Below are 52,818 nucleotides of genomic sequence, written 5' to 3' on the forward strand. Positions count from 1 at the left end.
TAGCCAAAACTTGGCGTCGTCCAAACTCGCAGACATCCGGAAAATCCTTTCAGGAAAAAAAAAATAAAAAAAAAAAAAGAAAAAGAAAGAAAGAACCTTTGGTGATGGGAAGGAAGGGGGTTCGTTTCTGAGTTAAGATTTTATAATCAAAAACCTAGGTGGGAGGTTTGCTGGATTCGCAGGCTCGGGGAAGAAGCTCTGCAACGCGGGACGAAACGCTGAAGCTTCTTTCGCGTTTTTCTCTTTTTCCTGTTTTTCGATCTTCTTTCTTTTTTTTCTTTTTTTTTTTCACTTGCCACATCATCTTTCGTCAGCATTTTCGTCCACCGTGTGCCTGCATATAGCAGACTCCCTTCTCTTTTCACTTGGTGGAAGTCTCTCGAAAACAGAGCACAAGCCTTCTCCCTCCCGCCAACACGTTTCAAACAAAAAAGTTCACAACGACAGATGCGGTGTGAATGCAAAGTGGAAAGGTTAAAATTTTGCTTATATATAATTAAATAGAAATAGATTTGTGAGTTGAATAATTTGCATATATTAAGTTAAACTAATCGTTACATCTTCTATTTATATATTATTTTTTTAGATACGCATTTGAATTTTAAGATATATTTAGTATATATATCCATCTCAGGATATAGGAAATCGAAAAAACTAACGTGAAAGATGTCTACCATTGTTGTATATTTTTTTTGGATTAGATTAATAGTTTTAAGTCAGTGACTATTTCTATTCTTCAGTAAAATTAAAAATAGAAAATGGTAGACTAGCACGTCTTAAAAGACAAATGATTATAAATGATATAAGACGTGGAGGAAGAATGCGTTGTGATGGTAAACAAAATAGTGATAGTATAAGTGATGACATAATTGTGCGACTTAGAAGATGAAAGATAATGGCTGATATAGAGAGTGCACCAAGAATGTGTGTTGATGGTGAACGAATCAGAGACATTACAACAGATGAATATCTAAATATAATTATTTAATTATATTAAAGTGAAGTTAAAACTTGCTTACTTGGCATTTATCCAGTATAAATCGGCTTAAAATCGTTTATTTGCACTTACAAATAAGCATTCCAATTGTCACAACCGTATATTGTTTCTGCAAAAAACTGTGTTGACTTCCTTGCAACGTTTTGGCAAAAACTTGAAGCAACGCAACGACATTTCGACCAAAACTCAAAGCATCGCAACGCTTTCTTCTTTGCAACGTTTCTGCTACATAGAAGCCTTCACCGTAGTAGCCTAAGTCCATCCACCAGTTTTGTCGCATTCTCTCCTTCCTCTTGGTGAGTCTGTCGCATGGCTTTTCGCTTAAGCGAATATCTGTTAATTTTCACTCTCGACACTGAACCATCTTTGCTTGCAAATTGTTATGTTTCTCTAACGTGAGATATGTAGCTAATTGTTCAATCAAATCATCTTATTTTCCCTATAGCCTCACTTTGTAAAGCATAAAAGCAAGCGAGATTTACTTTTGTCAATGTCGTAGTCTCTAAACCATAATCAGGTCAGATTTACTTCTTAATGGCTAAATTATGTTTCAACCCAATTTATTTTTCAAAAGTGAATACTTTATTCTTTTCAAGATTGAGATTTGGCTCTAGCTTTTTCTTGAGACACGTGTAGCACTATAGAGTTAAAAATTATTACAAAAATACCATCTAATATTTTAAAAAAGATATTTGTAATTATGAATTGTGTCACTGTCACATAATCACTTTAAAAAAATGAATAAAATATGAGACTCACTATAAAAAAAATTAATAAAACAAAACTCACGTACTAATTTGAAGACTTATTATATTATTACTCTTGAATTCTAAATCATGACAAAAAGTGAATGCTTACGAAATTTGGACTTGATTTTACTTAAATTTGTTTTGGTTTGGATTCTATTTTTGTGAGAATGACACTTATATTTTATAACAGTTAAAATATATTAATAAACATTGATTTATAACTAGATTACTGTAGTAAATTACAAAGGATTTGAATAGAATAGTATGACACTTTTTTTTTTTTTTTGTAATTTAGTGACATTTGATACTTAGTTAGTGACACGTCTTTCTAGAATTAATGTAGTGACATTGGGATCATGTTTAAACATATTAATTGTTTAGTAATGTTTGGTCAATTATTATTAATTATCAAATTTAAATAATTTTAATAGTAATTATATATAGTGCATATTTAAATATAAATTAAAAAAATCCACGTAAATAACTCTCTGCACATTACACGAGTTATAGACTCGTATTCACATAATCCAGCATAAATAACGGTTAACGCATTGCAATTTCTACAACAGCTAAGAGAAAAGGGTTATCAGCACATGATGAACGTCGGCGAACCCAGCATGTTTAGATCGGAAACATGCTGCTCTACCTTATGTCATGATCATTATTTCAATAAACAAGTCTAGGATACTCCAAACAGTTAGAAATAAATAATTCCATGAACTTTAAAGGGAAATTAGCCTTCTTTTTTTTTTTTTTTTTTTAAGACTTAAGCTTTTGCCAATAATGCTACGTACCTATCTGTTTATCTATTTCCAATAATAATTAACAATTTTTTATGATCTTTATGCTAAGAGGCTAAGAGATAGGCATGAGTCATATATATATATATATATGACAAGTATCTAAAGCATCTGATGGAAGGCCGGTACTCCTATATAATGATGTGGTCCTCGATATATTTATTATACGCTTGTACACCTCAGAAAATTAACACTATAATAGTAATATTAACAATTGAGGGTGTAGAGAGACATAATTTCTCTCCAGCGCTCAAATCGTCCCACCCAGAAAACTTTTTCTTTAAACGGAGGGAGGAGGGAGGGGGGTTGGTGCTTCAGCTCCACCCACCCCCTCCTTGCTGGCCAAGCCTTTATTTCTCGTTATCTATGTTTGTTCTAACTTTTTAAGTTTTATTCCGCTGGCACCGTTCAATTTTGCCGATAGGCTACTTTTTGGCCTTTATTTCAAGCGGTGCGAATGCCTCACAAGTGACTTCTGTTGCATGTGGTTTTCACGCGCCGCCACGCCTCAAAGAGCTTTCTGTCGCCATGTGCCGCAATTTTGAGATCAGCAGCTTCGAATCTTCCAGGTCCGATTGTTCTCTTTCTCTCTAGTTGTGGCGCATGGCCTACATGCACCGCCACTGCCTGTTCTGTCCCCTCGCTGACAAGTCGTCATAGTTTTTGATTTCTACGTCATGTTCCCGCTTTTCTTAATCAAAGATAAAGTAAAAATATACGTGATAGTTCATTCTAGTTAGTTTAGACCAACATCTTGTAACATACCCCTCAATATTGCAGCTTTTAGCTGTAATTTATAGTCTGTTCATTAAACTATTTTAAAACCGTCATCAAGCGGTCTTCCATCGTGGAAATTGGGTGTGAGCTAATTTTTTTAACTCTAATCATCCTCTTTGATTTTTTTGTTTTATATTGTAATATGTGTTGATTTTGAAAAGACTTTAAGAGACTCACTATCAAACATGTATCCTCTATCCGTTAGTTAATCTATGGATATCTTATTTGAGAAAAAAAAATATTAACAATTGAGGAATCTGGCGAGTTTGACGGCTGCTGAAGTTGGCTTCTTATTTTTCTAGCAGACATGATTACACTAACCAATGAAACTTTTTCTATAATCGAAGTTGCACGAGCCCACGAGCGGTGTTTCCCATTGGAACCACCCAAGCCATGCTCTGTTCCTTAAAAAAAAAATGTACTAGTAATTCTAATAAACTGGAGAAAAGTGCAGATTCTCAGACATATCTACGGTGCATTTTCTGGACTTGAATAATAGTAAGGAAAAGAAATGCATATATACTTTCGAGGAACACACTTGGGAAGTCGAACAAATGACTTTTTTCTGTAAAAAAGCAGGAACAGCAATTTTTTTGTTCCTCCAACTTGCAACTGCTTGAATACTGCTTCTTCACATACCGCGTCTTAATTGGGCTAGTAGTAAAAGTTCTAACTTTAATCCCATTCTGTCTGCTTGATGCTTTCCACTAGCTAGTTGTACATGTTCAAGGTACATAACAAATTCAACTTTCTCATGAATTTTAAGGCTTAAGTAGGGTGGAAATTATGAACTTGGCTACTTCCTCTTGGTTTTCTTGCGAATTTAACTTATTTAATCATGAAAATAAATGGAAATCGGAGGCGACAAGAAATTCGACCTTCACAGATAGGTCAATTCTGAAAAGACTTAACGTACATTGATCAGTTTTGAGTATAAACCAATGTCATATTGAAGGCCGGGTAGATCGTGGTAAGCAGAAAGCGATTAGCAGTGACATATATATGTAGCACTGATATATATATATATATATATATAGCACCCATATCATAATTAAGAGGAAACTATTCCATTTAATGTGGCCACAGTTAGGCAGGAAACTCATCTGCATTCGACCGTCTAGATTTTTAGGCCAAGTAACAATATATGACTGGTCTAGGATATAAGAGGAAAGCATGCACTTAATGGTTTTTTGCTCTTTTATTTGTTAATAATTCATATAAATAACTCTATTATTTATAAGTTGGTGTCTAAACACACTTTATAATTATAAAAATACCAAAACATCTATAATTTTTTTCAACTATCTAATCAGGAGCCAGGTTGGGGATGGGGGGGGGGGGGGGGATTCTTTTTATTTAATAAAATAATATTAATTTATCATGTATTAGCCCATCCTCTAAAGATTATTTTGGCTCCTCCATAAAATTTAATCAGATATAAAAATGAAATAAATAAAACACATCTCATATAAAATAAAATACATAATTTTTATTATAAATAAAAAATTCTAACTATAACTAGTAGTATTTCGATCTAATCTCTTTTTATTGTCTATATTGAAAGAGAAATAGTTAAGAATTTTAATTTAGATTCAATACTTGATGATTTTGTTTGTTTAAAAAAACACAAGTTATAATTTTAGACACTCTGCATTTTTTTTTAATATATTTGTATGAATTTCTTTATATTATTTCAATAATATATTGTTCTTGACATATCAAATATTTTTTTAATATATAAGTTGTATTAAACATTTTTTTTATTATAAATCTTAATATCAGATTATTATATATCGTAAAAAAATTATATAAAAATAGAACAAAAAATATTTTACATATATTATTCTAGTTTTATTTACTCCCAAAAATAAATTTCTGGCTCAGCCACACTGTATAATGCTAAAACGCCGAAAAGTATTTCACATGATGACTAACATATTGGAATGTCAAATAAAAATAAATAAATAGAAAATAAACATGCTGGGAATGTCAATAAATCAGTTTATAAACTTTTTTTTTAAATAAAATAAATAGCTGCCGTCTTTGTTGGGTTCGGTCCTACGTTTAACCATTAACTTGAAGCCGTTCATATGTGGGCTTCAAGTTAATAGAATGGTGTTTAAAGGCATGAAAATCAATCAAAACTGGGATACTTGATAGATTGGTCACGTACGATATTTTCTCATCATAATTAAACTTGCTAATGTGGTACATTTTATTAGTGTACATTTTAAGTGGTAGATATACGAAATTATATGTCTCAAATGTGTCACAATAATAAACATAGTTAAAAATGATTTAATCTAAAATAAATGGTAAGATTGTTGAGAAATAAGGTAAGAGTTTTGCTACATATAAACACAGTCGTGCACTAATCTGTGTACTAATACTGATTTATTCATACTTAAAATTTAAATTAACACTGTTTTCAATAAAATCTACTTTTTGACCAATCACATCACATTAGTGCACAGATTAGTACACAATTATACTTACAACTATATTTTTCCATAAGGTAATTGAAAAGGACTCTTATTAGTTTCCCTTCTTGCGTACCCACACGAAGTATGTGCTGTGTTCGGTCGCTTAAAACACAGGTCCCCAGCCAAGTCTAGTCGGGACGAGTCCCAAAAGATGTTTCAATACATGAATTGAAGGTTGCCTTGGAAGGGCTGAAGTCCAGCCCAAATGAAAAAGAAAAGAGTTTGCCCAAAATATATTTAAAAAAAATGATAATTGCAATAAGTACCGCATAATTATTTTAAAAAAGATCAGGACAGATATGGGGAGGTCGCTGACTCACAAGTCACAATACTATTTTTTAAGTAGGGGGTGAAAATTTATGGTGTTGGTTCGTTAGTTACTATGTATCAAGTTATGAACATTCTGGATTTAAAAAAAAAAAAGGTTATGAACATTTTATTATACGAGTCAATTCGAATATGATCTGTTAAATTAAATTAAATTATAAAATTATAATTTTAAAATGAAATTTAAACAATTTATCACGAATTAATCTCAAATTAATCAATTTCACCCATTATTAAACTTATTTATTAATCGTATATTAATAAAAATACATATTTTACTCTAAATTAATCATATCAATCTATGAGTTGTGTAGTTCACCTATTGCGTCACGTATTACTAGTGTACAACAGCTTATCTTAAGCGGCGACCAAATCAATTTGCACAACTTGGATTTATGTTGTTGTTTTTTAAAAAAATAAAAATAAAAAATTTTGCGACCTAACCGCAGCCAAACCCATGCTTTCTTTTTTAGACTCTGTCTCTTGTCTATTTTAATAAAAACAACCATTGGGAAGAGAGAGAGCAAAATCCTTTCGGTACTCGAAACAAAAATCCTGCCGACTAGCCTTAGGAAAAGAACAAGAGACAGAGTCTAAGAGAGACGGGATGGAAAGGGATATTGGATTTTGAGTATGGCCTTCAGGGACCATTCGAACTTGATATTTCTAGTCCAGACCATTGAGACCTAATCACCCACAGGAAAGCTTTCTAGCTGTTAGCGAGTCTGTAAGCAAACTCGACTATTTGTGGTGGGGTTAGGACTATCATGTTGCCAAAATTCACGTAAATAAATGAGTTGGGTGCCTTGAAAATAAGTCATTCGAGACAATCCACTTCATCTTTCCAAAGATTAGAATTGATATTATTCAACTTCAAATTATTTTGTTGAAGCTGACTGAGAAGTAAATGAAGAGGGCGAATTGAGTAAATAGGAGAAGAAACATGAAAGAAAGAGTGTCCAATCCTTCATGCTCCAATGCATCAAAAGTGTTCAAAACTATGGCGGAACCTTTCGAAGCTTTCTCTACTATCTTTAAAATAAAGTTCAACATGATATCTTTCGGATCTGATGTGAACAAAAAGCTGGGGAGATATTTGAGACAGATACTTTTCATCCTGAGAATCCATTCAATTGTAGCATCCATGTACCAATTTGAAAAATAGCTCTCATATGCAATATTGTCAATCAAAAAATTTAAAATATAGCTCATTGAAAGATTAATCACTTGTTATCATTTGAAACTTTTTACCAAGTTTAAACATTTTGTCTAGCGTATAGATTCGAACCTTAGTGGAACATAATCCATAGAAAATGTTGCAATTATATATATCTTTTTATTAAAGTCCACAATAATGTATTCATAAAATAAATAAAAAATGCATAATGGTAAAGAAGAAACCCCCACTAATTTTACTTTATAATTATTTGCCTTAATTATGTATCAAATTATTATAATCCCATACATAGACATTGTGGATACAATATTCAAAGACATGTGCTTTTCAATATTCTTGATTAACAATCAAGCCCAATCTTGGGATAGTCTTTTCAATAGTAGTTGATCTATATCTCTATAGGCATTGTAACGTATGTAGATAAAGTTAATCTTAAAGAAAATATTCAACAGAATAAATAAAAATTTACGGATTCAATGCAGCAACACCTCCTTAACCACTTTGTCGAGATTTAAGGTTGAAGAACCATTTGTACCAACTGCTTCCTTTGCCATTTTTTGCCACTTTGTGGCATGTTTCTTCATCTCCTTACCCTTGTCTCCCTCCATCAACTCTCTCACAAGCTTCTCCACTTCATCTCTTTTCACATTACAATCAATCTCTATGCCAAGACCCCATTCAACGCACGCGAACCTACAGTTTGTCTTCTGGTCACCACCGAACGGCCAGCAAAGCATAGGCACTCCTACGCACATGCTTTCAATCATCGAGTTCCATCCACAATGGGTCAAGAATCCTCCGATTGATGGGTGGCTTAGCACATGCTCTTGTGGGCACCAACTTACCACAATACCTCTGTCTTTGGTTTCACTTAAAAACTCGTGGGTTACAATCACCGAGTCATCCTTCACCATGTCAGGCCTAATCACCCATAGGAAGGCTTTCTTGCTATTAGCGAGTCCGTAAGCAAACTCAACAATTTGTGGTGGGGTTAGGACGGCAATGCTGCCAAAATTCACATAAATAACCGAGTTGGGTTCCTTAGAATTGAGCCATTCGAGACAATCAGCTTCATCTTTCCAAAGATTGGAACTGATATTATTCAACTTTGAATTGTTTTGTGGAATTTGACTGAGAAGCAAATGAAGAGGGCCAATGGAGTAAATAGGAGGAAATAAAGAGGAAAGAGCATCCAATCCTTCATGCTCCAATGCATCAAAAGTGTTAACAACTATGGCGGAAGCTTTCGAAGCTTTCTCTACTATCTCCAAAATAAAGTTTAGCATGATACCTTTTGAATCTGATTCAAATATAACGCTGCTAAGATCCTTGATGCGAATATTTTTCATTCCAGAAATCCAATCAATTGTAGTGTCCATGTACCCATTTGGAAGATGGCTCACATCTGCACGATTTTCATTCAAAAATTTTAAAATATAGTTCATTGAAGATTAATCACAGCTAGCATGTACGTTCGAACCTAAGTGGAACATTCGTATAAAGAATGCACAACACTCCTAAGTGGAAACATCTTATCTGCTAAAAAAGTGTTGCAATTTTAACATTTTAATAGAAAATTGTTGTAAGGAAATCTTATACTACACACATTAACCTAACTAATAATATGTGATTAAACACCTAACTAATAATATGTGATTTGTTCTTTTTGTATTTCTATTTAAATATGCACATATTTAAAAATTAAAATAAAAAATGATAAATCATTTGTTGATTAGGTGGATATATAGTGTAAGGCATAATTCGATAAAGAACTTTTATGTCTTTTCTTTTTAATATAGTTCACAATGTATTCATGATGGTAAACAATTAAAAACCCCCGCTAATTTTTTTAAGTGAGGTTAATATTTTTATTTTATGAAAAGTAAAAGTAATGACTTCATTAAAATTGCACAATTCATGGCTGTATTTGTGTAAAACATATTGTGAGAATGTTTTGTAACATGTGAGAAATATTTGGTCTAAAAAATATTTTATAAATTGAGATGATTTGATATTTATTGTAAGTTGGATTATAAATATTTTTTTTATTATAAAGTAGATATAATATATTATAATATTTCATTTAAATTGAGGTTGCGTTAAATCTCCCGTCCAAGATTTTGAGATTCCAGCGTAAATAGAACTAGTGTATATGAAGATGTTTGATAAAAGGAAGATCGTGAAGAAGTAAGTACAATTAATAGGACCAAGGAATATATCGTACCTTTGGGTGGTATAAGTAGACCACTTTCGACAGCTAGACGGCGGGTATGTGCAATGCTTAAAAAGAAAAAGGCACTTACAGGGCACAACAGAAGGATAGGGATTCCCAGTTCTTCGGCAACGGTATTGGCGAAATGCATGTTTAAATCACTAACTATGCAGCTCACCGGGGGAACATTCGAGGAGACAGTATCATTAAGTTCCGCAAGTCGATTTCGAAAGGGAACCATGAAATTCTTTGCGATAGAGTCACACAGTGATAAGATGTCTTGGGTTGCGTCAGCATCGGAGGAAGGCAAACCATCGGGGATGGTTTCAAAGCAAAAGTCCGGCAGGCCGTCCAAGGAATCGGGACCTCTGGCCTTGAGCAAGCGTCTGTGATTGAACTCGGTGTTGATAAAAGTTATGCGGAAGCCTCTATGGTGAAGGACTTTTGCTAATTTGAGCATCGGATTAACGTGGCCTTGAGTTGGGAATGGGATGCAAACAGCATGAGGCTTCTCCTCCACAGAACTCATCTCTCTCTCTCTCTCTCTCTCAATAGGCAGAACAAGATATTAATGTATATTTATATATTTATAGCTAGGGGCTCCTTCATAACTTACATCCCCAGACGTCATCTCGACTAGAGGGCAAAAGAGAATTTGAAATGTAAAAGACAAATGGTGAAAATGGGCAGCGGAGTGGACTCAGTGGAGAGGAAGACGAAGGCGTCACGTCTCTTTTTTTTATTTTCATCGTTTACTTTTTTCCGTTGAAATTAAAAAAGTAAGAGTTTTGTCGTTTACACACTAATTTATATATTAATATTAATGTTTTTATATTTAAAATTTAAATTAATATTATTTTTAATAAAATTTATTTTTTAACTAATAATATTAAATTAATACATATATTAATGAATAAATATATTTAAATTTTTTTAAAAAACGCTGCTACGGCCACCGCTAAAGGCTCTGCTAGGTTAAAAAAAATTCTTTTTTTTTTTTTTTTTTACATCACTTTTTTAATACTTTTAAATATTTAAAAAAATATAAAAAAATTTACAATAATATTAAATAAATTTTTCTTAATCATTAAAAAAATAAAAAAATAAAAAGCTGGGAGCGGCCAGGGGGATCTAGTATTATTCTTTTTAAAAAAGTAAACATTTGCAAGTAATATTCGTAAGCGGTTTCATTTACACCGTTCGATTAAAGTACTGTCTATGGACAGTGTTGGCACACACGGCAACTGGCTCTGGTCAAATTATGGGTATTGGTGGGGCCCAATAACGGCGTAAATTCCCAATGCTTTTATAGAGTTGAGAGTTCTTGTCTTTCGGATAAGTTTCACATTGGCCCCACCATTCACACGTGCGTTCACGAGGAGTTTTGGTCAAGTGTGTCCATTCTCCCCTCCCACTGCATCGAACCCCATAAATAGACTAGCACGGAGAGAGAGAGAGAGAGAGAGAGAGATAAGTATAACCTACACCAATTCGATAAAATTATAACACCGACTTGTTAACTATGATTTTAAACTCATACTGTGATTATAATTAAAATATGTTCAAATTCTAAATAAAAAATACATTAGGCATGAATTTTTTTATAAAATAAAATTATAAAAATAACAATAATTTTTCATTACCAATAATAGAATGGTGTTTAAAGGCAAGAAAATCAACCAAGGATGGAATGCTTGATAGATTGGTCGCGTACGATGTTTTCTCATCATAATTAAACTTGCTGATGTGGTACATTTTAAGTGGTAGATATACGAAATTATATATCTCAAATGCGTCACGATAATAAACGTAGTTAAAAATGATTTAATCTAAAATAAATGATAAGATTGTTGAGAAATGAGGTAATTAAAAAGGACCTTAATTAGCTTCCCTTCTTACGTACCCACACGAAATATGAATTGTGTTCGGTCGCTTAAAACGCAGGCCCCAGGCCAAGTCCAGCCGAGACGAGCCCTAAATGATGTTTCAATACATGAATTGAAGGTTGTCTTGTTACTCTTGTAGGGGCTGAAGTCCAGCCCAGATGAAAAAGAAAAGAGTTTACTAAAAATATATTAAAAAAATAATAATAATTATAATCGTAAATATATAAATATCACGAAATTAATTTTAAAAATATGAGTAAATATAAAATTTATCTAAAAAAATTAATTTTTTAATAATAAATTTTACTTTTTTTAAAGTAATTATACGTAATATGCACAATCTAAATATATAAGTAGCATTGCTATTATTTAAAAGAAATTTTTGGCGTAACTTGAAATTAAATATAAAAGCGATACAAAATGGAATCAAAAGAACGTCCTCGCTTACGTTACGAGGCATTATTCTTGTCTATATTCGTAAAGAATACACCACGTTTTGCTTTCTAGTGATTTAAAAAAATAAAAAAAAAGGGTCCTGCGCAGCCCAACGTCAAGATTAGGACGGATATGGGGGAGGTCGCTGTCTCACAAGTCAGAATACTATTTTTTAAGTAGCGGGTGAACATTTATGTTTTGGGTTGTTATTTACTATGTATAAAGTTTTGAACATTCTTTAGACAACCTATCATATGAAGCGTACCTCAAAATTGGATTCCATCCAATATGCTCAATTTTTATAATGGAAAAAACCCTCCTTGCATTGTATAATTCTGTGTTATATATAATATAATTAATACTTTGTTCATGTACTGCTTAGTTTCTTTATTAATATATTAATCTTGTCGAGATAAAAGTTATGAACTTTTTATTATACGAGTCAATTTGGATATGACATGTTAAATTAAATGGATTAGACTTTTAAATTTAATACGATCTATTTAAATAACATATCTTCAAATTTAACATGATCTATTTAAATAATAGATCGTGTTTTATTATTTATTTAATAATTAATTAGAAATAGATCAATACGACATAAATTATTTCAACTAACCCATATAACTTATTTAACTTTATTAATATAATTTTATATAAAAGTTAAAATTTATATTTTTTAATAACAGCGATATCTATTATTATAATAATAATAATAATAATAATAATAATAATAATAATAATAAAAAGACTAGTTACTAACAAAAAAAATATTTATATTCTTTAGATTCTAATATATATTGATACCAATATTACAAATGCAATAATAACAAAAATGAGGATAGGCCAAAATTACAATTTTAATAATAAAAATATAAATATATTGATAAAGAGTTATTTTATTTAACAGCCCTATACTACGCATATTAAGAAAAAAATTAAATATATAGTGTAAGATTGATGAATATAATTTTTCATTAACAAATACTAATATAACAATTTGATAATAATAAAATTATAATTTTAAATAAAATTTAAACAATTTATTACGAATTAATTTTAAATTAATCGATTTAACCTATTATTAACTTATTTATTAATCGTATATTAATAAAAATATCTGTTTTACTCGAAATCATTTACATCGAACCACTAATTTTGTAGTTCACCTATCGCGTCACGTGTTAGTATTACGGATGCTTATCTTAAGGAGTTCTGTTAACAATTATAATCATAATTATTAATCTGTGTATTAATATTGATTTATTTATAATTAAAATTAAAATTAATATTATTTTTAATAAAATTTATTTTTTAATTAATCACATTACATTAATACATAATTAATACATAATTATATTTGTAACTATATTTTTCCTATATTAAGTGGCGACCAAACCAACTCGAACAACTTGGGTTTGTTTTCTCTACCGAACCGCAGCCAAACCCATGCTTGCTTTTTGACTGTGGCTCCCTGCTGCCTGTGTCTATTTTAACGAAAACCGCCATCGGGAAGAGAGAGAGCAAAATCCTTCCGGTTCTCGAAACAAAAAACCTGCAGGCTGGCCTTAGGCAGAGAACGAGAGTCTGAGAGATATGGGATGGAGAGGGATATTGGGTTTTGAGTATGGCATCGTTCAGGGACCATTGGGACCTGATATTTCTGGTCCAGACCTTGTTGCTGCAGTTGCTAATGCCGGTGGACTTGGTTTCCTCCGAGCCCCCGATTGGGTATTACTCATTTTTTCCCACCTTCTTTTTATTGTTTGTGCTAATCTTCATCTTACAATAGCATCCATCGGGCAAGTTTGCGATGCTGCCTTTATGCTATTCATATTTTCAGATTATTGAACATCTTTTCCATTTTATCCCTGCTATATTTATGAATTTACTATTTTTATAAATTTAATTGAATATACAGTCTTTATCTTTTCAAATTATCGGTACCAGGAGTCGCCGGACTACTTACGGGAGTTGATACGAAAAACACGAAACTTAACTGACAAACCATTTGGGGTCGGTGTTGTTCTGGCCTTTCCCCATGAGGAAAATATAAAGGCTGTATTGGAAGAGAAGGTAGGGTTCCTGCAACTTTCATGGGGTGAATTTTCCAAGGAGCTTGTACATGAAGCTCATTGTGCTGGGGTTAAGGTTGTTCCCCAAGTGAGTATTTTCTACCTATTTTTGCTTCGAAAAATAAATCTTTTCACGTGTATGAGGCTTTTAAAGGTCATATTTTCATGAAGATAATTTATCTTGACATATTACACCTATATTAGGCACTATAGGTAATGCATACTTGAAAATAGGGGACCCACTACAATTTTGTGTGTAAGAGAAAATGTTTTAGAGTTGAATAAATCTGTTACGATCAAAAATGGATTACTTTCAAGGGTGGCGCCCAAGAAAACCATTTCACAACATAACAGCACGAAGTCCAGAGTCCTTACCATCGTGGTATCATGTTTTCTGGTGGTTTTCGTTTAGCAATTCGTGTCTTATTTGATCTGTTAGCAGAGTACAGCTCCGTAGAAAATTTGACTATTGACCATTGATCATGTGCAAAAAATTGTGCAATATGGAAAATAGTTGCCATTCCATATGTCATAAAGGATTCATTTACTATCTTCATGTTGGATGTGAATCCATTCTCTCCAACCCACAAGCTAAATAGTAGTACGATGTTTATTTGTTCCTTTTCTTTTGTTTCGTTTTTTTGTTTTTGTTATTGTGCTTATCATGTGTAAAATATGATTGCATTGGAGGTTGGGAGCTTAGAAGAAGCCAAAAAAGCAGTTAGTGCAGGTGTAGACGCAATCATTGTCCAAGGACGTGAAGCAGGAGGGCATGTAATTGGCCAGGTATCCATGCTCCTTGTTTCTGGAAGAATTGCTGTATACTTGTGCAGTTATGAATCTGTTATGGCTTTCTGTTGAGATCCAATAATATGCAATAACTTTTGTAGATAAACAAATTGGAACAAGGAAAAAAAAACAGAAAACACAATTCAGGGAGTACTGGAAGACCTTGACCAATGGAAATTAGATAAAAGTTAAAGAGCAGGGCCCACAGGCTGAGCAAAAAATTTACAACTGAAGGAAAAGAAATGTGTATATGTGTGTGTGTGTGTGTGTGTGAGAGAGAGAGAGAGAGAGAGAGAGAGAGAGAGAGAGAGAGAAAGATGTGCCTATAAGGGCGGCTTAGCCATAAGCTTGCATTTCGGAATTGATGAGTTTAAGACTAAGTCATGGTCACAAATGTAGAAAATTGGTCGTTTCGATTAAACTGTTGTTATGGAAGATGATGTCTGCTTAAAATCATTTTCCACATTGAAAACTTTCTAGTTTGTCCTTGGTGCTCTTCATAGAATAGTTACCTATTTTGTATTAGGTTCAGATTGAAATCCCTTTTCTCTAAGCAGTTCAGATTGACTCATTAGCATATCAAACCGAAGTGTTGCAATTGTGGTCTTTGATACGTGCTGTGTTGTATCTTTCCCGAATTCACAAAGTGAGTGATTTCATAGATATTAATATATTATGCATTGATGATTTTCATGTTTTTGATTTTTTCTTCTTGCTTCTATGCTATTTGAATGTGATACTTATGAAATTGAATTATTGAGTATGTCTTGACGCCCCTTGTTTTATTCAATTACTTGTAGGATGGTTTGATATCATTGTTGCCTAGAGTAGTCGATCTTATTGGGGATCAAGATATACCGGTAATCGCTTCTGGGGGCATTGTTGATGCACGTGGGTATGTTGCTGCTTTGGCCCTTGGCGCACAAGGCATTTGCTTAGGCACCAGGTTTGGAACAATTCGATTTACATAAAAGTAAATTTAAGGCACTCATTTGTCTAATCATGCTGTGGTATTTCAGCACACATGGCCTGCATTTAGAGTCACGCTGCCATGAAATAGAGGGTTTTCTAGTTGCAGATGCAAGGAGTTTATCTCATTTGTTTCACAATGGATAAATGATTTCAACATGTTGCATAGCAGTTATGGTTTTGAACACTTTTTGAGCCTGAAAAAAGAGAGTATGAAATTGGGTATTATTATAGTCTTTATTCTGGGGATGATGCTATTTGCAGTGCAAGCTCGACGGAATTTTCAATTCTCAAATGAAGTGGATTAGCTTTGTGTTCACATGGTGTCCAATTCTTGGACTCTACTCTTGTTTTTTGCTTCAAAGTTAGAAGCAACTCCTTTTAATTATTTCTATGATTTTAACTTGGGAAAAACCATATTTTTTTCTGAAAAAAGTTATGGGTTAATTTTTTTGTTATTTATGCAAAAGCCAAGGAAATGCAATCTGGCCAGTCCTATGTAGCTTCTTAACAAAATTTACAAAGTGGTTACAATTATGTTCCAGGTTCGTTGCAACTGTGGAAAGCTATGCTCACCCTACATACAAGAGGAAGTTAATTCAACTTGACAAAACTGGGTATACTGATATATTTGGCCGGGCAAGGTGGCCCGGTGCACCGCATCGTGTCCTGCAGACACCTTTCTTCAGTGATCAGAAACCCCTTCCTCTTAATGAGAATGAACTCGACAAGCCTGTTATTGGTCGTGCAACAATACATGGCATGGTGAGAACCAAATCTTGTCATCATGATAACTAGAAACGTACTGTTGTTTCCCCACCCGTGAAAAAGTCTGTTTCATATATATATTTTTTTAATTGAGGAACATAGCATTTGAGGATTTGAGGTTGCCATTTTTGCCATTCTTTAAGTACTTAGACAAATCTTTTTTGTCGATAAGCCCAATGGCTGAGTGTACCGAAGCCCGTTCTTATGGGTTTATTTCATAGTTTGGTTTCTAGTTCAAGTTGGAGCCCATATCTATGTGCTGAAACTTCACTTTCTGTTTCATCAGGAGAAGGAAATTCGCCAGTTTGCAGGTACTGTTCCAAATGCGACAACCACAGGTGACATTGAAAGCATGGCGATGTATGCTGGCCAAGGTGTAGGCCTTATCAAGGAAATTTTACCAGCAGGTGAAGTTGTCCAAAGACTGGCTGAAGGGGCTCAGCATCTGATCCAACAAAAATTTGGTGGCATATAAATGTTGATTTTGCAAATTGGGGTACAGTGGATGACAAAATCTGAAATTGTACCGTCTTGAGAGACTGTAAAAGAGGAGATGCTTGGGGCAATTCACCGCTTATATGGAATGGATGTCTGCATTTGCATGTTTGCGTCTGTGTATAATTTTAATTTTATAAGTTGCCTTAATAACATCAAATTATGAAGTCCCATACACGGATATTGTGGATACAATATTCAAAGATAGGTGCTTTTCAATGTTCTTAACAATCAAGCCCAATGCTTGGAAAGCTAATTAAGAGAAGGCAATCTCTTTCTGTTGCAAAAATAATTTGGGATAGTCTTTTTGGTAGTTATTGAATATCTCCCACGGTATTGTACGTAGATAGAGTAAAGATAATCTTTTAAAGGAAAGATTCAACCAAAAAAAAAAAAAGCTTCTGAATGAACTGGCGAATTTCAGATATTTTACTACTGTTCCAAAAAGGAAAGTTTCGAGTTTGAAGAGCCATCTGAATGAACTGCTTCCCCTGCCATTTTCTTCCACTTCATGGCATGTGTCCTCAACTCCTTACCCTTATCTCCTTCTATCAACTCTCTCCCTTATCTCCTTCTATCAACTCTCTCATGAGCTTCTCCACTTCATCTCTTTTTACATTATAATCAATCTTCATGCCAATGTCCCATTCAATGCACGTGAACCTACAGTTTGTATGCTAGTCGGCAAAGAACGGCTAGCATGGCCCATGCACTCTTGTACACATATTTTCAATCATCGAGTTCCATTCGCAATGGGTCAAGAATCCTTTGATTGATGGATAGCTTAGGACATGTTCTTGTGGGCACCAACTTACGACAATACTTCTATCTTTAGTTTCACTTAAAAATATATGAGGAACAATCACTGAGTCACCTTCATCATGTTAGGCCTAATCACCCATATGAAGGCTTTTTTGCTCTCGCAAGCAAACTTGACCATTTGTGGTGGGGTTAGGATTGTGACGCTGCCAAAATTCACATAAATAACCAAGTTGGATTCCTTGGAATCAATCAAGACATCGGCTTCATCTTTCCAAAGATCAAAACCGATATTATTCAACTTCCAATTGTTTTGTAGAAATTGACTGAGAAGCAAATGAAGAGGGCCAATGGAGTAAACAAGAGGAAACATGAAGGAAAGAGCGTCCAATCCTTCACACTCCAATGCATCAAAAGTATTCACAACTATGGCCGAAGCTTTCGAAGCTTTCCCTACTATCTCCAAAATAAAGTTCAGCAGGATATCTTTCGGATCTGATATGAGCAGAAAGCTTGAGAGATCCTTGAGGTGGATACTTTTTATCCCGGGAATCCAGTCAACTGTAGTGTCCATGCACCCATTAGGAAAATGGCTCTCATCTGCAATATTGTCATTCAAAAATATTAAAATATAGTTCATTTGAAGATTAATCACGTGTAATTAATTGAAACTTTTTACAAAATTTAAACATTTTGTCTAGCGTATAGATTCGAACCTAAGTGGAACATAATCTAAAAAAAATGTTGCAATTAGTATATCTTTTTAATAAAGTTCACAATAATTTATTCATAAAATAAGTTAAAAATGCATAATGGTGAACAAGAAACCCGAAATGATATTTGCAGTCATGGAACGTACAAGTGTTGTGCACTCATTTTGAAAAAAATAAGCAAATATGGGAGCCAATGGTAGAGTCTATTCTTTTTCAAAATGAATGTACAATGCTTGTATAATTCATAACTCATTTTTTAAAGTGGAGTAATATTATTATTTCATACAAAAAGTAAAAGGTAATGACTTTATTGTACAATGGACTTATCAAGTACTCAATTCACATTATTTATAATATTCTAAAAGGACTAGTACTTAATGATATAATTAGAGCCACATTAAAATATTATAAAGAGTAAGAAATTATCATTTTCAATCAAGTGAGATCTTTTACACTATCTACTATTATCACTTATCAAAATAGAGATATCACAATTATTATTATTTTTTTATATTATAAAGTAGATATGATCTATCGTTATATAGTATGTTAGTTATAAACTTTCTTTTATAAGATATTTTTATGGATTTAAAACTTTAAGTAATATATAATTTCCACCAAATTGATTGTAGGCCTTCGATTTAAAATTATGAGGTTGCGTTAAATCCTTGGTTCAAGATTTTGAGATTCGATCGTGAATAGAATTGCATAAATACGAATTAAGATGTTTGATAAAAAAGGAAGATTAGGGGTGTAACCGGTCCGGTTTAATCCGGTTTTGAACAAAATTTAAGACCGAATTGGTATGTACTGATTTTGTATTTTTCAAAACCGATTACGCACCGGTTATCCTTATAAACCGGTATTCCGGTTTCCGGTCTGGTTCGATCCAGTTTTATCGGTTTTAATGTACTATATTATATATTATATAATATATATAAATATATATTATATATATAATATAGTATATTATAATATATAATACTATAATGATAATATATTATAGTATATTATAATATATAGTGATATAGTATAAGTATAACTATTAATATGCACTATATAATATTAGTATATCTATTAATACAATAAGTAAAATGATATAAGATTTTAAAATTTAATATTATATTAATTAGTAATTTATCATATAGTACAAAACTATTTTATATATAGTTATATATAAATATTATATATAATATAAAAAATTAAAAAATATATATAAATCAGTCCGGTCCGATTTTAAAAAAAGAAAAATTAAAACCGGATCGATTTTGATCGGTTTTAAAAAAATTAAAATCGGTACCGGACCGAACCAACCTCAGAACCGGACCAATGCTACCGATTTAGTTCGGTCCAGTCTAGTTTACCAGTTTATCGATTTTTTTTTACACCACTAAAGAAGATAGTGAAGAAGAAGTGAAAATAGGAAGGAATATTATATCGTACGTACCTTTGGGTTGTATACGAAGACCTCTTTCGACTAGAAAGCCCAATGCACTCGCAGTCCACAACAAAAGGACAGGGATTCTCAGTTCTTCAGCAGCAGCGTTAGATCATTTCCAATGGGTTTGGTAAAATTTATATTTTTGTAAAATTTGAAAAAAATAGTTTAAAATAGTTCATCCAATACAATTCAGTTTGCTACAGTACCTCATTTATATTTATAGAACACAGTACACACCGCTATAAATATTTAATTTATTTTTCTTTTTACTTTTTACTCTTTATTTATTTCTCTTTATTTTTTACTTTATACTTTTTTTGAAATGAATTAAATATATTAAAAATATAATATTTAAATGATATATAAAAAAAAAAGCTAATTGGGAGTGCTCGTTGCGAAATGCACGTTGAAATCACCAACCATGCAGCTCACCGAGGGAACATTAATCGAGGAGACAGTATCATTTAAGTCTAGGATTAATATAATAAATAATTTAATTTTTTTAATATTAAAATAATTATAATATTAAAAAATTCATATTTTAATATTATTTTATTTAATTTTTAATTTTTATATAAAATAATTTTATCTCAATTCATTATCCAAACATCATGTTTTGCAAGTGGACCAAACAGTAAGAGGCTTCGGAGTTTGGAGGCTTCTTCTCCCCATAACCTCTCTCTCGTTCACTATATAAGGCCTCTAAAATTAAAAAATATGATTTTTTTCTTAATTTTAAAAAATAAAAATAAAAACTATTTCATTATATAAAATTTTAAATAAATTTTTTATTTTTCAATAGAGAGATGAAATGGTTTTATATAAAAATTAAATAAAATATTGTTAAAATATTATTTTTATTTAGAAATTTAAAAAATTTAAATTATTTATTATATTTTATGTAAAAATTTAAAAAAATTATAACGATGAGATGAAATAAAATACTTTAACAATACAAACAGGAAAATCTCATACAAAAACATTGTGGATACGATTGCTTTTCAATGTCCTTAATTAACAATCAAGCCCAATCTTGGGATAGTCTTTTTGGTAGTAGTTGATCAATATCTCCAAGAGCATTGTACGTTCAGATAGAGTAAAGATGATTTTAAAGAAAAGATTCAACAAAAATATAAATAATAATCTATATATTCAATTGCAGCAGCACCTCCTTGACCACTTTGTCGAGATTTAAGTTTGAAGAGCCATCTATACCAATTGTTTCCTCTGCCATTTTCTTCCACTTCATGGCATGTTTCCTCATCTCCTTACCCTTCTCTCCATCTATCAACTCTCTCACAAGCTTCTCCACTTCATCTCTTTTCACATTACAATCGATCTCCATGCCAATACCCCATTCAATGCATGCAAACCTACAATTCATCTGCTGGTCGGCAAAGAATGGCTAGCAAAGCATAGGCACTCCTGCGCACATGCTTTCAATCATTGAGTTCCATCCACAATGAGTAAAGAATCCTCCGATTGATGGGTGGCTTAGCACATACTCTTGTGGACACCAACTTACCACAATACCTCTGTCTTTGATTTCACTTAAAAACTCGTGGGGTACAATCACTGAGTCACCCTTTACCATACCAGGCCTAATCACCCACAAGAAAGCTTTCTTACTGTTAGTGAGTCCGCTAGCAAACTCGATCATTTGTGGTAGGGTTAGAACTGTGATGCTGCCGAAATTTACGTAAATAACTGAGTTTGGTTCCTTGGAATTGAGCCATTCGAAACAATCAACTTCATCTTTCCAAAGATTGGAATCAATATTATTCAACTTTGAATTGTTTTGTGGAATCTGATTGAGAAGCAAATGAAGAGGGCCAATAGAGTAAATAGGAGGAAACAAGGAGGAAAGAGCATCCAATCCTTCATGCTCCAATGCATCAAAAGTGTTTACAACTATGGCAGAAGCTTTCGAAGCTTTCTCTACCATCTCCAAAATAAAGTTCAGCATAATATCTTTTGGGTCTGACGATGTGAATAGAAAGTTGGGAAGATCCTTTATGCGAATATTTTTTATTCCAGGAATCCAATCAATTGTAGTGTCCATGTACCCATTTGGAAGATGACTCTCATCTGCATGATTTTCATTCAAAAATTTTAAAGTATATATAGTTCATTGAAGATCAATCACGTGTAATTAATTAAAATTTTTATGAAATTTAAACATCTCGTCTAGCCTATACGTTCAAACCCATGTACTGGGACATTCATATAAAGAATGCCCAACGGCCTAAGTGGAAACATCTTATCTGCAAAAAAATGTTGCAATTTTAACTTTTTAATATAGAATTGCACCACACGTATCAACCTAACTCCAAAGGTTTCACTACACGCCTCAATCTAACTAATTTGATTTGTCATTTTTGTCTTTTTATTTAATCACGCACATATTTAAATATTAAGATAGAATGACAAAAATGATAAATCACTTACTGATTTGGCCATGGATGTGAGGAGTAAGGCTTAATTCTATATATAGAATTTTTACTTTTTCTTTTTAAGATAGTTCACAATGCATGTATTCATAATGGTAAACAAGAAAACGCCCCTAATTTTTTTTAAGTGAGATTAACATTACTATTTTATGAATAGTGAAAGGCAATGACTGCATTAATATTGTACAATTCATGGCTTTGAACATTTTTTTGTCTATAACATATTGTGAGAATGTTGCGTAACATGTGTAAAATATTTGGTCTAAAAATTATTTTATAAAAAAAACTTACAAATTAGGAAGATTTGATATTGTAAGTTGGATTAGAAATATTTTTTTATTATAAAGTAGATAATATGTATTATAATATTCCAAGTCAGATTGTAAACTCTCTTTAATAATTTTTTTTAAAGACTTCACAATTTTCATAATTTATAATTTCCAACAAACTTATTTGTCGGCCTTCCATTTAAAGTCATGCTAGATATAATTGTGAAGTATATAAAGACCACGCATTTGTTTTGAAAAAAAATACTAAGATTTATTATTAAAAAATTAATTTTTTTCATATGTATCTCGTATTTACTCACTTTTTTTCTTTTTTTCTTTTATAAATAGATTGCAAAGTGCTTAAGCATTACACCGATTGTATATATAATTTCTCTTCCATTTAAACTGAGGCTGCGTTAAATTACTCATCCAAGATTTTGGGATTCTATCGTAAATAGAAGTGCATAGAAGATGTTTGATAGAAGGAAGATCGTGAAGAAGTAACAATATATAGGACCAAGGAATATATCTTACCTTTGGGTGGTATAAGTAGTCCACTTTCGACTAGACGGCGGGTATGTGCAAAGCCTAAAAAGGCATAGGCACTCATAGTCCACAACAGAAGGACAGGGATTCCCAATTCTTCAGCAACTTTATTGGTGAAATGCATGCCGAAATCACTAACTATGCAGCTCACCGGGGGAACATTCGAGGAGACAGTACTATCATTAAGTTTTGCAAGTAGATTTCGAAAGAGGACCAAAAAATTCTTTGTGATAGAGTCACACAGTGATGGGATGTCCTGGGTTACGTCAGTATCGGAGGGAGGCAAACCATCGGGGATGGTTTCAAAGCGAAAGTCCGGCAAGCCGTCCAAGGAATCGGGACCTCTGGCCTTGAGCAAGAGTCTGTGATTGAACTCGGTGTTGATAAAAGTTATGTGGAAGCCTCTATGGTGAAGGACTTTTGCTAGTTTGAGCATCGGATTAACATGGCCTTGAGCTGGGTATGGGATGCAAACAGCATGAGGCTTCTCCATAGACATCTCTCTCTCTCTCTCTCTCTCTCTCTCTCTCTCTCGGTAGAACAAGATATTAATGTAATATATATTTATAGCGAGGGCTCCAGGATGCACCTACCGGAATTAATGTATATAGAGGAAGCCTGGACGGACCTTTTTCTCCATGCACATGACTCGTGTATGTACGCGATCGCTTCTGACCCGCCTCTCCCTTACAAGTGCGTAACCTTAATCATCATGATTTTATTATATATGGAAAAACCCTAAATACCCTGATCAAGCATGGGGTCCACTGTTTTCTAGACTGGTAATTTACTCAACAAACTAATGAAGCTCTTAACTGTTTTTTCCATATATTTTTTGCTAATATTAATAGCCCTTTCTCTGAGATCGAGGAGCTCTTGTTGCTGAATTTAGAAAGTTGACCACTACTTCAATTAGTTTGTTATATATCACTATCAGGGTAAATATTTTAATAAATTCAGATATATAAAAAAAACATGCGTACCATGCAGCATGCTGGTGCTAAAATTTACAATGATCATCACGATGGATCATCTGCTTTTGAATCTTTTTTTTTGGGATATATATTGGGCTACTTTTAATTATTTTTAATGTTTTTTTCCATGTCTAATTAGTTTAATTATTTTTAATGTTTTTTTCCATGTCTAATTAGTTTAATTATTTTTAATGTTTTTTTCCATGTCTAATTAGTTGCCAGTAGTAACATTTTATTAAGGTTTTAATAAATATGTTTTACGCCTTGTTTGTATAGTAAAAATATTTCATTTCATCTTTATAATTATTTTAAATTTTCACATAAAATATAATAAATAATTCAATTTTTTCAATTTTTAAAATAATAATAATATTAAAAATAATATTTTAATAATATTTTATTCAATTTTCAAATTTCATCTCAACTCATCTTATTTTAACTCACTATCCAAACACCACCTAATTAATACTTAACTAGAAGCCACCAACCGTTAATTTAATTTGATTGACCAACTGTACCGAGTATTTTCTCAAATTAGGCATAATTTATAAAGTAAAATTAAAGGAACTATTATTAATCATCAAGGGCACTGCATGCACTACCTAGATCCTTTGGAGCAATTAACAACACTTTAATTTCTCATTAAGAGAACCAATAATCGAATCTCTTCCCTCATGTATAAAAAAAAAAAGGCGCTACATGCACTGCCTAGATTCTTTGGATCAATTAGCGACACCTTGATTTATTACTAAGAGAATCAATGATAGAATGTCCCCCTCCCCATATATCAAAAAAAGGACGTTGCACGCACGATTCACGAAGACCATTAGCCGAATCAATTAAATACCATAAAATAAATATTGTTATTATTATATTATTGTAATTAGTATAATTATATTTTAATATATAAATTCTAAATTAGAATATATAATATAAATAATTTTTTAATAAATGAATTTGGGGTTTGATCGGATAAGGACATAATAATAAGAAATAATATAGAATTGATTTTTCAATTTTCTTAGTATGATAAAGTTATAAAGAGATTTTATAAAAATGTTCAAAAATTAATGTGACTTCATATGATATGTTAAATTTATTTTATAAAAAAATAATTTTACAGTCTAATATACTCACATTAAACCATATTAATTTATGAGTTTTATTTGTATGAAATCTTTATATAACTAAATTATTTTGATGAATGATTCCATCTCATTGGTATGGCTTACCTTTTAAAGTTTAAGGGCTCGTTTGAAGAGTTAGAGGAGATAAAAATTTTATGAATAGTAGTAAGACAATCTATCAGTAGTAGTAAGAAATTTTAAAGTTAAAATATTATTAGAATATAATTTTATAATATTATTTTAATTTAAAATTTTGAAAAAGTTTAATTTTTTTTACTTGAAAGTTTAAAAAAATTATAATGATTTATTTGAAAAAATTAAAATGACTAAATTAAAAATTTTATATTTAAAAATAAAATAAAATATAAATTTTGAGATGGAATTTATTCTCAAATAAGCCTAACTTGTTATATATAATATTAAATGGCAAATCTACTACTGTCGACGTGGTTGTTGTATATTTATTATATGTTCTGTACAGACATAATATTCTGTGTATACCTAAAAGCTGACATTGGGCTTGGCATTTATTGGGTTGCTCAAATGTGAATGTCGAATTAAATTTTGGTTAAATAGAATAAAAATGGTTTGTAATTAAAATTTTATGGCTTAAACTTTAACTTAAAGTAATTTTAAATTTTTTTTTTCAAATTTAACGATAAATTATTTATCTCTAAAATATTATTTTATTCTAAAAATATTATGTGGAATAATTAATTAACAAAAAAAATAGTTAGAAAATAATAATTTTTAATAAAAATTAAATTCTTAATTAATTTATGAAGTTTATTTGAAAAATATAAAAAATTATTATTAAAATATATCATATTACATTATTATTTTTACTTTGGTATAGATTGTTTAATATGGACTAGTTTCTCCGATAGTTTTAGTCCATAACTTTTATCCAAATTTTAGATTAGACCATTATCAAGGCTCTTAGTGGCTTCGTTTGGAATATAGACTTATCTCAACCAATGGCGGAACCAGAAATTTTTCTGAGGAGGGGTCAAATTTTCCCATGTACGACACATTGAATTTTAAAAATCATAAAAGCATAAATATATATCTGAAATTAGATCTCAAAAATTTCTAATATACACGTAGAAATAAAATTTTAAAAAGAAAATATATTAATATATGTTTCAGGTTTCTGACGATAATATTTTATGAAATAATATTTACTTATTATTATTTTTATAATGAAATGTTTAAAACTTATTTACTTCGTATAAACTATCCAAATGATTTTTTATAATGTCATCTTTCATTCTAGTACATATGTAAGCTAGTTTATTAAATTTTATGTAAATTTTAAATATTTTCGTATCACATTAAGCATATAATACTATAATAGAGACCTTAAATAAAATTTTTCTTGCTCAATGAAGTCTAAAAGATAAAATATCTCAACTATTTTCCACATAGATCATCAACCTTAAATGGTTTTTCTTATATTTTTACTTTAGATTCTAAATTAAGAAGTCTAATATTGTATAACAAAAAACTTTAGATGATAAATCATCTCTACCATTTTTCATATAAATCATCAATCTTAAATGATTTTTCTTATATTTTCACTTTAGATTTTATGTTAAGAAACTTAATATTGTATAATAAAAAACTTTGGGGTCAATGCTAATAGTTCATTAGTTCCCTTAATCTTAGTTTTAATTTAATTTTAGTGGGACCATATCCTTGAAAATAGATAATATATAGAAATTATAGAAAATCTAGGAGTTATAGGAAAAAATTTGAGAGAGACATTTTGTTATCCAGATGACTAACATAAGAGGGGTGGTGAATTGAGTTATATTTAAAAATTAATAATTATAAATCAAATACACAATATAAAATATAAACAAAATATGAAACAACAATAAATATAAAGAGTAAATGTAAGAAAGAAGCAAACTCAGTATGTTAACGAGATTCGGTCTTATTGCCTACGTTCTCGCCTCAAGCTACACCTTGAGGATCCCCAAATTTACTATTCCACCTCTTTCAGGTGGAGAGGAGATAGAAACCTATTACACATTTGAACAATACAGCTACAAAGGATCTGTGCAAAACAACCTCTACACTTGCAGTCACCTTACATGTGGTGATTAAACTATTTTCTATGTAGAACACTTTCTACACGCATAAGCGTTATACACATCATTTTACTAATACAAGAGCTGATAGTGAATAGGTTATCAGAGAACACTCCTTAATGAGTAAAATAAGAACAATACATCGCAAACTATATATCTCTCAAAATGAACAATGATTCAGTCTCAATTGAAAGTTTTGAATAAATGTTGCAAAACTTGCAATGATATGTATATGCTCTTGATGTTGTAAATTTAAAAATCTCAAATGATCTATTTATAAGCATATGAGATTTTATATTCAAATTTTAAAAAATTCACATGTCAAAGACAACATCATTCACTTTTCAAAAAATTCAAATAAAAGTTTATTCTTTTTCAATTTGTCAAAGACAACATCATTTACTTTATTCAAAAAATTCAAATAAAAATTTCTTCTTTTTCAATCGTGAAAAAAAAATCATTCACTTTTTTAAAAAATTCATATAAAAGTTTCTTTTTTTTTTTCAATTATCAAAGACAATATCATTCACTTTTTAAAAATTTCAGATCTAATCTTTTTACTTTTCGTATATGAAAAAATGAGTATTATTTACTTTTCAAATTTTTCAAACAAAATCATCTACCTTTTGCATAAGTCAAAAAGAGTATCAATCACTTTTGAAAATTTTCAAATAAAATATGCACATGTGAAAGATGACAATCAATTATCTTTAATATTTTCAAAATTATAACTTTTAATCATGTCATGCACATGTGAAAGATGACAATCAATCATATTTAAAATTTTTAAATTTAATTTTCAAAACATTCATGCATATGTGGAAAATTTATTTTAAGGTTTTATGATAAAATTTTAATTTTGAGCCTTAATCCTAATTTCAAATTTTTAATATATTTACAACATTACTCTATGAGCTTTTATGTGAATTTGTTCCATTCTTGCTCATGTTTGGTTCATTTATGTGCTTGACTCTATTGTGTAGACAATTTGAGCTTGACTCCATTATTCTTAAGAGGGGCCAACTTTTCTACCGTGTGAGATGTTCATGTAAAATGAAAAAATATTACAAAATCATAATTTTACCTAAACTTAGTTTTGATTTAATTTTGGTGAGACCACACTCTTGAAAATCATTGGCAGAACTGGCAATTGTTCTTAGGAGGGGCCAGCTTTTCTACCACGTGAGATGTTAATGTAAAATGAAAAAATATTACAAAATCATAAGGCATGACTATATATAAAATTAAATCTCAATGATTTTCCAAGTAACATAGAAATAAAATTTTAAAAATATAACTTACTGGTTGCTTCAGATTTTTGACAAAAGTATTTCATAGAATAATTTTCATTCATTATTATTTTTATAAATATGAAATATTTAGAAATTATTTTCTTCTTTGAAACTATCAAGTGATATTTTAAAACGTCATCTCTAATTCTAATATCTAAACTAGTTTATCAAATTTTATATAAAATCTATCTATTTTGACGTTACATTAAGTATAGATTGTTGCAATTGATAGTTTAAATAAACTTTTTCTTGCTTAATGAACTTTAGATGATAAATCATTTCTACCATTTTTCATATAAATCATCAATCTTAAATGATTTTTCTTATATTTTCACTTTAGATTTTATGTTAAGAAACTTAATATTGTATAATAAAAAACTCTGGGGTCAATGCTAATAGTTCATTAGTTCTCTTAATCTTAGTTTTAATTTAATTTTAGTGAGACCATATCCTTGAAAATAGATCATTTATAAAAATTATATAAAATCTAGGGGTTATAGGAAAAAATTTGAGAGAGACATTTTGTTGCCTAAATGACTAACATAAGAGGAGCGGTGAATTAAGTTGTATTTAAAAATTAACAATTATAAATCAAACATATAATATAAAATATAAACAAAATACGAAGTAGTAATAAATATAAAGAGTAAGAGTAAGAGTAAGAGAGAAGCAAACTTAGTATATTAACGAGGTTCGACCTTATTGCCTACGTCCTCCCCTCAAGCTACTCTTTGAGGATTCCAAAATTCACTATTCCACCTCCTTCAGGTGGAGATAGAAATCTATTACATATTTGAACAACACCGCTACAAAGTATCCATATAGAACACTATCTGCACTTGCAATCATCTTACGTGTGGTGATTTAACTATTCTAGATATAGAACACTTTCTACACGCACAAGGGTTATACACACTATTTTACTAATACAAGAGCTGATAGTGGGTAGGTTATCAGAGAACACTCCTCAATGAGTGAAATAAAAATAATACAACGCAAACTATATCTTTCTCAAAATGAACAAGGATTAAGTCTCAATTGAAAGTTTTGAATGAATGTTACAAAACTTGCAATGATATGTGTATGCTCTAGGTGTTGTAAATTTCAAACTCTCAAATAATCTATTTATAAGCATATGAGGTTTCATATTCAAATTTAAAAAGATTTAAATGTCAAATACAACATCGTTTACTTTTCAAAAAATTCAAAAAAAAAGTTTATTATTTTTCAATTTGTCAAAGACAACATTATTCACTTTTTTCAAAAAATTCAAATAAAAGTTTCTTCTTTTTTCAATTGTAAAAAATAACATCATTCACTTTTTCAAAAAATTTAAATAAATGTTTCTTTTTTTTTCAATTTTCAAAAACAACATCATTCATTTTTCAGAAATTTCAAACATAATTTTTTTTACTTTTTGCATATGACAAAAGGAGCATTATTTACTTTTCAAATTTTTCAAACAAAATCATATACGTTTTGCATAAGTCAAAAGGAATATCAATCACTTTTAAAAATTGTTGCCCAGATGACTAACACAAGATGGGGGTGAATTGAGTTGTATTTAAAAAAAATAACAATTTAAATCAAATATATAATATAAAATATAAACAAAATATGAAATAATAATAAATATAAAGAGTAAGGGTAAGAGAGAAGCAAACTCAGTATGTTAAAAAGGTTCGGCCCCACTGCCTACGTCCTCGCCTCAAGCTATCCATTGAGGATTCCCAAATTCACTATTCAACCTCCTTCAGGTGGAGATAGAAACCTATTACACTTTTGAACAACACCGCTACAAAGGATCCGTGTAGAACACCCTCTACACTTGCAATCACCTTACATGTGGTGATTCAACTATTCCCCGTGTAGAATACTTTCTACACGCACAATGGTTATACACACCTTTTTTCTGATACAAAAGCTGATAGTGGGTAGGTTATCAGAAAGCACTCCTCAATGAGTGAAATAAGAACAATACAGCGTAAACTATATCTCTCAAAATGAACAAGGATTAAGGCTCAATGCTTAGAGAAGAGAGAATGAAAGTTTTGAATGAATGTTGTATGCTCTTGGTGTTGTGAATGTGAAGCTCTCAAATGATCTATTTATAGGCATATGAGACTTCATATTCAACTTTAAAAAGATTCACATGTCAAAGATAACATCATTCACTTTTTCAAAAAATTCAAATAAAAGGTTCTTCCTTTTCAATTGTCAAAGACAACATCATTCACTTTTTTAAAAAATCAAACCTAATCTTTTACTTTTGGCATATGACAAAATGAGCACACTTTCATTTTCAAAAAATTCAAACCTAATCTTTTACTTTTTGCATATGACAAAATGAGCACACTTTATTTTTCAAATTTTTCAAACAAAATCATCTACCTTTTGTATAAGTCCAAAAAAGTATCAATCACTTTTGAAAATATTCAAATAAAACATGCACATGTGAAAGATGACAATCAATCATCTTTAATATTTTCAAAGTTCAACCCTTTAATCAAGGCATGCACATGTAAAAGATGACAATCAATCATTTTTCAAAATTTTCAAATTTAATTTTCAAAAATATTCATGCACATGTGAAAAATGTATTTTAATACTTTATGATAAAATATTAATTTTGAGCATTAATCCTAATTTTGAATTTTGAAGAGATTTATAACATTACTCTATAATTTTAATGTGAACTTGTTCCCTTCTTGGTCATGCTTGTGTCCTTGATGTGCTTAACTCCATTGTATAGACAACTTGAGCTTGAGATTTCTTTATTCTTTGAATTTATTTGTTATCATCAAAATCCATGTGTAAATATATAATTAAACAAAACTTGAAATCTTGGGTTCAACAATCTCTCCCTTTTTGATGATGACAAATACTTGATAGAACCTGAAAGCTGTATTAATACTTAAACTCCCCCTGAGAATGTGCGTTAGTTTTTCAAGCAAAAGTATAAATATAATTCCAAACATATATAATAAGTTTAGCAATTCAAACAATGTTAATGTTCTAGTCTAATACTTCTCCCCCTTTTGGCATCATTAAAAAGGATCCGCAACAAGTAAATGGACTGAAGAAAACGATGCGTTTAATAGTCACTATAGATAGTTGAAAAAGGAGCCGTCCGTGACCTGACAAATGCTGCAAAGTCTCAAGACCTAACTCTATGAATTTAGTGCGGCTGGAGATTTAAACAATCGCCTGATGTTGTTGACAAATGTGATTGAAGGTTCTGAGTTGCTATAAAAAAATGATCATTTTCATCTATCGGATGCCAAAAAAATAATTGCTTCTTGACCCGAGTTCTGTTTTTCCACAACGATATAATGGCTGAGCAATTCTCTTCCACTAATGTTCCAGACTTGAATCAGAAACCCTTAACGCATCAATCATCAATCTTCTCTCCTGAGGCCGTCAATACCATGATAGGAGCAGTGAACAGTTTTTCTAATAAGGCTGATTCTGAGATTATTGCAGAATCAAGAATGCTCAGTAGTCAATATGCTGTCTCTGTTACGATCATGTCTCGGAGGTTAATGGCGAGGGTGAGTGAGATTGATCATCTTAACATGTAAATATTTGACTTACGACAGGAGCTTGCTAATAATGATAGTGAGAATAAATGGCTAAAGCAAGAAAACCAAGAGTTGAAAAAATTTGCAGATTGGTATGCTCATATCTGCAACCACGAATAGAGGAGCTGGAACGAGAAAGGGTTCAGATACAAGGTCAACATCGGTAGATAACAGCAGAGGTTCATCGTTTACTAGAAAAATAGGGACAATCTACTGTTAATCTCGCTGGCTTAGTAAGAAAACTTTTGACAATGTGTGTCCAGCATATCTTGTATTTCTTTTGATTAAATAAAATTTGAAGAGACAATAGTTTGTCTTATTCTTTATGCTATCTCTATAAAATCAGTCCTGAAGTTCATCCAATCCGTATCAAGTTTTCATCTCATCTCTATAACTCATCTGCATTCATTCAACATTCTCGTTTTAAGCCTTCTATTCTTTTCTCAATGGCTCATTCTTCTAACATTTCTCTAAATCCATCCATGAGGCATTCTGCATCTCAACCTCCTGTTCTTTCTGCAGCTGCCATTGGTGCCATGTTGCAGCAAGAAAATAATAATCTGACTAATAAGTCAGATTCTGATGCTATTTATGACTTGGTGAGTCTTGGGACTCGCTACTCTTCCTCTATTGTTACTTTTTCTCAGCGGCTACAAGCCAAAAATCACGAAGTTGAAAAGCTCAAAGAACAAATTGTTGTACTTCAACGAATTGTTCAAGAGTCTCACACAAGGGAAGGAATCATTCGGCAGAAGAATAAACAGTTGAAATCTTTATTAGATTCTTCATTCCGCTTGCCGGTTCCCATGGATAAGAATGACATAATATTGTATGAAGAGAATAAGCGTCTCAAACATGAGGCTAAGAATCTCAAGTTTATGCAAAAGTATTTAAAAAATCCATCTCTATTTTTATTGATTCTGGTCTATCTTTTAAGAGATATTCATAGCATGCATCATACATATTTCTCTTCTGATCATACATAATCTATCTTCTGGTAAAGGCTTTGTGAAAATATCTGCTAACTGATCGTGTGTATTTGTGAACTCTAATATTATATCGTCTTTCTGCACATAATCTCGAAGAAAATGATACTTTATTTCAATATGCTTAGTTCTAGAATGTTGTATTGGATTCTTTAAAAGATTTATAGCACTTGTATTATCACATTTGATTGGAATGTGATTACACATGAGTGTAAAATTTTCAAGTTGTTGCTTCATGTAAAGAACTTGAGCACAACAACTACCCGCAGCAATATATTCTGCCTCAGCAGTAAATAATGGAATGAAATTTTACTTTTTACTAAACAATGAAACTAGTGCATGACTTAAGAAATGACATGTTTCATTAGTACTTTTTCGATCAATTTTACAACCAGCATAATTTGCATTTGTATAACTGATTAGATTGAAAGATGTGTGTTTAGGATACTATAACCCTAAGTCAATTATACTATTACGATATCTAAAAATGAGTTTAACTGCAATCAAATGAGATTCTTTTGGAGATGATTGAAAGCGTGCACATAAACACGCACTGAACATAATATCTAGTTACTAGCAGTCAAATATAATAAGCTACCAATCATACCTTGATATACGTTCGAGTCAACTGGCTTACCGGTTTCATCCTTATCAAGTTTAGTGGATGGACTCAATTGTATTCCAATTTCCTTAGCACTTCTCATCCTAAACTTTTTGAGTAATTTCTTAATATATTTTGATTGATATATGAATGTTTCACTTTTTACTTGCTTGATTTTCAATCCGATAAAGAATGTAAGTTTTTCCATTATGCTCATTTCAAATTATTCCTGCATACTCTTAGCAAAAACTTGACACATATTTTCATTAGTAGCACCAAATATTATATTATCAATATAAATCTGAATTAAAAGAACGTTATCATTTTCATGTTTAATTAAAATAGTTGTGTTGATTTTTTCTTTTGAAAAACCTTTTTCAATTAAGAAACCACTAAATCTTTCGTACCAAGTTCTAGGAGCTTGTTTGAGTCCATATAGTGCTTTTACGAGTTTGAAAATATAATTTGGGGAAATATAATTTTCAAAACCTGAAAATTGCTCAACATATATTTTTTCATTTATAAAACCATTTAAAAAAACACTTTTAACATCCATTTGAAAAAGTTTGAAATCTTTATAACAAGCATATGCAAGTAGCATTCGAATAGCTTCTAATTTTGCGACAGGTGCATATGTCTCATCATAATCGATTCCTTATTCTTGATTAAAACATTGGGTTACAAGTCGAGCCTTATTTCTAGTAATGACTCCAGACTCATCTTTCTTGTTTCTAAAAACTCATTTTGTTCTAATAATAGTATGATTTTTGGGTCTAGGAACAAGTGTCCAAACATCATTTTTTTCAAATTAATTCAGCCCTTCTTGCACTGCTAGAATCTAAGATTCATCAAGAAACGTTTCATCAATATTTTTGAGTTCAATCTGAGATAGAAAAGCAGTATGATTGCAAATATTTCTAAGAGATGATCGAGTACTTACATATCGTAAAGGTTCTCACAGAATTTTCTCACAGAATTTGTTCCACTAGATAATATTTCATAAATTTTTACTGTTTGGTTGCATCTTGTATTAAATTTTGATGATTTTTCCTTATGTCTCCATGTTGGACTTCCTCTATTTTGTTCTCTTTGTTGAGATTGAGACTTTCTGTGTTATTTATATATAATGTTTTTTCATCAACGGATTTTTTGGAAAGTAAAAAATTAGATTCATCAAATATTGCATGCATAGATTTTTCTACAGTCAAAGTATTTTTATTGAATATTCTGTAAACTTTACTATTAGTAGAATACCCGAAAAAGAAACATTCATTATATTTGCATCAAACTTGTCTAAATTATTTCTGTCATTCAAAATAAAATTCATTTGCAGTAGCGCAAATCATTATTCTATTAAATTCATTTCTATTGAGAGCATTATATAATAAATTTATAGCAGTTAAATTCAATGTATAAATTCTATCGTCTTCACGATCAAACTCTTCTTCTTCCTTTTTGACTTTTACTCCATCAACCACTTTTGTTGGAATATAATGTCTATTTACAATGCATTTCCAGTTTTCTCGACCTTGAGCCTGAAGGAATATTCTCATTTTAACTTTTCAAATTAAGTAATTGTCTCTACAAAAGAGTGGAAGCCGACTACTAGATTGACCTTCACCAAATAAAAATGCAATGTTAGCTATAAGATTTTAACTAAAATAGTTAATCTTATAACAGAGTCATTGCTTTGATACGAATTGTTGTTCAGATGACTAACATAAGAGGAGCGTGAATTGAGTTGTATTTAAAAATTAACAATTATAAATCAAGTACACAATATAAAATATAAACAAAATACGAAGCATCAATAAATATAGAAAGTAAGAGTAAGAGAGAAACAAACTCAATATGCTAACTAGGTTTGTCCCCACTACCTAAGTCCTCGTCTCAAGTTACCCCTTGAGGATCTTCAAATTTACTATTCAACCTCCTTAAGGTGGAGATAGAAACCTATTACACATATAAAAAATACCGCTACAAAAGATCCGTGTAGAACACCCTTTACACTTGCAATATTCACCTTACACGTGGTGATTCAACTATTTCATATGTAAAATATTTTTTACATGCACAAGAGTTATACACACTCTTTTACTAATAGAAGAGCTTATAGTAGGTAGGTTATCAGAGAACACTCATCAATGAGAGAAATAAGAACAATACAGTGCAAACTATATCTCACTCAAAATGAATAAGAATTAAAATTTAATACTTAGAGAAGAGACATTAAAAACTTTGAATGAATATTGCAAAACTTGCAATGATAAGTGTATGCTCTTGGTGTTATAAATTTGAAACTCTCAAATTATCTATTTATAGGCATATGAGACTTCATATTCAAATTTAAAAAGATTCACATGTCAAATATATCATTCACTTTTTCAAAAAATTCAAATAAATATTTCTTCTTTTTGAATTGTCAAAAACAACATCATTCACTTTTCCAAAAATTTTAAACCTAATAATTTTACTTTTCGCATATGATAAAAGGAGTATTATTTACTTTTAAAATAAAATCATTTACCTTTTACATAAGTCAAAAAGAACATAAATCATTTTTAAAAATATTTAAATAAAGCATGCACATGTGAAAGATGACAATCAATCATATTTAATATTTTCAAAATTTAAACTTTTAATCTTGTCATACATATGTGAAAGATGACAATTAATCATCTTTCAAATTTTCAAATTTAGTTTTCAAAATATTCATGTATATGTGGAAAATGTATTTTAATGCTTTATGATAAAATTTTAATTTTGAGTCTTAATCTTAATTTTAAATTTTTAAGAAATTTACAACATTACTTGATGAGCTTTAGTGTGAACTTGTTTTCTTCTTACTCATACTTGGTTCCTTGATGTACTTGACTACATTGTATAAACAACTTGAGTTTGAAACTCTTTTATTTTTTAAATTCGTTTGTTATCATCAAAATTTATGTATAGATATATAATTATACGAAACTTAAAATTTTGGGTTCAATATATTTATATGTATATTGAAATTTTACAAAATATATGGGAATAAGAAAATTATAAATTGTTTTTTGGGAGGCCAATTTCTATATACATAAAATTATGAAAATAATTTAGGGACTACTTTGAATTTTGAAACAATCATGTTCCCCCTCAACCACTATGTTGTTGAAAATAAATAATATATAGGAATTATACAAAAATTTTAGACTATAGAAAAAAATTGAAAAGACATTTTTAAGAATATTAAAATTTTATAAAATTTTATTGAGTATATAGAGATTATAAATTTTTTTGGATGGACCATTTACTATATTTATAAAATTACGATTAAAAACTAAGATATATTTTGATTTTTCAAAAAACTTTTGGGATCCCCCCCTAGATGCATGTAGTTTCACCACTTATCTCAACTCATCTAAATTGAGTTCAAATTAAAGTCTAACCCTACATGCAAACACACAGTTCCTAACTTATCTGAATTTGTAGTATGCCACATCAGTGTAAAGATCTTTTTATGGAATTCATTTGTATCTATAATATTTTTCATATATATATATAGTTTTCTCTTAACAAATATGTAATATATAAATGATGAGTAGGAAATTTTAATTAATTTAAGAATAATAAAAATAAATAAATAAATATAATATATAGTGTGTATAAATACTGAATAGCAAATCTCTTTATTATATATAAAAAACCCTAAATACCCTGATCAAGCGTGGGTCCAATGTTTTCTAGACTGGTAATTTACTAAACATGTTAATGAAGCTCTACTCTCTTTCTTTTCCCTGATTTTTTTCTAATATTGGCCGCCTCTCAAAGATCGAGAAGCTCCTCTTGCTGAACATAGAAAGTCGATCACAATTAATTTGTAAGAAAATGATAGAGGTACCGAGAGTTGAGTATTGACACAGGTCTTGATATTTTTATTTTATTTATTTTTATTTAATGATTAAGAATGTATTTTTAATATAAATTTTTTTAAATGTTTAAGAATATAAAAAAAATCTATAAAAAAAATATAAAAACAAGAAGAAGAAGCAGACTTGGCATTCTTGAGACCCATCCTCGAAGCACTACTCTAATTTGTATATATCATGATTAATATTTGAGAAATGATACCTTCGTAAAAAAGTTCACATAAAAATAAGTTTAAAAACTGATATGACTTTATATATATGATAAGGTAAATTAACTTTATAATAAAAATAACTTTATAATTTAATGTAATACATCAAATAACGTCAATTTATAAATTTATTTTTATGTAATATCTTCATAATTAAAGCTATCTTTTGATGTTTTAATAAGTTCCCATAAAAGTAGTGTACTAAGCATATAAATAATGTTGAGCTACTTTTAATAATTTCAATCTTTTTTCCATGTCTGAGTAGCTGTTAACCTGTTATTATGGTTTTACTAAATACGTTTTAATGCCTGAGAAGCCACCATTTTGCTTACCATTAAAGGAACTATATATATTTATTATCAAGCTAGGCATACACATATACAGACCTTTAGCCGAATCAATTATATACCACGTGTTATATTTATCTATATTCGCTTGCAATGTCTATATATTCGGTCTGGTTTACACTTTTACTAAGTAATTAACTATGTAAATTTCTATACATTATATTATTATTTTACTTTCAACTCATTAAGTATAATATGACACATTTATTATTATTAAATAATAATTTATTACATGTTTATTTATTATCCAAAGGTGATAAATGAATCTCATCTTATTTAATAAGATGAAAATAAGATGAGAATATAGTGTATATCGTTAATTATATATATAATAAGTAAATTATTATTAAATAGCAAACCCACAACTGTTGCGGTAACTGTAGATGTATATATAATATTAGGAAAGTGCTCGTTGCCCCAACGGTAAGTGCTCGTTGCCCCAGCACTTACCGTTGGGGATATCACTAGTAAAAATATAAGAATTAATTTTTTTATAAGTATTTATTTTAACATTTTTAATTATTAAAAAAATAAAAAATAATTATTTTATTAATAATTATTTTCTTAATTGTTAAATAAAAAATTAAAAAAATTAAAATATTTTGTGCCGCTTGTACAATATCGCTGCAAATAATTGCATGACATGGCATGCCGCGTCACATAATATTAAATTGAAAAAAAGAAACAAAAGTGGCTAAAAAAAATCAAATCGGGTAGAGAAGACAAACACGAGGCAGAATCCCTCGTGGGTGCATCGCTGTCCCGTGGTCGTCCCGTGGCTATCTTGTCGTCGTCCCATGACCGTCCCGTTGCTGATCACCATCACACCTCATGAGTGCCTTGCGCGTCAAACTATCGGCTCCCTCCTCCAGATATGGTAGCGCTTTGAACATGTGGTTTTATTCTCGCAGCGGCAGAGGTTCCCCACACAGATCCCAGATCTGGCAGCGCTTTCAACAATTAATCACAAACTGGAACTATTGTGGTGGAATTTAACTTTTCAATTAATTACAAGCTGGAACTAAGCCCCAAATTCAAGCAAAAACAGAGAGTACTATCCACCCAAAAGCCCAGAAAAAAACATACAAATCCTAGAAAAACCAATTCTGTTTTCAATTTGTATGACTAATTCGCACAGAAAATATTCAAAACCAATTCGCACAAAAGATATTCGGTGAAGTGAGAAGAGAACACGAACTAGCAGATTTTAGAGTTCAGTTGGTGCTCGACTATCGGTGAGGTGGATAGATTTCTTTAAGTGTTGGATTTTTTTTTTTGGGTGAAAAACCAGGTAGATTGATGGCCCAAATCGACTGCTGAAGTTTTGGATTTCGGTTGAACACCTGTGGCAGATGCACCAAATCGATTAGATGTCGATGAAAAACCGGTGGTACTGTACATCACCAAATTGACTGCTGCAATTCTTTTTTCAGTGAGGTAAGTGCTGCTGCTAAAATCTTTGGCAAGTGCTGCAGTGGTCGGCGCCGTGAGGGAGGGTGGCACGTGGATGCAAGATTGGGGGGGGGGGTTCAGTCTTCACTCTTCACAGTTCACACGGAGGCAGGAAAATAAGGTAACGTGAATCCCCTCAATTTTTTTTGTCCACATGGAGTCGCTACGTCAGCTACCACGTCAAGTGGTCATTTGCAGCGGGCATATTGAAGCAGCAGGCTAGCGTTTCTCAAGGCTATAAAGGAGAATCAGATGATTGGGACAATTCATCGCTCATTTCAAAATCTGTCTGCGCATGTGTTTGTATCTGTGTATAATTTTTACTTTATAAGTTGCCTTAATTACGTATCAAATTATTAAGTTAGGGTTTGGATAATAAGAGATGAAATGGTTTTATATAAAAATTAAATAAAGTATTATTAAAATATTATTTTTATTTAGAAATTTAAAAAAGTTAGATTATTTATTATATTTTATGTAAAAGATTAAAAAAATTATAATAATAAGATAATATAAAATACTTTAACAATACAAACAAGAAAATCTTATACAAAGACATTGTGGATACGATTGCTTTTCAATGTCCTTAATTAACAATCAAGCCCAATCTTGAAATAGTCTTTTTGGTAGTAGTTGATCAATATCTCCAAGAGCATTGTACGTACGTAGATAGAGTAAAGATAATCTTGGAGAAAAAATTCATCAAAAATATAAATAACAATCTACAGATTCAACTGTAGCAGCACCTCCTTGACCACTTTGTCAAGATTTAAGTTTGAAGAGCCATCTATACCAACTGTTTTCTCTGCCATTTTCTTCCACTTCATGGCATGTTTCTTCATCTCCTTACCCTTCTCTCCCTCCATCAACTCTCTCACAAGCTTCTCCACTTCATCACTTTTCACATTAGAATCAATCTCCATGCCAATGCCCCATTCAACGCACGCAAACCTACAGTTCGTTTGCTGGTCGGCAAAGAATGGCCAGCAAAGCATAGGCACTCCTGCGCACATACTTTCAATCATCGAGTTCCATCCACAATGGGTCAAGAATCCTCCAATTGATGGGTGGCTTAGCACATGCTCTTGTGGGCACCAACTTACCACAATACCTCTATCTTTGGTTTCACCTAAAAACTCGTGCGGTACAATCACTGAGTCACCCTTCACCATGCCAGGCCTAATCACCCATAAAAAGGCTTTCTTGCTGTTAGTGAGTCCGCTAGCAAACTCGATCATTTGTGGTAGGGTTAGGACTGTGATGCTGCCGAAATTCACGTAAATAACCGAGTTTGGCTCCTTAGAATTGAGCCATTCGAGACAATCAGTTTCATCTTTCCAAAGATTGGAATCGATGTTATTCAACTTTGAATTGTTTTGTGGAATCTGGTTGAGAAGCAAATGGAGAGGGCCAATAGAGTAAATAGGAGGAAACAAGGAGGAAAGAGCATCCAATCCTTCATGCTCCAATGCATCAAAAGTGTTCACAACTATGGCAGAAGCTTTCGAAGCTTTCTCTACCATCTCCAAAATAAAGTTCAACATGATATCTTTTGGATCTAACGATGTGAGTAGAAAGCTGTGGAGATCCTTTATGCGAATATTTTTCATCCCAGGAATCCAATCAATTGTAGTGTCCATGTACCCATTTAGAAGATGGCTCTCATCTGCATGATTTTCATTCAAAAATTTTAAATTATATATAGTTCATTGAAGATCAATCACGTGTAATTAATTAAATCTTTTATGAAATTTAAACATCTCGTCTAGCCTATAAGTTCAAACCCATGTACTGGAACATTCGTACAAAGAATGCCTAACTGCCTAAGTGGAAACATCTTATCTACAAAAAAATGTTGAAATTTTAACTTTTTAATATATAATTGCACCACACGTATCAACCTAACCCCAAAGGTTTCACCACACACCTCAATCTAATCAATATGTGATTTGTCATTTTTATCTTATTATTTAAACACGCACATATTTAAATATTAAGATAGAATGATAAAAATAATAAATCACTTACTGATTTGGCTGTGGATGTGTGGTGTAAGGCTTAATTCTATATATAGAACTTTGACATTTTTTTTTTTTTTTTTTAAGATAGTTCACAATGCATGTATTCATAATGGTAAACAAGAAAACCCCGCTAATTTTTTTAAGTGAGATTAGCATTGCTATTTTATGAAAAGTGAAAGGTAATGACTGCATTAATATTTTACAATTCATGGCTTTGAACATTGTTTTGTCTATAACATATTGTGAGAATGTTGTGTACGTAACGTGTGAAATTTTGTTCTAAAAAATATTTTATAAAAGAAACTTACAAATTAGGATGATTTGATATGTAAGTTGGATTAGAAATATTTTTTTATTATGAAGTAGATTATATGTATTATAATATTCCAAGTCAGATTGTAAACTCTTTTTAATAATTTTTTTTAAAGACTACGACACTTTTTAAAGAGTATTGAGGTTCGTTATTAAAAAAATTAATTTTTTTTTATATAAATTTCGTATTTATTCATTTAAAAAAAAAATTAGATTGTACGGTATTTATACATCTTCCATTTAAACTGAGGCTGCGTTAAATTTCCCGTCCAAGATTTTGGGATTTTATCGTAAATAGAAGTGCATAGAAGATGTTTGATAAAAGGATGATCGTGAAGAAGTAACAATATATAGGACCAAGGAATATATCGTACCTTTGGGTGGTATAAGTAGTCCACTTTCGACTAGACGGCGGGTATGTGCAAAGCCTAAAAAGGCATAGGCACTCGCAGCCCACAATAGAATGACAGGGATTCCCAGTTCTTCAGCAACGTTATTGGTGAAATGCATGCAGAAATCACTAACTATGCAGCTCACCGGGGGAACATTCGAGGAGACAGTATTATTAAGTTTTGCAAGTAGATTTCGAAAGAGGACCAAAAAATTCTTTGCGATAGAGTCACACAGTGATGGGATGTCCTGGGTTACGTCAGTATCGGAGGGAGGCAAACCATCGGGGATGGTTTCAAAGCGAAAGTCTGGCAAGCCGTCCAAGGAATCGGGACCTCTGGCCTTGAGCAAGAGTCTGTGATTGAACTCGGTGTTGATAAAAGTTATGTGGAAGCCTCTATGGTGAAGGACTTTAGCTAGTTTGAGCATCGGATTAACATGGCCTTGAGCTGGGTATGGGATGCAAACAGCATGAGGCTTCTCCTCCATAGAACCCATCTCTCTCTCTCTCTCTCTCTCTCTCTCTCTCTCTCGGCAGAACAAGATATTAATGTAATGTATATTTATAGCGAGGGCTCCAGGATGCACCTACCGGAATTAATGTATATAGAAAGCCTGGACGTACCTTTTTCTCCATGCACATGACTCGTGTATGTACGCGATCGCTTCTATCCCGCCTCTTCCTTACAAGTGCGTAACCTTAATCATCATGATTTTACTGTATATAGAAAAATCACTACAAGAAAAATAGATGTTTGTGACTGATTTATTGTAATGAATTAGTTGTGACTAATTTTTGTGACTATTCGTTACAATAAATTAATTACAAAAATTTATTTTTCTTGTAATAAACCTTACATACCCTGATTAAGCATGGGGTCCAATGTTTCCTAGACTGGCAATTTACTCAACAAACTAATGAAGCTCTTAACTGTTTTTTCCATATAATTTTTGTTAATATTAATAGCCCTCTCTCTGAGATCGAGGAGCTCTTGTTGCTGAATTTAGAAAGTTGACCAGTACTTCAATTAGTTTGTTATATATCAATATCATGGTTAATAAATTCACATATATTAAAAAAAGGTGCGTACCATGCAGCATGCTGGTGCTAAAATTTACAATGATCATCACGATGGATCATCTGCTTTTGAATCTTTTTTTTGGGATATATATTGGGCTACTTTTAATTATTTTTAATGTTTTTTTCCATGTCTAATTAGTTTAATTATTTTTAATCTTTTTTTCCATGTCTAATTAGTTGCCAGTAGTAACCTGTTATTACGGTTTTAATAAATACGTTTTAGGCCTTATTTGTATAGTAAAAGTACTTCATCTCATTTTTATAATTTTTTTAAATTTTCACATAAAATATAATAAATAATTCAATTTTTTTAATTCTTAAAATAATAATGATATTAAAAATGATATTTTAATAATATTTTATTTAATTTTTAAATTTCATCTCAACTCATCTCATTTTAACTCACTGTCCAAATACCACCTTATACCACCTTAATATTTAACTAGAAGCCACCAACCATTAATTTAATTTGATTGACCGATTGTACCGAGTACGTTCTCAAATTAGGCATAATTTATATGGTAAAATTAAAGGGACTATTATTAATCATCAAGCTGGGCGCTGTATGCACGATTCACGAAGACCATTAGTCGAATCAATTACATATCATAAAATAAATATTGTTATTATTATAATTAGTATAATTATATTTTAATATATAAATTCTAAATTAGAATATATAATATAAATAATTTTTTAACAAATGAATTTGGGGTTTGATTTGATAAGGACATAATAATCAGAAATAATATAGATCGAATTCAAAATTCAAGTTTTTTAATATGATAAAGTTATAAATAAATTTTATAAAAATAAATTTAAAAATTAATATGACTTTATATGATATGTTAAATTTATTTTATAAAATAAATAACTTTACATTCTAAGATACTCACATTAAGCCATATTAATTTATGAATTTTATTTTTATGAAATTTTTATATAACTAAATTGTTTTGATGAATGATTCCGAATCGGTATGGCTTACCCTTTAACGTCTAAGGGTTCATTTGAAGAGTGAGAAGAGATAAAAATTTTGTAAATAGTAGTAAGATAGTCTATTAGTAGTAATGAGATAATTTGAGTGAAGTATTTTTTTAATTTTGATAAAAGAGAGAAAAAGTTGAATAAAATATATTCTAAAATTAAAATATTATTAGAATATAATTTTATAATATTATTTTTATTTAGAGATTTGAAAAAGTTAAATTATTTTTTATTTGAAAGTTTGAAAAAATTATAATAATTTGTTTAAAAAAATTATAATGACTAATTTAAAAATTTTATATTTAAATTATATGTAAAAATAAAATAAAATAAAAATTTTGAAATGAGATTTATTCTCAAATAATCCTAAATTTTTATATAATATTAAATGGCAAACCTACTACTGTTGAGTGGTTGTTGTATATTTATTATATGGGCCATGCTACAGCTACAGCTAGTTAATTTTTTTAAAATTATTTTTAATATTTTTAAATATTTAAAAAAATATAAAAAAATTTATAATAATATTAAATAATTTTTTCTTAATTATTAAGAAAAAAAAAAAATTTTGGCACGCGGGGTCTGTGGCCACCAGCAGTGTACACAGACATAATTAAAAGCTGACATTGGGCTTGGCATTTATTGGGTTGCTCAAATGTCTGTGTATACCCTAAAAGCTGACGTTGGGCTTGGCATTTATTGGATTGCTCAAATGTCATCGTCTAATCAAATTTTGGTTAAATAGAATAAAAATGGTTTGTAATTAAAATTTTATGACTTAAACTTTGATTTAGATTAATTTTAATTTTTTTTTTTAAATTTAACGATATGTTATTTTATTCTAAAAATATTATGTTGAATAATTAAATTAATAAAAAAATAGTTAGAAAACAATGATTTTTAATAAAAATTAAATTCTTAATTAGTATATAGAGTGTAATTAAAAAATATAAAAAAATTATTATTAAAATACATAATATTACATTATTATTTTTACTTTGAGATAGATTGTCTAATGTGGACTAGTTTCTTCAATAGTTTTAAATCATAACTTTTATCCAAATTTTAGATTAGACCATTGCTAAGGCTCTTAGTGGTTTCGTTTGGAATATAGACTTATCTTAACCAATGGCGGAGCTAGAAATTTTTTTTAGAGGGTCAAATTTTCTAGTGTGCGACACATTAAATTTTAAAAATTATAAAAACATAAATATATATGAAATTAGATCTCGATAATTTGAAATATACACGTAGAAATAAAATCTTAAAAATAAAAGATATTAATATATGTTTCAGGTTTTTGACGATAATGTTTTAAAAAATAATATTCAGTTATTATGATTTTTATAATGAAATATTTAAAATTTATTTACTTCGTATAAACTATCTAAGTGATTTTTTATAATGTCATCTTTCATTCTCGTATAGATGTAAGTTAGTTTATTAAATTTTATATAAATTCTAAATATTTTCGTGTCACATTAAGCATATAATACTATAATACTATAATAGAAACCTTAAATAAGATTTTTCTTGCTAAATAAAATTTAGAGGATAACACTTGTTAACTATTTTCTATATAGATCACCAACTTTAAATTATTTTTCTTATATTTTTACTTTGGATTCCAAATCAAAAAGTCTCATATTGTATAACAAAAAACTTTAGAATCCATATTAATAAATTTATCATTTTCCCTAAACTTAGTTTTGATTTAATTTTGGTGAGACCACATTCTCAAAAATCAGTGATAGAACCAGCAATTGTTCTTAGGAGGGGCCAACTTTTTTACCGCGTGAGATGTTCTGTAAAATGAAAAAATATTACAAAATCATAATTTCACCTAAACTTAGTTTTGATTTAATTTTAGTGAGACCATTCTTAAAAATCAGTGGCAGAACCAAGAATTATTTTTAGGAGGGGCTAACTTTTTTTGTGTGTGAGATGTTAATATAAAATGAAAAAATATTACAAAATCACAAGGCATGACTATATATAAAATTAAATCTCAATAATTTTCCAAGTAACGCAGAAATAAAATCTACGTTATGTGGAAGCCTCTATGGTGAAGGACTTCTGCTAGTTTGAGCATCGGATTAACATGGCCTTGAGCTGGGAATGGGATGCAAACAGCATGAGGCTTCTCCTCCACAGGGTCCATCTCTCTCTCTCTCTCTCTCTCTCTGCGCATACAGCGACAGGAATTAATTGTAGGGCATAATTGTCATATCATAATCGTAGGACAACATAAAACGCCGTAGGATAGTCCAAAATTGAGGATGATGCTCATCCAAGCTGGGTCCAATCCTTCCAGCTGTTTTCACGTGTTTGGCCAGACTAGGATACGATTGAATTGCTTGGGATATATGGACCATGTTAATTTCACGTTTCAATTATATATGCTATTTATAAGTTGGGTATGCAGCACAATAATTATTGTAGAGCTTATTAACATATGAGTAATATTATTTATAGTTATTGTAAAATGAATAAATACTATACATTTGCTTTCAAAAAGAGAAATTTATTATTATTTATAATTATTTTTACGTGAATCATGTATTTATAATGAATGAATTGGTCTTGAAAGTTATTTAATAGAAAAATTAAGTTGTTTAATGTTAAATATTAAAACAATTTTTAATTTCAAAAAACCCTAAAACTATAAACTATATTTCCTACTGCAACATTAAGAATCGTTGTAAATATCAAGCATATAGTTATAGATTTATCTATTTATTTTTTTTCCAATAAATATAGATGGATGTAGAATATGATATAATAATATTCTTAAAACTGGAAGCATTCAGTATATAATTTGATTTTCCATTCCTATTATTATCATTTTTATTTTAACATTATGTTTACTTATATTAGACTCTACGTACGAATATGGCAAAAGTTTATGCAATGTTCTCTAATTAATTAAGACATTTTCATCTCGGAACCGACCTTAGCTCAGTTGGTAGAGCGGAGGACTGTAGTTGTTTATTCAGCAATCCTTAGGTCGCTGGTTCGAATCCGGCAGGTCGGAAGGCAATATCTTTTGGGCAGTGCTAGGGCCACCGGGCTCCCGCTAGGCCAAAAGTTTTTTTTTTTTTTGTTTTTTTTTTTCACATCATTTTTTTAATGTTTTTAAATATTTAAAAAAATATAAAAAATTCATAATAATATTAAACAATTTTTACTTAATCACTAAGAAAAAAGAAAAAAAGAAAAAAAAAAACTGGGAGCAGTAGCTCCCAGCGGGGGATCTAGCATTTTCCATATCTTTTAGTATCTCTGTACGACGGACTGAAACAAGATATCTAGATATTTGTAGTTCAAGGGACCTTCATAGGCCCAAATCGACCAAATTTTTGGTGGTCCATACTCTCTTTACGAAGGTGTGGGCCCATGTCTCGATATTTTCGTCATTACGTGTGTCCGAAGTACGACGAACTCAAACAAGATATCTAGATTTTTGCAGAAAGTTTGAGAGTTACAGTGATAAATAGTAATATTTTATAAATTTTATTAAAATAAATTTAATTTTTTTAATTTAATTTTATTTTTTATAAAAAATTAAAAAAATAATTAATTTTATCAATAATTGATTTAAAATAAGTTGAATTTGATTTGGAGATAAATATATTTAATAGACATATGAGTTGAACATATTTATAAATATCCTAATAAACTTATTGGACAATGTTAAATGCTCAATGAAATGTCATGGAGCCACCTTTATATATTAAGGCTTTCTACTTAATATCTTTACACTACACATTATACTTAATTTTTATTTTATTTTATTATTATTAAATTAAATAAATTGTGATGCCCTAGTCCCCGACTCCCACATACGGAAATACAAGAATTGTGACGTCGGGATGATGACAACATAGGTCACACACCTTAGTGACAAGTGCTAAGTATGTGTACATGCAATAAGTGTAAGGCAAAAGACTCAGCGAATCAGTTAAGTCAATCAACTAAGTATCAGAATTTTTTAAATATAAATTTTTAAAATAAAAGCGTTTAAAAAGAATTATACAGTTATCCCTAAAAAAATATATTATAAAGACCAAAATACATAAATGAGTGTAAAATAAATCCCAATACATGGGAAAGCCACCTTGGGTCACTCTTCTGGCAGAACCGCATCGTCAAGTTCAACCTCCTCATCACCTGTATAAAAATCTATGATACCATGAAACGATACCGCAGACAAATAATAATCTAAACAGTCTAAGAGATGAAAATACATTCATATAATAATAAATATGCGTGCATATGATGAAATATGCATAAGACCCGAAAATCATTTTTTTTCAAAAATGAATATTTTCCGACGCACGCCAAAATTCCAAAATTTCATTTTGGCCCAAAAATATATCAATTAAAACATATCCACCATTTTCCCATAAACAGCCCATATAAAAATTCACAATTTTTTCAGAAAATGGTCCACATAAATCTTTTAATCAAAGCCCATAATTTTTTCCAGAAAATGACTCATTATAACATCCAAAATTTTTCTAGAAAATGGTCCATTATCTATTTATTCCGTATACACCATGATAACCCCTAGGGACCATTTGTATACTCTCGCTCCTTTCGTCACACCACGAGTAACGACCATGCGTGTGACTCTGTAATGAGCGCTGCCCAGTTTCGTGCCCAGCGCATTCGTGACCAAGCATCATCTAGCCCCCGCTAGTATAGCCCCTGCCAATAGAGGGGTTATAGAGTAGGCACGAGAGTGTTACCGTATCATCCGATCCTATTGTCGCCCAACGACAACCTAGGGGACATCACTCAATATATTCAACTCCTGAGTAACCAAAAGAGCTCCACCGAGATAATACCCTATCTCGAATTGGGGTTGTGATACACATGCACCTAAAAACCATTTCTCACATGAAAACCAATTTTCAAATATACATATAAACATGCATGCAATTATGCAAAAACTCAGTTTTCATTTACAAACATGAACATACGTGCAATTATCTAATGTATATGATACGACACAAATATCCAACAACCAACAAATCATGCATAATCTAATCACACAAATAACTCCATCCTCCAATCCAATCGACCCTCAAACTCTTCGGACTCGACGTCCGGCATAATCAACCAGAACAAAAGATTTGTTAGCGCAAACTATATTTAAATCTCATAAATGTTTTTGGAAAATACTTACGATACTAAAGGCAAGTTTCTGAAAGGTCAAGCACTTGGTTTAACTCCAAAAGCGAGCTTGAAAATAAATTACCAAAAATCAGAATTTTTTAGATTGAAAATGGGTTTGGAAAACAAGGAAATTTTTGTGAAATAAAAGGGCTAATTTACTAAAATAAAACTATAAAATGATAGCTGAAAAGAAAGAGGTTCACGGCAATAGCAAAAATAAACAAACAAAATCCAAAGTGAAGCTCATGGTTTTGGAAAAAATAGGGGCACTAAAAGCACACAAATTTGAGGAAGGAAAAGTGGAAATAGAGATGAATAAAGAATCAAGAAACTCGAGCATGGGTGCACGGTTTTGGCCAAGAACAGAGCATGATTTCGGGAAATAAAGAGGGCACGATGGGGAAAAGAAATGGAAATGCAAGGGCAGGCTAAAATTTTCAGAAATTCCAAGGGAAAAATAGAGAGAGAGAGAGAGACAGCATGGATGCTCATAGCAAGGACCGAATAGTAGGAGATGAGAAAAGAAGAAAAAATGAAGAAGAAGGAGGGGAAGAAGAGCAGCGGTACCATGCACAAAACAGAGGAAATAATACGAAAATGAAAGAAAAGAAAGAGAGTTGTGGCCACCGATTTACAGAGGAAGAAGAAGCTGAAAAAATAAAGAAGAAGAAGAAACCATTGGCTTGCAGGAGGAGAAGAAGAACACGAATGGAGAAGAGAAAGAAGGAGGTAGCAGCGCTGAAGAAGGAAAAAGGGAAGGAAAGAAAATGGAGAAAGCCCTAAGGACTGGAGACTAAATGGTGCTGTTGGGGAGAAAATAAAGGGGCTGGGCTTCAATGCACGGGCTAAGCTTGGAGACCAAATGGGCTGAGCCCAAAAATAAAGGAAAATCCCAACCCAAAAATAAAGGTCTAAGAAAGAAAAAGAAGGTACAATAAAAATAAATAAAAGTAAAATAAAAACACTAAAACTCAATATAAATTAAATAAAATATTTAAAGTCAAACAATAAAATAATTAAAGTAAAGAGCAATTTAAATGCAAAATAATAATTTAATCAAGAAAGTACATTAAAATAAATTTCACAACTTTGGAAACATAAAATAATCTAATGAGAAACACATTAAAATTTAAATAAGAGAACTACTAATTTTAATAATTTAAATAATACTTCAGTAAAATTATATGTAAATACGGGATATCATATAAATTCTTCTACTCATCATTCATATATCATATATTTAGTAAGGAAAACAAAAATACGTGTGGTGTGTGGTATAATGATGATGAATATAATTTTTTTTGTGTATTATAAATCTTTTGAGCCTTAAGATTTAGGGCATGTTTGGATAATTAGATAAGATAAAAATTTGTTTGAGTTAAAATGTTTTATTTAGTTATAAGAAATAAGAGATAAAAAAAAGTTAAATAAAAACATTATAAATTTAAAAATTTGTTTGAATATTTATTTTTAGATTTAAAAAAATTATATTATTTTTTGTGTTTTTTTTAGAAATTAAAAATAGATATAATGATTAAAATAAGATTTACAATTAAAAAATGAGTTTTGCTACTCATCATTCTTATACACCACACCATATTTATTTTTATTTTTTGTTATTATTTTTAAACTAATTAAATTTTTCTACTCAGCATGCATACACCACACATTTAGTAAAAGAAAAAAATATATAAATTAAAAAACTATGTATGATGTGTGGTGCGAGGATGATGAGTAGATTTTTTCAAACATTTTTCAAACCGAGAATAAGTTGACTTGATAGCTATAATAAACCATCTCAAGGACTGCACTAGGGGTGAAAATCGACTATTTCGGTTTGGTTTTGTTCGACAACTTATATAATATGGATAAAACCAACGAGTAAAGGGGGCAAAAACTATGTTAGTTTCGGCATGATCCCGGTCGATCATCAGTGTCCCTTCGGCGTCGTGAATGGCTCGAAACTCATAAATAGGAGGTTTTGTGCGATGTGTGTGTATGATATATATATATATATGCATGGCAAATGGCAGAGAGAGAGAGACACGCCGCCACTGCGTGAGAGAGGAGAGAAAGTGAGAATCAAGAGAAGAAGAAGTAGGGAAGGGGGTATTAAACCTTAAATTGAAACGACACCATTTGGTGTATTAAACCATTTGGTGTATTAAACCAAATGATGTCATGTCATTCTAAAATCTTTTTTCTAAACGATACGTGTGAAACAACGTTTTTTTATCTAATATATATACATATAATTGGCCAGTTCAACAATTTGAATTAGGTTCAGACCGAAACCAACATGCCAATATCGATTTCAACTTATTTCTATCCCTGGCCGACTGGTGCTCTATTAGTTTCGGTCGATTCCGTACTCTAACGACTAGTCCACACCGGCCAATTTGATCCCTTTTTGTATATCCCTATACTACACCTGAGGAGACTACATGTGTAACAGCCCGCTAGAAATTCAATTGTGAAATATCTATTAACTTTAGGAATCTCGTGAAAACCCCATAAGTTTTCACAAATCCATTAATCGTATAGGTTTTTGTTTAACTACATAGTTAGTGTTATTATTTACTATGGTATCAGAAGTGTGTTTTTGATTATTGGAGATAGTTAGAAGTGTCAAAATGTATTATGGTTTGTGCCATTAGACTCGGAGGATTATTTAAAGTCTTATGGCGCAATAACATTTTTTCATATTTTCAGACAAAATGTCTGTTCAAAGCTGTAGATATTATTGGATAAAAAAAAATATCTTGAGGTAATTTTCATGAATATTATTGGGTAAAAATATTTTGAGTTGATTTTTATAGATATTATTAGATAAAAATATCTTAAGTTGATTTTTTGTAGATACTATTGGATAGAATATTATGAGATAATCTTTTATAGATATTTTGGGTAGGAGAAAACTACACTCAACTCTCAACTCCAGCCTCATCTCTTCCATATCTCATCCATAAGTATCTCCAGCCACATCTCCCCACGAAATTATCTTCATTTACACTTTTCATTGAAAGAATATCAAACACTCTCTCTCAGACAGCTTTTAGGAGGTCTTTTGCACACCTATTTCGAAGCTTTTTTAAGTGTTTTATCATAAAGTCTCCTTCATATAAGTTGTTCCTTTTTTAGTCTAGTTTACATGAA

At 30.7% G+C, this 52,818-nt stretch overlaps 5 protein-coding genes, 1 long non-coding RNA gene and 1 other non-coding gene across 7 annotated transcripts; 2 read left to right on the plus strand and 5 right to left on the minus strand.

Moving 5' to 3' along the window:
* Positions 1-7,612: 7,612 nt before the first annotated feature.
* LOC122310897 (7-deoxyloganetin glucosyltransferase-like) lies at positions 7,613-10,126 on the minus strand. The gene is made up of 2 exons (XM_043125135.1): positions 9,535-10,126; positions 7,613-8,715 (listed from the first exon to the last, which is right to left on the minus strand). Exons 1-2 carry the CDS (start codon positions 10,049-10,051, stop codon positions 7,784-7,786), a joined length of 1,449 nt encoding a protein of 482 aa, XP_042981069.1. The 5' UTR covers positions 10,052-10,126; the 3' UTR covers positions 7,613-7,783.
* Positions 10,127-13,258: 3,132 nt separating this feature from the next.
* LOC122311997 ((3aS,4S,5R,7aS)-5-hydroxy-7a-methyl-1-oxo-octahydro-1H-indene-4-carboxyl-CoA dehydrogenase) lies at positions 13,259-17,231 on the plus strand. The gene is made up of 6 exons (XM_043126807.1): positions 13,259-13,574; positions 13,794-14,006; positions 14,609-14,704; positions 15,508-15,653; positions 16,222-16,441; positions 16,731-17,231. The coding sequence occupies exons 1-6, from the start codon at positions 13,440-13,442 to the stop codon at positions 16,917-16,919; spliced, it is 999 nt and encodes a 332-aa protein (XP_042982741.1). The 5' UTR covers positions 13,259-13,439; the 3' UTR covers positions 16,920-17,231.
* A 570-nt stretch (positions 17,232-17,801) lies between these two features.
* LOC122309452 (7-deoxyloganetin glucosyltransferase-like) lies at positions 17,802-21,197 on the minus strand. The gene is made up of 2 exons (XM_043122949.1): positions 21,068-21,197; positions 17,802-18,298 (listed from the first exon to the last, which is right to left on the minus strand). Exons 1-2 carry the CDS (start codon positions 21,195-21,197, stop codon positions 17,802-17,804), a joined length of 627 nt encoding a protein of 208 aa, XP_042978883.1.
* Positions 20,843-23,645, minus strand: LOC122311054 (7-deoxyloganetin glucosyltransferase-like). The gene is made up of 2 exons (XM_043125404.1): positions 23,106-23,645; positions 20,843-21,940 (listed from the first exon to the last, which is right to left on the minus strand). The coding sequence occupies exons 1-2, from the start codon at positions 23,614-23,616 to the stop codon at positions 21,258-21,260; spliced, it is 1,194 nt and encodes a 397-aa protein (XP_042981338.1). The 5' UTR covers positions 23,617-23,645; the 3' UTR covers positions 20,843-21,257.
* A 16,590-nt stretch (positions 23,646-40,235) lies between these two features.
* LOC122311053 (7-deoxyloganetin glucosyltransferase-like) lies at positions 40,236-42,957 on the minus strand. The gene is made up of 2 exons (XM_043125403.1): positions 42,398-42,957; positions 40,236-41,356 (listed from the first exon to the last, which is right to left on the minus strand). The coding sequence occupies exons 1-2, from the start codon at positions 42,909-42,911 to the stop codon at positions 40,413-40,415; spliced, it is 1,458 nt and encodes a 485-aa protein (XP_042981337.1). The 5' UTR covers positions 42,912-42,957; the 3' UTR covers positions 40,236-40,412.
* Positions 42,958-47,428: 4,471 nt separating this feature from the next.
* TRNAY-GUA lies at positions 47,429-47,515 on the plus strand. The gene is given in 2 exon segments: positions 47,429-47,465; positions 47,480-47,515. It is a non-coding gene; the product is annotated as a tRNA-Tyr (tRNA).
* A 927-nt stretch (positions 47,516-48,442) lies between these two features.
* LOC122311055 lies at positions 48,443-50,553 on the minus strand. Its single transcript, XR_006242726.1, has 2 exons — positions 49,673-50,553; positions 48,443-48,651 (listed from the first exon to the last, which is right to left on the minus strand). It is a non-coding gene; the product is annotated as an uncharacterized LOC122311055 (long non-coding RNA).
* Between the last annotated feature and the right edge of the window lie 2,265 nt (positions 50,554-52,818).

This window comes from Carya illinoinensis, chromosome 5 (genome assembly GCF_018687715.1).
Source record: "Carya illinoinensis cultivar Pawnee chromosome 5, C.illinoinensisPawnee_v1, whole genome shotgun sequence".
Taxonomy (NCBI): Eukaryota; Viridiplantae; Streptophyta; class Magnoliopsida; order Fagales; family Juglandaceae; genus Carya; species Carya illinoinensis.

What these genes read in the sequence shown, in the direction of transcription:
- LOC122311054 (XM_043125404.1), bottom strand. Translation starts at nt 23,616, where the DNA reads ATGTCTATGGAGAAGCCTCATGCTGTTTGCATCCCATACCCAGCTCAA. An exon ending in ACTACTTATACCACCCAAAG is followed by an intron (nt 21,941 to 23,105) that starts GTAAGATATATT and finishes AAAATCATGCAG; the next exon opens with ATGAGAGTCATCTTCCAAAT.
- LOC122311997 (XM_043126807.1), top strand. Translation starts at nt 13,440, where the DNA reads ATGGGATGGAGAGGGATATTGGGTTTTGAGTATGGCATCGTTCAGGGA. An exon ending in GGGTTAAGGTTGTTCCCCAA is followed by an intron (nt 14,007 to 14,608) that starts GTGAGTATTTTC and finishes ATTGCATTGGAG; the next exon opens with GTTGGGAGCTTAGAAGAAGC. An exon ending in GGCATTTGCTTAGGCACCAG is followed by an intron (nt 15,654 to 16,221) that starts GTTTGGAACAAT and finishes ATTATGTTCCAG; the next exon opens with GTTCGTTGCAACTGTGGAAA.
- LOC122311053 (XM_043125403.1), bottom strand. Translation starts at nt 42,911, where the DNA reads ATGGGTTCTATGGAGGAGAAGCCTCATGCTGTTTGCATCCCATACCCA. An exon ending in ACTACTTATACCACCCAAAG is followed by an intron (nt 41,357 to 42,397) that starts GTACGATATATT and finishes AAAATCATGCAG; the next exon opens with ATGAGAGCCATCTTCTAAAT.
- LOC122310897 (XM_043125135.1), bottom strand. Translation starts at nt 10,051, where the DNA reads ATGAGTTCTGTGGAGGAGAAGCCTCATGCTGTTTGCATCCCATTCCCA. An exon ending in TCTACTTATACCACCCAAAG is followed by an intron (nt 8,716 to 9,534) that starts GTACGATATATT and finishes AAAATCGTGCAG; the next exon opens with ATGTGAGCCATCTTCCAAAT.
- LOC122309452 (XM_043122949.1), bottom strand. Translation starts at nt 21,197, where the DNA reads ATGGAGATCGATTGTAATGTGAAAAGAGATGAAGTGGAGAAGCTTGTG. An exon ending in AATGGCAGAGGAAACAATTG is followed by an intron (nt 18,299 to 21,067) that starts GTATAGATGGCT and finishes ACAATATTGCAG; the next exon opens with ATGAGAGCCATTTTCCTAAT.